The 72,089-nt window shown below is 34.2% G+C and overlaps 4 protein-coding genes across 13 annotated transcripts in view; 3 read left to right on the top strand and 1 right to left on the bottom strand.

The window, feature by feature from the left end:
* LOC105767423 (phosphatidate phosphatase PAH1) overlaps positions 1-3,894 on the top strand; it is a 6,689-nt gene extending 2,795 nt beyond the window's left edge. For all 6 annotated transcript variants that reach the window (XM_052626638.1, XM_012586947.2, XM_052626637.1 and 3 more), the window contains 9 exons: positions 756-1,354; positions 1,448-1,521; positions 1,937-2,021; positions 2,217-2,303; positions 2,554-2,626; positions 2,900-2,943; positions 3,048-3,176; positions 3,261-3,359; positions 3,487-3,894. In XM_052626638.1, coding sequence (XP_052482598.1) covers positions 756-1,354; positions 1,448-1,521; positions 1,937-2,021; positions 2,217-2,303; positions 2,554-2,626; positions 2,900-2,943; positions 3,048-3,176; positions 3,261-3,359; positions 3,487-3,540 — 1,244 coding nt within the window. In that variant the 3' untranslated portion in view covers positions 3,541-3,894. The remainder of the gene's footprint in view (positions 1-755; positions 1,355-1,447; positions 1,522-1,936; positions 2,022-2,216; positions 2,304-2,553; positions 2,627-2,899; positions 2,944-3,047; positions 3,177-3,260; positions 3,360-3,486) is intronic.
* Positions 3,895-29,743: 25,849 nt separating this feature from the next.
* On the top strand, positions 29,744-31,320 carry LOC128036150 (uncharacterized). Its single transcript, XM_052627038.1, has 3 exons — positions 29,744-29,827; positions 30,576-30,734; positions 30,874-31,320. The coding sequence occupies exons 1-3, from the start codon at positions 29,744-29,746 to the stop codon at positions 31,318-31,320; spliced, it is 690 nt and encodes a 229-aa protein (XP_052482998.1).
* An 11,888-nt stretch (positions 31,321-43,208) lies between these two features.
* On the top strand, positions 43,209-50,194 carry LOC105767436 (uncharacterized). 5 transcript variants are annotated; one of them, XM_012586968.2, is made up of 18 exons: positions 43,209-43,509; positions 43,609-43,887; positions 44,100-44,192; positions 45,248-45,300; positions 45,456-45,552; positions 45,712-45,785; positions 46,146-46,263; positions 46,363-46,473; positions 47,226-47,302; positions 47,701-47,767; positions 47,880-47,945; positions 48,047-48,154; positions 48,259-48,389; positions 48,842-48,908; positions 49,044-49,108; positions 49,359-49,445; positions 49,957-50,027; positions 50,117-50,194. In XM_012586968.2, exons 1-17 carry the CDS (start codon positions 43,360-43,362, stop codon positions 49,961-49,963), a joined length of 1,650 nt encoding a protein of 549 aa, XP_012442422.2. In that variant the 5' UTR covers positions 43,209-43,359; the 3' UTR covers positions 49,964-50,027; positions 50,117-50,194. The 5 variants fall into 5 exon arrangements, with proteins under 5 accessions (XP_012442422.2, XP_052482182.1, XP_052482181.1 ...); XM_052626222.1 differs by lacking the exon at positions 48,842-48,908 and having other exon boundaries at positions 49,055-49,108; XM_052626221.1 differs by having other exon boundaries at positions 48,842-49,108.
* Positions 50,195-66,639: 16,445 nt separating this feature from the next.
* LOC128036149 (uncharacterized) lies at positions 66,640-67,098 on the bottom strand. Its single transcript, XM_052627037.1, has one exon. The coding sequence runs from the start codon at positions 67,096-67,098 to the stop codon at positions 66,640-66,642; it is 459 nt and encodes a 152-aa protein (XP_052482997.1).
* Positions 67,099-72,089: the final 4,991 nt, after the last annotated feature.

The raw sequence follows: 72,089 nt of genomic DNA, 5'->3' as shown, positions 1-72,089 counted from the left end.
GTATAGAATGTCGGAGAAAACATATTTGTTTGGAAAAATAGAACACTTCTTCTAGAGAATGGGAATGAAAATGGGGCAAAATTAGAGAACCAAAAAGAAAGAAAAAAAAATGTTTTCGATGAAACAAGTGATTTTTAAAATATCAATTAGTTGTCAACTTGTCATTGCAAACCTATGTTAGAGTCACCAAGTATGCAAGATTATTGTTATTTTCTTTTTTGATGTTGCTGTAAACAATCTAAAGACCCAAATTTAACTCATCTGACATGCTAGATTATTATTATTATTATTATTATTATTATTATTATTATTATTATTATTATTATTTGGGGCAAAACCTTAAAAACCGTAAGTCATATCTCCCCCCCTAATCCGATACTTAGCTTCACATCTTTGGTCTTTTTTTTTTTTTTAATTTTATATAACAGTTTCCTTTGTTACACATATAGAGTTGGATTGGGAAGTGAATGTTTATTCTTTTCTTGATAATTATTTACATTACAAATTATTTTTTTAATTTGAATTCTTATGTATTTTATTGGCAATTTTTATTATTTTAATTTGAAAATGCGCATACCAAACACAGTTTCACCATTTTTATTTTTGAAAGGGTGTTCATTTTTATTTACCAAACATGATTATCAAAATTCAGAAAATAGGAGAAAATTGTTTCAGAAAATTAAAATAGAAAATAAGATAATATTATCTCATACTGATCATCATCTTAGCTTCTCTTGCACACCTTAAATTTCCAGGGTTTGAGATCTCACTCTGTGGAAATGAACTTCATGCGGGTATGGGGTTGGATGCTGCAGCAGAAGCCTTTGAAGTGCACCGCATATCACATGAGGAATATAAAAGTAACGCAATGTCAATTATTGAGAATGAAAATCTGATCATCCGATTTGGAGGGAAGTACTTTCCATGGGAAAAAGCTGCTCCTATTGTTCTTGGAATGGCTGCATTTGGTTTAGAGTTAGATGTTGAGGCTGGAGATGCAGTCCCTGTTGAACTGAATGAGTCATCAAACACAAAGAATAATGATTCTATAGTCGCTTCCACATCCTCTGGCCATAGATGGAGGCTCTGGCCCATTCCCTTTAGAAAGGTCAAAACACTTGAGCACACCCACAGCAATTTGTCTAGTAAGGAGGAATTTGTGGATACTGAATCTACTCTACCAAATTCACAAGCAGATTCAACTCCAGCATTCGGTGGAAAGATTGAATCTCCCCGCAAGCAATTTTTTAGGACAAATGTTCCCACTAGTGAGCAGATAGCTTCCTTGAATCTGAAAGCTGGTCAGAATAAGATTACTTTCAGCTTCTCCACCAGGGTCCTTGGAACGCAACAGGTTTCAATTCTTTACCACTCGATTCTTCCCGTAGGTTTGCAAGGTCTGTGTTATGCTCAAATTTATCCTCTTAAACCCATGCATCTTTAATAGGTTGATGCTCATATTTACTTGTGGAAGTGGAATGCAAAGATTGTAATCTCAGATGTAGATGGAACTATTACCAAGTAAGGACTTTTACCTCCTGATGTTATCTCTCTGCGTCTTTTGAAATGTTCTTGTTTCACCCATTTATGGACCTTCTAAACTCACTTGTGATTCTTATTATGATATATATTCTGGAAATGGCAGATAATTTCCTTACTAGACATCATTATGATGAGTACAATTTTGGAACAATAAAATTAAATTGGACTATAGAAGTGAAAGGAGAAAGTTTTAGTAAACCATATACTTACGTTTGAAGCTGAAAGTAGATCTTCCAATATGATCTTTAGTGTTAAAGCAGCAATGCATATTTATAGAAGCTGTCCGTCCTACCCTATTTGATTTGTGGTGTAATCTTTCCTTTGAACTTGTTTCAATCATGTATAGTTTTAATACAAGATGTGTCTCTCAATAACCTTGACACCTCTCTTTCAGGTCTGATGTTTTAGGCCAGTTTATGCCTTTAGTTGGAAGGGATTGGACACAATCTGGTGTAGCTAAACTTTTCTCTGCTATTAAGGTATGTTTTTTCTCATTTGTTTCGATGTTCACTCGACTTGCTTGAGACTTACCGCAATTTGTAATAATCTATTCCTTCATCAGGTTTTAGAATGCAAGTTTATGGAATAACATTTGAACACCTTAGTATTATGATGGTGTGAACATTATCCCGTTATCATTAAGCTTCGTTAACTGAATTGTCTGTTCACAACAGGAGAATGGATATCAGCTGCTATTTCTGAGTGCACGAGCAATTGTTCAGGCATATCTAACGAGAAGTTTCTTAAACAACCTGAAACAGGTAGAAAATACTCTAGGTTTTGGTTTGGTTGCTTAAACCTTTTTTTCTTGTTCTTTTTTTCTTGCTTTTACTTAAATTTTCCTTATTATTTGCCTTTGCATCTAAATACAACTTACATTTTCCTTATGAGAGCAAAAAGGCAATAGAAGAACTAAAGAGAAGCTATTTCTACACCATGGTCCTTTGTTAAAATGATTTTACTCCGAAATTATGACTAGTAAGTTTTTAACTGATTGATTTGTTTATGCAGGATGGAAAAGCTTTACCTAATGGACCTGTTGTTATATCCCCCAATGGGTTGTTCCCCTCATTGTATCGCGAAGGTGAGATATTGCTTATGTATTGTTTGTTCATTGAAGTACTCTATTTTGCTGTTTTGAGTTTGCATCACAGTTTTATGGCTTCAGCTGAAAATGTTGCTATAATTGATCAAAGAGGCTGTCTTTGTTGTTTTAACCCTTTCGGCTATATTTTTTGTTACATGCATGCATTATCTTTTGTGCCCACTTCACTCCCTTTCCTTTTCTATTATTCTTTCCCCTTCTTTATATTAGTTTATCAGTTTCATTTTACCATTTCCACCTTATTCATTGCAGTGATAAGAAGAGCACCTCATGAATTTAAAATAGCTTGTTTAGAGGTAAATTCTGGAATACTTAACCTTGTTTCTCAATGTAGATTGAAATAGTTACTGCGATAGCATGTCCTTTTACCTTGAGTTTCTTTCTTATACGTGCATGGCAGGATATCAAGAAACTTTTCCCCTCTGACTACAATCCATTCTATGCGGGCTTTGGAAACAGAGACACGGATGAGCTGAGCTATAGAAAAATTGGGATCCCAAAGGGCAAGATTTTTATTATCAACCCAAAGGTACGTGCTTTCTATGTCCTATTCATGTAAAGAAAAGAAAAAAAGAAAACCTGGCAGTCTAACAATCCGACTCAAAACTGGCAGGGCGAGGTGGCTATTAGTCATTGTATTGAAGTGAAGTCATATACGTCATTGCATACTCTCGTTAACGACATGTTTCCGCCAACTTCATTGGTTGAGCAGGTAAAAGAGTATATTTCTCGCCTGTTTACTTACAGTTGTACAAATTCTCTCCAACTGTCCCTGGTTACGGTTTGTCTCAGAGTCTTGAAAATAGTACTATTTCCCTGATATTCCAATTCCTTTACAGGAAGATTTTAACTCATGGAATTTCTGGAAAGTACCATTGCCAGATATTGAGTGAGATTGCCGGTAGCTTAAAGAACACTGTCACCGTTCAGTTGAGGTGAATCGACTTGAAGATCAATAGCTAACTTGCTCCACAGAGAAGAGATTACTTGAGATTCTTCAAGCTTTTAACTTTGCCTTCCAGTCTTTTAGTTTGGTGACCTGCAAATGACATGTACGGATTCATAGATAGTTGCAAGTGAATGAAATCAAAGTCATTGCCACCACCATAGCTATTTTTGTTCCTATAGGGATTTCATGAAATCAATTTTTATGTTTGATTATAAACTGTAATAATTCAACACTTTTTATACTATACCTTGTTTGAATATATTGATTTTTTAATATAATACGATTTTATTGTTGTCAATTCACCAAATATTATATATCCATATATATATTATTAAATTTAATCCTTTCTTTCAACAAGTTAAACCAGAAAATCAAACTTTGTTAGTGTAATGTTAAATTTAGCCTTTAATGTCTAATTTTTTTCATCTATTTACCCTTTATTCTTTTTTAATTAAGTTTAATTTTGTACCTTTTTAAAAATCAAAATTTGATCATCAACATTTCAAAAAGAGTTAAATTATTGATTTTTCAATGAAAATACTAACTAAAGTGTTAAACTTTTAAACATGATAGTTCTAATTAAAATCTACATATTCATGTTAATTTTTTAAGAACTTTTATTATTTTAAATTTAAAATAGTTTTATCTTCTTTTTTATATATATATATATATATATATATATATTTAAAATTATTTGTTGACATTAGCATATAAAACAAATGACAATGTTAGCATGAAAATACATATGGATTGTCATGCGAGTTGTCACACGACACCATTAAAAAATAATATTGTAGTTATCATTTTTTTAAAGAAAAAGTTATCGACTCTTTTTGAAAAATTGAGGTCAAATTTAGTTAAAAATAAATAATGGTCAAATTGATAAAAGATGCAAACATTGAGAACTAAATTTGACATTATACCAAGTTTTTATTAAATAAAATTTACGAATTTTCAAAATTTATATTATAGGAAAAAATAAGAAAAATGCTGATTAGTATACCACGATTAAAGTTTAAAACTTGTTTTTAAAAAGATGCTAAAAGTAATGTATTAAAAGTAATTTTTTAATATATTATATTTTGACAAATATTTTATTGTGTTTGATGTGACATAAATATAAAAAGAACTCAGTTGATGAAGTTTTAATAGTAAGGCTGAATTATGAAAATTTTGAGATTTATAATTTAATTTTCTTTATATTATAACGGTTAATACTTTAATATAATCTCCTTCAAAAAAAATACTTTAATATAATCTAAAAGCCTTGACTGTTTTGTTTTGTTTTGTTTTTGAGGGTTTGACTTTTGTTTATTGAAATATCGTGTCCAATAAATACTCTTAAATAAAAAATTGACTAAATTACTAAAATACCAAACCAAAAGCAAAATTATCAAAATAGGTATTTTTTTGAAAAATTTACAAAAATAAGCTGATTTTACAAAAGTGACAACACCAATATTTTTTTTATTTTGTGATTTCACCTATTAATGTGGAAATAAAATTAACAAAACATGTCTTTATATAGACTCAAATATTATTTTCCTTGTTTTCTTAAGCGACGTGAAATATGAGTCTATATGGACTCATAATCCATTTGCTGTTTGATCCTAATGTGAGATTACTTACTCTTTTACAAAATCTTCCATGTTTAGTGTTGTGAATAAAGGGAGAGAGATAGGTGAAGATATGTGTCTGAGAGATATTATTAAATAATAATTCAATTAATATTTTTTAATATTATTAAAATGGGTAAATTATAAAAATAGTCAATTTTGTTTTCTTCATATTACATTCTAGTCATTTGTATTTGAAATGTTACGTTTAAGTTGCTTACGTTAACGTGTTGTAACATTTTAGTCACTGAACCGTTAACTGTCGTTAACGGTGAAACGGTAAGCTGACGTGGCGCATTAAATCATCATTTGAAACAAAAATTTTAGGTTATATTATATAGTTGGTTCCCATATTTTTTTCGTTTTGAACAATTTAATTATTTTCTTTTATGTTCTTTTAACTTTCTTTCTTTTTTTTCATTCTCTTCTGCTTCTCCCTTTGTTTTTCTCCCTTCTCTATCTCTTTTAACGTAGTTTTTTTATGTTTTACATTTGTTAAAACTAGTCCCTCTTTTATTTCTTTGAACAATTTAATTTTTTTCTTTTTATTTCTTTATTTTCTTTTCTTCTTCCCTTTAGTTTTAATAAATGAAAATATAGAAAACTACATTAAAAGAGATGGAGAAGGGAGGAAAATAGAGAAAGAAGCGAAGAGAATGAAAAAAAAAAAGAAAAGCTAAAAGAATATAAAAAAATTAAATTGTTCAAAACGAAAAAATATGGGGACCAATTGTATAATTTAACATAAAATTTTTGTTTGAAATGATGATTTAATGTGTCACGTCAGCTTACCCTTACACCATTAACGACAATTAACTGCTCAGTGACTAAAATGTTACAACACTAATGTAAGTGACTAGAACGTAACATTTCAAACAAAAGTGACTAAAGTGTAACCCGAGGTAAACAAAAGTGACTATTTTGATAGTTTATCCTATTAAAAATGTCATGTATAAACTCTTAATTAGTTAAAAGAATTTTTCTAACAAATATAATAGTATAGACCATGATAGTTATGAAATTATAGTTTAGATCGATTTTTGACAAAAATAAACAAATTTAAAATATCTAACAAAATATATATAATTTGAAGGTTGTTTGTTCCAACTTTTATTTTATACAACAACATAATAAAAATATAATTCAAAAGATAATAATAATAGAAGAAACCGAACAAACATGGCTATCGGTGATAATTACGAGATCATATGATACTTTTTCATTAGTGTTTACACAAATACTAAAACTCCAAAGTTGATTATAAATTAAGTGAAATAAACTCAACAAAAATAATTAAAATAAATAAAATTTTAATATCTTGTGCCTTTAATATCATGTTGTTAGTTAAAAGAGTAAGTAATCTCGTATTGTCTAGGAATATATTACAAATGGATTATGCGTCTATATAGACTTATATCTCACATCGCTTAAGAAAATAAGAGAAATGAGACTTTGAACTTGTTGACACCGTTTTTTGGATTGAAAACGGGGTCGACTTGGGTTTTGAAAAATGAAACGGGAGTCGCCACCAATCCTTTTTTTATGAGGTGTGATTGGATCACCTCGAAAAGTTGTTGTTTTTAATAAACAGCTTGATTTTATTAAAACAACGATTTTGGTCCACGAAATTCAGAAAACGGGTTCGGGAGTCGGTTACGTACGAGGAAGGATTAGCACCCTCGTAACGCCCAAAATTGGTACCTAGTTGATTAGTTAATGTCTTGATGTCGAAAATTGAAAACTTTGAAGAATTTTAAAAATACGATCCTTATATTAAAATGTTAAAAATTTTTGGGAAAATGGGCATATTTCACGTTAATCAAGGAAGAGAATCATATGCAGTAAGTTAGAATACAATATCTCGAATTCCCGATACCCGAATGAAAAAATGCTTATTTAAAAGATATTTAACTATCTTGGATTTAAAAGGGATCACGACCAGTAAGTTAGGACACGATCCTTTATAAATCCCGAGATCATTTAAAACTTGAGTTTGAAAAGATTCGTGCATTTAGATTTATCGAGAAAATCGAAACCCAGTAAGTTAGAGCACGATTCTCTCGAATCTAAACACGAAATATTATTTATTCGAAACAAATTTTATTATTTCGAGTAAAATAAAACACGAAATCGTAGTAAAGAATATGAAAGCAAATTACATTATTGTTATGCATGGCAAAATCATAGTGAATACAAAAGCATAAAATAATATGAGCAATAGTAACAATAATAAATAAAAGTCAATCCTACAATCATATAAAATAACAATGTAGATAAACAAATAAATTAAAACTTTCATTCAAAATAATAATGGAAATGAAACAAATAGTGAACACAAATAAAAATGTAAAGGATATACATGTATATAAATGTAAATTAAAATACGTGTGTATATACATAAAATTATAGAAATATATAGAAACATGTATATATAAAAGTATGTATATGTATATGTATTTTATATATTTATATAAAATATAAAACATATGTACATATAAATATATACTTATAAAAATTTAGAAAATATGTATGTAGATATAAGTATACGTATACAAATCATAAAATATATAAAAATAGGAGTTTATATATGTACCAATATATGCGTATAAAGTTAAAATATATAAAATATAAAGGTAGGTATATATACGTATATTTATAAAAATTAAAAGAGCGTATATTGACATATATATGTATATATTAAAAGTATATGTATACATGCAAAATAAATTATAAAAATAGGTATCACAAAAGGTAAGTATGTAAGTATATTAAAATATATATAAAATATACATATATTAAAAATAAAGCTAGAAATAAAATAAAACTAATTAATATATTAATATAATAATAGCAAATACATAAAAAGGAAAATAAAGTGACAATAATTAATATTAAAAATAATAACATTGAAATAATTAACCAAAATAATGAAAGTATTAAAATGCGGACTAAATCGAACTAATAATGAACATATTGGGCAAATTTAAAATAAAAGGATTAGATTGCAACAAGCGCCAAAAGGAGAGGGACTAAAAGAGTAAATAAACTAAGACTCCCAAACGCAAAGACTGCGATGGATTAAATTAATACAAAAATAAAATTATGGGGCTAGATTAAAAATAAAAGAAAATAGCGAAAAGGGCTTGATTGAAGCATGTTGCGAGTGGAAGGATCTGGCGCAATTATACCCTTCAAAGAAACACGGATCCTCCCCAGGTCGGGTCACCGCTGGTCGAAGGGGTTAAAATGGCGCCGTTTTGTTTGGGGTATTTAAACCCCAATTTTCCAAAAAAATTTCATTTCTCGTGTTCCTTAAAAAATGCGAATATAAAAAAACAAAACCATTCATCTCTCAGCGTCCCCTGTTGCAGACAGAGCAGGCCACCGTCGGCTCCGCCGTCAGCGGTGGTTAAAAGCTCAAACGTTGGGTTTTTAAGACCCTGCTTCAACGACCGATTGAAGGCCAAGCTTTCATGGTCTCGGGGTTGCGAGAGTAATAATCGGATCGCCGCTTTCCTCGCCCGATTTCGGTGATCGAAATAGGACTCCGGCGACGATGCACACGGGGTGTTCAGGTAACGTTCCTCTTCCTTCCTTTTTTAGATTTTAAAGAAATGAAATCGAAATGAAAATATTCAAAAAAAAAACCTATGAACAATAAAAAAACAGAGAAAATAAAAGGTGAAGTCACATTGAATTTTTATTTCTGCTAATATAACTTTTTTGTTACAAAAATCACTAGCGAGCCTAAAAAGAGTTACATCTTTTATAGCCGATTCTCTACTGCTTGTGTTCTTTGCTCTCTTCTTCTTTGTTTTGTTTCTTTTTTACAGGTGACGGCGTAAGTGGCCGATGTGACAACGGTGGTGAGCGGCATGACAGTCTTGATGGGAGGCACGGGCTAGGGGTCAGAGGGCTGCGGTGCTAGGGTTTCTTTTCGAAACCCTAGCTTAGCTTTGAGGGGGGTTAGGCCAGTTGGGCCTTGTTTTGGGCTCCGGGTTAGGCTAGGTCTAGGTGGGTTTGGAATTGGGTAGTTGGGGTTTAATTGTTTTTGTTTAGTTTAGGGTTAATTGGGTTTTGGGCTAAAAATTGGGCTTGTACAGCTGCCCCTCTTTGCTCGTTGTCGTGTAACGATAACAGAGCAAAGACTAAGAAAGCCCAATTTTGCCCGGTTTCGCCGAGTCTTGACCTCTCTTGACGATTCACTTCAAGTAGCTTTATTTCAATCCACTGTGTCTTGTCGCTTCAATCCACTCCACTGCACTTCAACAAGATCCGACGTATAGCTTCAATCTTCTTTGCAGCAACTTTAGGGGGACGAGATTCGTGGTTTTAGTCTGTCCTACTGCAACGTCAGGGAGATAAGACTTGTAACTTCAACTGCAACTTCAGAGGTATAGGCATTGGCAGTTCGACCCACTCCGCAACGTCAGGGAGATAGAATTACTGGCTTCAATGTACTCCACTGTAACCACAGGGAGGTAAAACCTGATGCGATCTACTCTACTGTAACTTCAGTGAGATAAGATCCTTTGTTTTAATCCGCTCCACTATAATCTCAGGGAGATAGGATTACTAGCTTCAATCTGCTCCGCTGTAATCTCAGGGAGATAAGACCTGATACGATCTTCTCTACTGTAACTTCAGAGAGATAAGATCCTTTATTTTAATCCGCTCCACTGTAATCTTAGGGAGATAGGATTACTATCTTTAATCTGCTCCGCTGTAATCTCAGGGAGATAAGATCTGACACGATCTACTCTACTGTAACTTCAGAGAGATAAGATCTGAAGTTCTTTGGTCTGTTCCACTGTAATCTCAGGGAAATAAGACCTGATACGATCTACTCTACTGTAACTTCAGAGAGATAAGATCCTTTATTTTAATCCGCTCAATTGTAATCTCAAGGCGATAGGATTACTAGTTTCAATGCTCATTGTAATCTCGGGAGATAAGTTCGAAATCCTTGATTCATTCCACTGTAATCTCAGGGAAATAAGACCTGGTGCGATCTACTCTACTGTAACTTCAGAGAGATAAGATCCTTGGTTTTAATTCGCTCCACTGTAATATCAGGGAGATAGGATTACTAGCTTCAATCTGCTTCGCTGTAATCTCAGGGAGATAAGATCTGAAATTCTTGATCTGTTCCCTTTGTAATCTCGTGGAAATAAGACACAGTGCGATCGCTCTACTGTAACTTCAAAGAGATAAGATCTTTTAATCCGCTCCACTGTAATCTCAGGGAGATAGGATTACTATATTCAATCTGCTCATTGTAATCTCGTGGAGATAAGATCGCAATTCTTGATGCATTCCCTTGTAATCTCGGAAATAAGACTGGTGTGATCTCGCTTCTCTGTAACTTCGAGAGATAAGATCCTTTAATCGCTCCACTGTAATCTCAGGGAGATAGGATTACTATATTCAATCTGCTCCGCTGTAATCTCAGGGAGATAAGATCTGTAATTCTTCGGTCTGTTCCACCGTAATCTTAGGGAAATAAGACCTAGTGCGATCTGCTCTACTGTAACTTCAGAGAGATAAGATCCTTTAATCCGCTCCACTGTAATCTCAGGGAGATAGGATTACTATATTCAATCTGCTCCGCTGTAATCTCAGGGAGATAAGATCTGCAATTCTTCGGTCTGTTCCACTGTAATCTCAGGGAAATAAGACCTGGTGCGATCTGCTCTATTGTAACTTCAGATAGATAAGATCCTTTAATCTGCTCCACTGTAATCTCAGGGAGATAGGATTACTATATTCAATCTGCTCATTGTAATCTCGTGGAGATAAGATCGCAATTCTTGATGCATTCCACCGTAATCTCGTGGAAATAAGACACAGTGCGATCGCTCTCTCTGTAACTTCAGAGAGATAAGATCCTTTAATCCGCTCCACTGTAATCTCAGGGAGATAGGATTACTATATTCAATCTGCTCCGCTGTAATCTCAGGGAGATAAGATCTACAATTCTTCGATCTGTTCCACCATAATCTCAGGGAAATAAGACCTGTATAATAAACCTAATTATGCCTAATGATTAGGATGACATTATCAAAATGAAACAAATGCTCCTAACTAGATGTGTATGAATGACATGCAAAATGTCATGAAAATGATTCCTTAATGCTTAGGTTATCATCACACAAAAGCTTATTAAGGCTTTATCACTGACGTGCTACACCGCCTTCTTGCTCGGCTAGCATATCCAAAGAAACACTTAATCTGATTGCCCCCCACTGTGCACGTCAAAGTTCAATCCACTGGGACATAAAATTTGTACCATCAATCTCCCACTGTAACCCAAGGGTAGAAAGGTATGGCTTTTCTCAATCTTCTCCTATCGCAATTCAATGATATTGAATGTGAAACTCTTTGGTCCTTTACCTCATCCCTAAGGTGTCATACCAAATGCTCATGCACAATTGCAAAATTTTCTTCTCCCAGAAGACCTTTTCTTTTTTGCCTGGTAAACATCGCTTGTTGGTTCATTGAAGCTGTGCCACCAACACGACATCTTGTCATTTTGTTCAATCAATGTTTAGACAACAAAATCTGAAAGGATAGTCTTTAACTTAGACTCTTCATTCTTAGATATTTCACCCTTTAAACTTGGTGTTTTCTAAACAATAGTCCTGTTTCAGGTCCCTATATTATTTAGAAACTTCTAGAGTAATATGCAAAACTTCCATTGTGAAAGTATTATTAGTCCATTAATCATTATTCTAATGCAACATGCTTGCAAAAAAAATTATAATGAGAGGTAAAATAGAATTGATTTGAGAGCATAGCTCGAAATGAATAAATTATCAAGGATAGCAAGAATAAAAAGAGGAATTGATTAGAACATGTATCTTGAAAAAGAAAGAAGTATTCCAAGAATGACAAATTCAATATATAAATAGTATGAATGTCAGGTACCCCAGATATCGCAGCTTGAACTTCTCTGTACAAACTTTCTGAAGACTTTCCTGAGTTTGACATGTGTTTAGGAGATCTACAGGACTTTGTCGATGCCCCAAGATGTCGCCCTACCCTTTCAGGTATAGCAGGATCACCACATGCCCCAATATGATCACTTCATGCCCCATTCTGATCAATATTTGAGCCGCCATTTTCGGGTTTTCAACTCAAATCCCCTTTGGCCTAAGGTGCCCTTTGCGGGTTTTCCCCTTAGCCTCTCCATTTTTACTTTTTCATTTTTTCATTTTTTTCATCTTTTTTTTTGACTCAAAGTGCCCTTTTGCAGGTTTTCACCTTGGTCCTTCCTTCTTCTTTAAACGAAGTGTTTCTTGACTGGATCCGAGTTTATAGGATTAGCAATCTCACTCAGGATCAGTGCTCCTCTAAAAATGGTCTTCTTTACAACATAGGGACTTTCCTAGTTTGGCATTCATTTCCCTTTAGAATCCTTTCGTTTTCGTTAAGGAATAATCTTTTTCAACATCCAGCCCTCTTGTGGAATTCTCTGAGACGAGCATGTTTATTATGGGCTCATATTATTTATTTGTGGTACATCTGACCCTGATGAATAGCTTTTAACCCTTTTCCTAGGGCCAACTGATCACATTGCGATTGGATCCCTTCAACAAGCAATGAGGGGATTTTAATAGGTAGAACTACCTCAATCTTGTAAACCAAAAAGAGAAGTGTTGCCCCAGTACCGGTGTTCGACAAACAATGAGGGCAAATGGTAATTTCTCACGTCAATCCTTGTAAGTCTCAGTCATTTTCCTTCAATTTTCGATGTTCAACTCTAGGAACTTCAGTGACGAATCGTGGTGTCCACTTCTGAATTAATTTGAGACCTCAGCTATCGTGCTATTGTTTAAGCTCAATGCATTCTCCAATACCCTCTTATCTGAAATTCTGTATCGGTATACGATGACTTTGGCTCATGAAGTAGCCTCTCAAAATGAAGCAATGCCCATTAGAATTCTTCGATAATGGTGATGTACATGCCCCATCTTGCTCAAAATTTGAGTCGCCCTTTTTCGGGTTTTCAACTCAGATTCGCCTTTGATTAAAGCGCCATTTGCGGGTTTTCGCCTTGACCTCTCCTTTTCTTTTTCTTTTTCTTTTTTCTTCTTTCTTTTTCCCCTATTTTTGGCTTTGATTGATTGATTTTTTTTTATTTTTGATTTTTTTGATTTTTTTGATTTTTTTTTGAGTCTGAACTCATGAGATCAGGCAAGTCCTGGTCATGCTTTTCGACTAGAATCAATGTTATTCTAAAGTCTTCCACATAAGATCTTCCACTTTCATCTTGTATGTGAAAAACCTTCTTTGGTACCAGATTTCTTTCATAAAGCCCTTTTGAGACGCAACTACGATAGAAAACTTTGGATCTTCCTCTTTAATCCGGACAAAATCCAACATCTTGAAGGGATGGAAACTCGACTTCAAATGGGCAAAGCTATATTGACTAAACGAGAGAGGCATTGCTCCGGCAAAGAATTGCATTGTTCGCACTGTAAATTTCTGACATCGTGCTGTTGTGCAGGTTTTATTATAAGAATCGAGGAATACCCTGGTATGATCATACAAAGACATCTTTGAACTCTAGAGGTAACTCAACAAGGTCTTGCTTCGTCTCTATGGTCAAGTCAATTCTAGTCTTCACCAAACTCACAATTTCTTATGATTCCTTGAGAGGTAGGATCTGTTTATCCACTTGTTCTACCATCCTCAACAAGTTTGGAGATAAGCTACGATATATGTCATCTTCAAAGTCGTGAGATCCCTCTAAACACATGTCTCGCTCAAAAGGAGATTCTAAGTTCGTAGCAGTGTCATTCATGTCGTTGATATCCAGGGACCTCTTGTTGGTACAAGAGAGTATACAAAGAATGTATGAATTTAAGAATAATTATCTGCACAATATGATTATGAATGAATGAAAGAATGATTTGGATGAAAGAATAAAAATAATCATTCATAAGAAATGAAAGAATATTGGTTCAAAAGATCGTAAAGATACATTCCATTAAAATAATGACGTTCAGACACGAGCCCATTTCACAAAAGACTTTTTGTTGCTCTAGGCTGAAAGCAACAAGTGTGTTTAAAATATTACTCTGAGTAAGCTTTAAATACTACAGGGGTTTCTTTAGAACACTCCCAAGTTTATAAGGGCGAACATCTAACAAGATCTCTTCTCCGGTTGCTTCTTCAGATATTAAGACCGATGCGAACATTTCCCAACATCTCTTCATTCATCGCATTCCTTTCATTATCCGTATGATTGAGTAGCGGGTTTTTTTGTACTGAGTGAATCCTCAAATTTGACGATGCCCATATTGATAAACCTTTCGACCAGCTTTTTAAAGGCAGTGCAGTTTTCTATAAAATGCCCCGTAATTCCCGCATGATAGTCACATTGCGCATTTATGTCATACCATTTGGGATATGGGGGTTGTAAAGGCTTCAAGTAAAAAGGGGAGACAACATGTGCGTCAAATAAACTCTGATACAGCTCCTGGTACGACATTGGGATTGGTGTAAATTGTGACTTCTTAATGCTTTGCTTAGTGCCAAATTCATGTCTTGGGGATATCTGATGGCCAGTAACAACCGACCTTTGCTGACCTGTGGTAATCGGCTTTGAATAACCCTCATTATGCCTACCCGCATTGCTCTCCTCATTTTTCCTCTTCTTCGAGACCTTTGAAGTATTGTTTTGGGAGTTCCATTCTCGCCCTTTCCGTTTGTAATGATCTTCGAACTGTTTTGAGAACTCTACCCTTGCCTGTTTTGTTCCCGCTAGATCATCAAGGACAGTAGAATTAGTTAGATTGCCCCTCAGATTGGAACCTGAACCTGTCGCGAAATTCACCGGTGTCGAGGTATTGGTCTGGATGTTGACAGTTACCCTTTGTGGATATGTGTTTGGTTGTGCTTGGATGTCGGTTGGAGTAAAGTTTGGAAGATATACAGGACCTTCATTATCATTCCCAAAGTGGACCACTGGGTTTTTTCCTTTCTCCAACCTCATATCCAACAACTGGGTTAACTGGCTCATCAGATTTCTCTGGACTTCTAGCATCTGATCCTTCACATCTTGTTGAAATTTGGCCAATTGCTCTAGCATCTGTATCTGCATTCGTTCTAATCTCTCCAACCTTTGGTCCATTCCTTTAATCTCTATTCAGGTACCGCAAAAATGTTGGCTTCCAGACTTTTCTGAAATAATTTTTGCCTAATTAGGGTCACTTCGTGAAAATCTAATGCATATGATGCAATGTAATGCAAATGCATGAAATGAATGCCTAAAGAGACGATTCTGATTCAATTACATTTAGGAAACTTTTCTAGAAAGCAAATTCCCTTACATAAAACGGATACATGTACGACCTCACCCTCATATTCCAAGAAACAACATCGGTCTTTTTCTTCATCCGCATGTTTGAGGTAATCTCACCAATAGATGCCATTGCTAGCTCATTTTCTTGATCTTGGTCGCGATCCATCATCTGCCCATCTTCATAAGGCTCATCAACTTGTCGAAGGCTTTTGGACAATCGTCTCGAACCCTTAGGCCACGAAGTAAAGATCAGGAACTCTTCTATCGCCCTTCTTGTGTTTCTCAGAATATATTTAGGAAGTTGTATTGTTTTCCATTTTATCAAGGAATCCGTATTCCATGACAAGCTTTCTAATTTAGTAATCGGACTTGAATCAATATCTCTTTCCTAAGATGCAGATGCGATGCAATCATAATCAAAGCACAAAAAGAGGGGTTGTACAAAAATAAACAAGGAAAACAGAAAGTACCTAATCGGGTGACTACTAGGGGTTTGGAGTGGCTCTATCTAGGCTAAGTTCCTAAGTCCACTATATGAGGTTTGGCTCTAAAGATAAGGTACCCGAACCAGTAGATTCCTCGATCTTCACCAATTATAGGCTCAAATAAACCGAGTTCGGTTCAGGGGAACATTTCCCTATAGCTGCACAAAGATGAAAATCTCACGAAGACATAGGTACGGATGTATCCCGAAAGTGATCCACTATCCTGCACGGAGTGAAAACCTCACGAAGGAGTAGCTTCTCACTCCCACTTAAAAGGTGTGACCAACGGTCATGCAATGCAATGTGCAGATATATATAGAAATTTGAAATACAAAACATTATAAAAACTATAACTCAAAACAAATGAAATGCAATCAGAGGATCGTATATTTAAATCAAATTTCAACTTTCGACAAAAAGACAAGAAATAATCAACCCGTGGCTCGACTCACTTATTTTGAAAAAAAGTCCCCAGCGGAGTCGCCAAGCTGTTGACACCGTTTTTTGGGTTGAAAACGGGGTCTACTTGGGTTTTGAAAAATGAAACGGGAGTCGCCACCAATCCTTTTTTTATGAGGTGTGATTGGATCACCTCGAAAAGTGGTTGTTTTTAATAAACAGCTTGATTTTATTAAAACAACGATTTTGGTCCACGAAATTCAGAAAACGGGTTCGGGAGCCGGTTACGTACGAGGAAGGATTAGCACCCTCGTACCTCCCAAAATTGGTACCTAGTTGATTAGTTAATATCTTGATGTCGAAAATTGAAAACTTTGAAGAATTTTAAAAATACGATCCTTGTATTAAAATGTTGAAATTTTTTGGGAAAATGGACATATTTCACGTTAATCGAGGAATAGAATCATATCCAGTAAGTTAGAATACAATATCTCGAATTCCCGATACCCGAAGGAAAAAATGTTTATTTAAAAGATATTTAACTATCTTGGATTTAAAAGGGATCACGACCAGTAAGTTAGGACACGATCCTTTATAAATCTCGAGATCATTTAAAACTTGAGTTTGAAAAGATTCGTGCATTTAGATTTATCGAGAAAATCGAAACCCAGTAAGTTAGGGCACGATTCTCTCGAATCTAAACACGAAATATTATTTATTCGAAACAAATTTTATTATTTCGAGTAAAATAAAACACGAAATCGTAGTAAAGAATATGAAAGCAAATTACATTATTGTTATGCATGGCAAAATCATAGTGAATACAAAAGCATAAAATAATATGAGCAATAGTAACAATAATAAATAAAAGTCAATCCTACAATCGTATAAAATAACAATGTAGATAAACAAATAAATTAAAACTTTCATTCAAAATAATAATGGAAATGAAACAAATAGTGAACACAAATAAAAATGTAAAGGGATATACATGTATATAAATGTAAATTAAAATACGTGTGTATATACATAAAATTATAGAAATATATAGAAACATGTATATATAAAAGTATGTATATGTATATGTATTTTATATATTTATATAAAATATAAAAACATATGTACATATAAATATATACTTATAAAAATTTAGAAAATATGTATGTAGATATAAGTATACGTATACAAATCATAAAATATATAAAAATAAGAGTTTATATATGTACCAATATATGCGTATAAAGTTAAAATATATAAAATATAAAGGTAGGTATATATACGTATATTTATAAAAATTAAAAGAGCGTATATTGACATATATATGTATATATTAAAAGTATATGTATACATGCAAAATAAATTATAAAAATAGGTATCACAAAAAGGTAAGTATGTAAGTATATTAAAATATATATAAAATATACATATATTAAAAATATAGTGGAAATAAAATAAAACTAATTAATATATTAATATAATAATAGCAAATACATAAAAGGAAAATAAAGTGACAATAATTAATATTAAAAATAATAACATTGAAATAATTAACCAAAATAATGAAAGTATTAAAATGCGGACTAAATCGAACTAATAATGAACATATTGGGCAAATTTAAAATAAAAGGATTAGATTGCAACAAGTGCCAAAAGGAGAGGGACCAAAAGAGTAAATAAACTAAGACTCCCAAAACGCAAAGACCTGCGATGGATTAAATTAATACAAAAATAAAATTATGGGGCTAGATTAAAATAAAAGAAAATAGCGAAAAGGGCTTGATTGAAGCATCTTGCAGAGTGGAAGGATCTGCGCGCAATTATACCCTTCAAAGAAACACGGATCCTCCCCGGTCGGGTCACCGCTGGTCAAGTGGCTAAAATGGCGCCGTTTTGTTTGGGGTATTTAAACCCCAATTTTCCAAAAAATTTCATTTCTCGTGTTCCTTAAAAAATGCGAATATAAAAAAACAACAAAACATTCTTCTCTCGGCCTCCCCTGTTGCATTTAACGGCCATCGTCGGCCCCGCCGTCGTGTGGTTAAAAGCTCAAACGTTGGGTTTTAAGACCTGCTTCAACGATCGATTGAAGGCCAAGCTTTCATGGTCTCGGGGTTGCGAGTAAGAATCGGATCGCCGCTTTCCTCGCCCGATTTCGGTGACCGAAATAGGACTCCGTGACGATGTACACGGGTGTTCAGTAACGTTCCTCTTCCTTCCTTTTTAGATTTTAAAGAAATGAAATCGAAATGAAAATATTCAAAAAAAAACCTATGAACAATAAAAAAGCAGAGAAAATAAAAGGTGAAGTCACATTGAATTTTTATTTTTGCTAATATATCTTTTTTGTTACAAAAATCACTAGCGAGCCTAAAAGAGTTACATATTCGGCTTTTATAGCCGATTCTCTCTGCTTGTGTTCTTTGCTCTCTTCTTCTTTGTTTTGTTCCTTTTTACGGTGTGGCGCAAGTGGCCGATGTGACAGTGGTGGTGAGGCATGGCATGTGATCTTGATGGAGGCGGTGGGGCTAGGGGTCGAGGGTGTGGCGCTAGGGTTTCTTTTCAAACCCTAGCTTAGCTTTGAGGGGTTGGGCAGTTGGGCCTTGTTTTGGGCTTCGGGTTAGGCTAGGTCTAGGTGGGTTTGGAATTGGGTAGTTGGGGTTTAATTGTTTTTGTTTAGTTTAGGGTTAATTGGGTTTTGGGCTAATAATTGGGCTTGTACAGAACTTATATAAAGACCTGTTTTATAAGTTTTATTTTCACATTAACAAATGACACTAAGACATAAAAAAATATTGATGCTGCCACTATTAGTGCTGATGTGGAAGAGTATTGGAAGTGTTTTTTTATCTGAAAGTATTTTTTGTAAATCTTTTAGTAAAATCGACCAATTTCAGTAAGATTTTTAAAAACAATTTATTTTGATAATTTTTGACATTTTAAAGTAATTTAGTCTAAAAATTGTTGAAAAATATCGAAGCCTATTCTTTTTCCTATTTTTTTTTTAAAAGGTGTCCGCAATCACGTTTCCATTTTTATTCTAAATTTCCAAAATTGCAATATCTAAAATCATATTGCAGACTATTAAAAGGTTAAACGTTTTGTAAAATTCCAAAATTTCCCTTAAAATCTAAATGTTTTGTAAAGGCAGTATTTCAGCATATCTTTTACGTTTATTTTGACTTTTCCAAATTAATTTAAGATTTCTTTAGCTTGTACTTGCAAGCAAATATAATAAATTATGGGATGCAATTAGAGGTCTTCATAAGTCAGGTCTGACCAAAATTTTAAGCTTGATTGGTAGACTTGGGTTCGACTCAAAAAAAGAATTTAATTTTTTATTCAAATTTGATTTGGATTATATATGCTAAATTTAGGTCTGGCCCAACTCGACCCATTTTTTATTTTAAAAAATATTTTATTACATAAAATTAATTTAAAAAATATAATATATCAAATACATTAAATACATTAACGAAACAAACAATAAGGCCACATAGTTATCGAATCCAACCAGACATCTATGATACACGATCGTCTCGTTTGAGTCCTAGAATCAGACAACCAAAAACATTACGCTGATGACCTACATTCAGACGAGCTTTAATCGAACAACTTTCACTAGGATCATGGACCAAGGCAAATGCGGCATTCGTCGAGGATCGTATCATGAGGGTTACAAACGGTTGGAGGCCAGCGCTGAGCCGCCTCTTCTTCACTCTGCTATTCCCCCATCCCCAATTTTACTAAATATCATCAAAAAGCAGGGGAGCTTTCTAAATCTAGAATACTGGTTCATATAAAATCACATCAAAGGGATCTATAATTTCTATATAAAACATGAAATCATAGCAAACGAGCAATATATCAAATTTGTAAAAATCATAACAATTTAAGCTAAAAAAAAGTATAAAATTTAACAAGTTTAAGCTAAACATTAAAAGAATCAATTTCAGAAATTTTACTGTATTGAAAAGTCCAACCACATAATTTTTTTTAAAAAAACCCCAAAAAATAATCACATGAAACTATGAAAAAAAATGTATATATATCCAATTAAACAACAAAGCAAAATGTGAAGAAAGAATGGAAAAAAGTTGAAGAAAAAAAAATACAAAGCACAGTTACCATTACATTATTTCTATATTAGGAGTTCATAGACTTATTTGTTGAGGATCGCTACAAGGTTATCATCCGAGTTAACGAGCATGACTCTATTGGACTCAGCGATCCTCTCCTTTTGAGAATCATTAATCGCCAACACAATTGGCATCGACATGTTGACGAAAGAATCATTGCTGAGTTAGAGCGAGTTAAAATGAAGATTTTGGAGGAGCTCGAATTCTCTCATGAACCCGATGAGGGGGATTACCCAGCCCTCACTCAAAACATGGACCCATTGCAAGTCGATCCTGCTCAGCTTCACCCTGGGCAATAAAGCAGCTTCTCACTTCTTCAACCTCCGCTCTGGCTTTTCCACGTGGAGGTCCACGAACTTCCCACCGTCCGACTCGATCAACCCGGCTCGAACAGACAATTGGGAAACCGTACAGGGCTTGAAAAAGATATGTACAATTTATACAAACTATGTATAAAAGTATATATAAAAAAAAGAATTCTAGAATCTAGATACATGTATAAAGATTTAAGGTTTGTACATAAAATACCCCAAAATCAGCAGTAAGAAAAATAAAATTACAAAATATATGAACTGTGGGACGACATATGTACCGAGCAAGCTAGTGGGACGACGACGGCGATGACTAAAGGTTAGAGCAGATAAGGTGACAAAGGAAGCAACAGTGGTGACAAAGGAATCAGGAAGAAGTAGGAAGCAATGACAGGAAGAAGCAAGAAGTAGGACGGAAAAAGCAACATTGATGGGCTAGAGCGGGACGAGTAGACGGATAGACGGGCAGCAACGCTAGAGGTCACTAGTGGAGCCATGGAGGTGGTAAGCGGCACTTAGGGTAAAAAAGTTGTTTATCTTAGTGCCGTGGAGGTGGTGATAGGAAGAGAATTAGGGTACGTTTAATTCACTATAATGGAATAGGGTTGTAATTGAATAGAGTTGTAATGGAATAGAGCTGTAATCAGTAATTCAATTGTTTGGTTGAATGAAATGGAATAAAGTTATAATAGCATTCTTGTGTTTAGTTGAATGGAATAGATGTTGTAATAGTATAAGGAAAAAGACTTAAATGACCAAAGTACCCTTAGCAGAATTTTTGTAGGTAGATGATTATTGTTATTGTTATTAAATTTTAATAAAATTATTGTTAAATATATTTTATTAAAATAATAATAAATAGTTTAATAATATTTTAACATAACATTATTAAATACAATTTAATAAAATAATATATAATTTAATAACATTCTTAATATAATCATTATTAAATGAATTAAAATTTATAATATATAATATTATAAAAATAATATATAACCGACTTTATTATTTTTAAACTGCAATACATATTTAATGTGCTAAAATATCATTAGTGAAACAAATAATTTAATTATTGTACAATAAAAATAAAATATTAGAAGTAATAAATAGCTTTTAATTATATTTCACATCCAAACATAATATTCATATATTAACAAAAAGTTACATGATTTCATTTTCTTATATGTCATAATCCATATGTTAAATTTTACATCAAAAAGTTACAACATTGTAATGACATTCTATTATATCATTATATCATCCAAATATTACAAATACAAAAAGTTACCAAAATATCATCAACACAACCATGATTTTTAATGGTTAGTAAGAAATTTTCTAACCCATTCCAGTCGCATAGAAGAAGGTAAACTAAGGAAAATGAGCATTTGCGTTGGATGGTCTAAAATTTTGCTCAACGCGCGATAGCGCTCATCCTCAGTTAAACCTTTTACTTCACATAAGGTTGGATATAATTTTAGAGCACTTTCTTGAATTGTCATTTCTAACTTTTGTTGAATTAGCACTTCGGAGGCAATACTCCTACTGATTTCAAAGATTCTACGACCCCAGAAAATGGTAATTATGAGAGAGATCCACTAAGTTCCTTGGAACTTATATGCATGTTTCTTGTATGCAGGTATGTAAATTGGACCAATTCGCCGAGACAACAAAGCTAGGGATGTTGACCACATCGAACTCACTAACGTCCATAGTGTGAATACTACAAATAAAGATATGAGAATAAGGTGGTGTCCACAAGTATATGGGCCAGGTTGTAATATAATTACAACGAAGTAGGTGAGTACTCCGAGGATCGTACCCAAGAGAGGCGAGTACTAAATTAATATTAACCTAAATGAAAATATATCTAATTAGTACTTTAAATAAATTATATTACGATGACCATAAAATAAAGAAATTATCTATAAATCTAGAAAGAAGAAATAACATGCAGAAAATAATGACAAACGAAAACTTAATCTTTAAACTCAAACAAATTTAAGCATGGGTGATTAGCTCGCTTCAGTGATCATGACTATTTGCTATTTTGGGTTTCTACTCAATCAACTAGTCATTATGTAACACCCTTAACCCATCTTTATTATCAGATTAGGGTTACAGAGTATTACGACACACATTCCAACAAATGACATCATAAAATCATTCAAATATTACTTTAAATATCAATATTCAATCCACATATTAATCATAATTTGGAAAAAATCTAAGACTAATTTGCAACAAAATAGAAAAACATGGAAAAATTTGAAAATTTTGAAAACAGGGGTCACACGACCGTGTGACAGAGCCCAGGTCGTTTGGCCAAACCATGTACAATTTGAAATTTGGGTCACACAGCCGTGTCGTAGACTGTATGCCTACCCATGTGCAAATTAAAATAGGAACACACCACCATGTTGTAGACCATGTGTCAGACCGTATGCGATTCATAATAGGGCTAAACGGTGGTGTCTTTAGACCGTTTAACAACCTATGACCGTATGAGATAAACCTGCACTAAAATTAAATAGTCCACACAGCCGTATGGTGTGACCGTATGTGGCATGTGGCCGTCTAACAGCCCATGTCCCAGGCCATGTGCACCTAAAATAGCTTCCAAAACATGGTAAAATAATACCAATTCCTTAGGTACCAAGCCAAACCCAAATCAACCATCAATATGCCATCAAAAACACATCCAAACAAGCATAAAACATACTGAAACATACAACCTAAATGCCTAACCAATATGCCTTCAATGACACCACATTTCATACATCAACCAATTCACATTCAAAGTTCACAAGTTCTTACCATAAACACATGCCAAACTTACCAATTCGCCTACTCCATTTACATGCATTTCTACTATGATTCATTCACTCACAAGAAGCATAAACAAAATGGCCAAAAGATATATACATTTATATGGACCTTTGACCGCCTCTAGATGTACCAATGTCTAGAGTAGAAATCCTGCACAAAAGATATGAGAAAACAGTATCTGCAAGTATATGAGTCAGGTTGTAATATAGTTTACAATGGAGTAGGTGAGTACTCCAAGGATCGTACCCAAATAAGGCGAGCACTAAATTAATTTTAACTTAAACATAAATAGATCTAATTAATACTCTAATCATATTGTAGTATGAAAGATACAAAAGAGAATATTTTTAATAAATTATGCTAAAAACATAAAAGGAAATTAAACAAACAAAGGAAATATGTATCAAATCTGGGATTGGGTGATTAGCTCGCTTCGGTAATCTTTAGCAACTGTCGTATTAGGTTTTCTTGTTCAATCAACTAGTCAATACCCTAGCAGGATCTTCCGATACATCCACTGAAATACTGAGTTGGAAAAAAATACTTATCTTCCAACCTCACAATTCAGACCAGTTCAGGTTTAAGGTGTTCATGGATAGACCATGCCAATTTTGGGTTAATTCTCACCTTGATGATTTTTTAGGATTGTCAAGCCTAGAGTTTAGGTTCTTCTTCTCCTAAACAATTGATCCATTAAGAAATCCATACAAAATAGTTAATTATTCATAACTCCACTCGGTAATCCCCCATAGGAGGATTAGTTTCTCATGGATCTAATAAACAATGTAAACTTGAACAAAAAAATGAACATAAAGAGTAGTTTCAAGAGTAAAGTTTAGAAGAAGCCTGATTGTATTGAATAAGTGCAGAATCCTCATAGTGTTTGAGAACAATTCCAGAATTTGATTTCTTCCCAATAGAAAATAACAAGAACGAAAATCTAAAACATAAGAAAAGAAAAAATCTAAAGTCTAGATCTAAAGAGAAACTTATACAAGGTAAAAAGGTGTCCATAACATGTGCTAGTTGAGCCTATTTATAGACTTAGAATAGTCGTCATCCTTAACCCTAGTCAGCTGATGTTCCCGAGCTTAAAGTTGGATCGTACAGATCAAAACACCCCTGAGTCATATTAATTTCTAGTATAGAGGCAATGTCGCGACACACTAGGTCCTGTGTCGCAACACTGAGGGTAGTATGCTCAGTTTTAGGGTGTCTTTAGGGGTATGTTGCGACATCCTCAGGCTGTGTTGCGAATTGAAGGCAATCTTGGGTTTCTTCAGCTCTGCTCCCTATGTTGTGACATCTAATGGTCCGTGTTGCAACCTAGCGACTAATATTGAGTTATCATGCCTTTTAATTGTCCCTTGCACACTCACAAAGTGTATTAACTCATCCTTAGGCCTCTTTCGGCCTCTAAGTTCAATAAAAGACTCGAATACCACATTTTATTACACTTAACTAAACTTGCTAAAAATAATTAAAACATAACTAAAATGCTTAAGTTTAAGCTTCTAGAGAGTGAAAACTAGTTTAATCTGCTACACTGAATTACAACAGATCAAACTCCCTATACTTAAGTCATTGCTTGTCCTCAAGCAACAGAAACAAAAACAATAAATGAAACAACGACCCTTGAGCAAGTATGGTACAATTGTTAGCTTCGAAGCACATGAATAGGCATTTCATACTCACATATAATCTTGGCATGATATATAACTGACGAACCACTTTTGATATCAAACATATAAGTTCAGAATATTACAAAGTATACAAGCATTAAGAGTCTTTAAATGTAGGAATCCATTAATAAATTATACAAGTAATTTGATTATCCTAGCAGAATACAAATAGTCATAAATGCAATTTTTCAACATAATTTTAAATTGTGAATAAGTCTACTTAGATCACAGAGGACTTTTCAGCTTGTAACATACTAAGGTGTAGGACACGTATAGATTTCAAGAATGATAAGGATCATATAGTTTTGAGCACGAAAATAATTTAGCACATCATATTGTCCCTTATTCTTCCCCTTAGTAACCCTTTCCCGCTCATCGCCTTATGTCTTCTTCTCTCACCTTCCTTATTTCTCTATATAGGAAGTTACAACATAAGCTAACAATCATGGTTACCTCATGAGTTTTGTGCACTAATGGACGAGCTTTTCTATTTTTGTGACTTTGTCACATTTTTTTTTCTAACACATCTTACTCACAAATGCCTTTTCTTTTCAAGTACTTTTTTCATTCGTTTTGATTTTCTTTTTGAATTTTTCTTTTGTTGCATATTTTGGGTAACCTATAATCACTATATCACACTGATCCCTTCTATTTCACTCTATTTTTACAAAATCCACCATAATGTATCTATTTAACCCTCAATACATACGACCAGATGTCTATAGTCGTGTAGTCAGGACTAACGAAAAAGGTGAGTGCAAATTTTTATTTTGGCTTGGGTTTTGTATAAAGCTTCATCAGTAAGTGATTTCTGGCTTAAAAGAGAGGTACTACAGATAAATAACAGGGTTAGATTTTTGGCTCAAGGTGTATTCGAAACAATGGCTTAGGTCATCCCTAGGTATCTCAATATTCACAAATCTAATGAACCAAACAACCACAAATTCAACAATTTATCATTCATACTAGCATGCTCATGTCCTTGTACTCTCTATATTATTTGGTACATTCAATTACTTTAATGCCTATTTACAGTGTAATATATAGAACTTAGTACTCTAATAATAAAAAATATAAAATCACCTATCCTCATGCCAAATTTATTATAAATACAAGCAACCTATGTATATGCTCCAATCACTTGTATTTCTACAAGCTCAAGCACACAAATGACAAGAAAAATTAAGGAAAAACATAAAAAAATAAATAAATTTTCTATGTTACCCTCAAACTTTAGATAAGACATTATCCTTAATGTGTAGCCCCTAATATGATAAGGAAAGAAGTTACTCAAATGATCGTGATGGTTCTATTGGCCAATGGTGGATGTTTCCTCCATTGCTCATTGACAGCTCTAATTATTGTGCATCTACTTTGTAGGGGTATCTTATAAATAATTTAAGTTCGTTAATTATAACAAATTATAATGCCCTAAATTAACAAAAAAAATACTAAAAAAACCACTTTAAATTTCCTAATACTCACCCACTCCTTTTTAATCATTGCAGATAAGTAGTGTCGGTATGAGCGGTGTGGTTTCAAGGGGTGATCCAAGCCAGGTCTTTAGTTGTTATTAGTAGGTATTCTTTTATTATTATTGTTTTTGGGAATAAAAGGCAATGTGGTAGATTTTATATCGGTTTTGCTATGGTTTTTAGTTGATTGCATGCCTAATAAGCTTAATGGTTTGTGGACTTAAAATATGATGTTTGAAACTGCTATATGGTACATTTTGGTGTTTATTTTATGAGGCAACTGATGCATGTTGTTTAGAACTATTTTGGAATGATTATATGTGGTATTTTTAAGGTTTGAAGCAGAGGTATCAATATTCGGGTTTTAAAAATGATACCTTTAAAATTTTTAAAGTGTAGGATGTCAATTTTGCTAGTTGGTATTGATATTTTATCACAAGTATTGATACTCGGGGTGAAATTATTGATACCTGTTCTTTAGTACTGATATTTTCCAATTGTTTGGTTTTTAATTCGAGAAACAATAAGCTAGTTTGGATCGATTTTCCAAGCGATATCGATACCACTTGAGAGAATTATCGATACCACCTTTTTAGTATCGATACCTAGATAACAGTTTTGGGAAATTTTACTAAATGGTCCTTATGCAAGTTTAGCACTTATTTTATGTTTATTTAATGAATGTTTGACCTGTTTTATTGATAAAAAGTAAATGTATGACTTGCAATTCATGTGAATGATATGATAACAAGAAAAATATGCATGCGTAATAACATGAAGATTTAAGATGAACATGATGCGAGACGGTGATGTAGCGTCCTAGTATTCGACCTCGACAATCGGGCTGGGTATAGGGTGTTACATTTGGTGGTATCAGAGCTTAGATTCAATAACACTTAGACCTAAGCGATTGTTGATGATATGTTGATTGGGGTTTTGTAACCCATGGATTTATAAATCAAAGTAATTAAATTATTTTAAACACTTGAATTGCGTGAGATATCTCTTGTTGTGATGCATATGGGGTAGGAAAGGGAACACATTGCCTTGAATCCTAAAACTTGGATGTAGAAATGAGACTCGGATCATTGCTTAGATTAGTTCGATATGCGTCCTAAACGTGTGAATTCGAGAGTTAGTGCTCAAGAGGATGATACATCCTTTGCACCTCTTGTGCTACTGTGTTAGTGAACATCCTTGATGAGGGTATAGGCCCTCTGATGGAAGTGATAATTGGAGCGTTTTAGTGGATTGCTGGTGCTAACTTTGCTCCTACACATGCCAATCCTGCACCTGTGAGTCGTGGGTTACCGCTTGAACGTCTTCGAGGGTTGGGTGGTAAAGAGTTTTATGGAGTTAAAGGGACTGATCTGACCATAGCTGAATACTAGTTGGAGGGATTTGAAAGGATCCTCGAGTAGATGTCATGTTCTGACTAAGAGAAACTGGGTTGCATAGTGTCCTCACTCGATATTGATGCTCAGCGTTGGTGGAATACTGTCAAGAGAGGTACAACTGGTGATCGTCTGACTTGGGATTATTTCCTTAAGGTTTTTAGGATGAATTTCATTGGTGAGCAATATATATAAGCTCGTAAGTAGGAAATTTTTGGACCTTGTGCAAGGTGGTTTGTTTGTGGCTAACTATGACGCAGAGTTTGTGAAACTTAGTCAGTATGCTCCTAAGAAGGTTTTTATTGAGAAAGATCGTTGTAAGAGGTTCCATTTTGGGCTCAATTACGAGATTTGGGTTTACTTGGTGGCCCAAAATGTTGAGTTGTTGGTGAGCCTTTGGCTAAGCCAGCTCGTTCTATGGTGGTTGAGACTGGTAAGAGGGCTTCTGATAGTGCTTTGGGACGACCGCCCAAGAGAAGGTAAGATAATTACAGTTTCAATAGGAGTGTGAACCGTGGGTCTCGATTGAGTCAGTCTAAACAGTAGAGTAACATTGTGGCTAACATTGGTGTTTCGACTGGTGGTTTTGGATAGTCGCTTTGTGCTCATTGTGAACGAAGACATCTTGGAGAGTGTCGTAAGTTGACGGGTGGATATTATAAGTGTTGTTTGAAAGAACATTTTCTGCAAGATTGCCCAAATATAGTTGAGGTTTCACAGACTTAGAGTTCGGCACATGTTTCTGCGCTTGCTAGGGGCCAAGGTCGTGGTAAAGGTAATGGGAGACTGGTTGGATAGCGAATTTTTGCTCACACTATTGTTTCATAAGTTGATTATGGAGGTCCAACTTGGGTTTAAGCTGTTAGGGAACCTAAGGATCAAGATCTAACTGGCATTATTACAGTATTTTCAATTTACAATCCATCCATTGTTTTCTTTGGTTTATTTTGGTTTTACACATTTGTATATTTTGAGCGAATTAGCTTGTAAGTTAGGGATTTTTGTAGAGATGATTGATTTGAGTATTACTGTAATTAGTTCTTTTGGGGATAGTGTCGTTATGAATAATGTTTATTATAGATGCCCCCTTATGATACAAGGGCACGTTTTCTCGGTGGATCTCATGGAACTACCATTCTATGGTTTTGATGCTATTCTTGGTATGGATTGGTTAACTAAACATAAGGCTAATATAGAGTTAGAGATGATGTGAATTACTTTGAGGAATAGTGAGGGTGGAAATTGTTGTGGTTGGTGAAAGATCGAGATTTTTGTCTAATGTAGTTTTGGTAGTAAAGGCTGAAAATATGATGAAGAAAGGTTGTGAAGCTTACTTAGCTTACGTGATGAATTTGATCTGTAAGGAGTTGAGATTTTAGGAAATTCGCACTGTTAGGAATTTTCCTGATGTGTTTCTTGAAGAGTTGCTTAGCTTACCACCGGATTGAGAAGTGGAGTTTAGAATTTAGCTTTATCTTGGTACTGTATCGGTGTCTATTGTACCTTATCGTATGGCACCAAAGGAGCTCAAGGAGTTAAAGATTCAACTACTAGAGTTGCTTGATAGAGAGTTTGTTCGACCGAGTGTATCAAAGGTGGGTGCACCGATTTTGTTTGTGAATAAAAAAATAGTACGATGAGGATGTGTACTGATTATAGGAAGTTGAATAAGTTGATGATTTAGAAAAATTATCATCTTCCTCGAATTGATGGCTTTTTTTATCAGTTTCAAGGTACAAAGGTGTTTTCGAAAAATGATCTTAGATCTAGGTATTATTAGTTGAAGGTGAAAGAGTCTGATGTTTTGAAAACTGCTTTTAGGTATGAGCATTATGAGTTCTTGGTGATGCCGTTTGTTTTAACTAATGCCCCTACTGTGTTCATGAATTTGATGAATTGAGTGTTTCACTCGTACTTGGATCAGTTTGTGGTGCTCTTCATAGATGATATCTTGGTGTATTCTCGTTTGGAGGAGAACTACGATGAAGGGTTGTTTTGCAAATTTTAAGGGATAAGCAGTTGTTTACTTAGTTAAGTAAGTGTGAATTTTGGCTTAAGGAAGTGGCTTTCTTAGGTCATGTTGTTTCGACAGAAGGTATTCGAGTGAATCCTAAAAAGATTGAGGCAATTTTGGAATAAAAGTCGCCTAGGAGTGTTATAGAAGTTTAGAGTTTCTTAGATTTGGCTAGTTATTATTGTAGATTCGTTGAAGGATTTTCCCTTATTACTGTACCCTTAACGAAACTACTTCAGTAAGATGTGGTGTTTGAATGGACTGATGAAAAGCAAAAGAGTTTTGAACAGCTTAAAGCAGTGTTGACGAAGGCCCTTGTGTTAATTCAGCCAGAACTTGGAAAATATTTTGTGGTTTATAGTGATGCTTCATATTTGGGTCTTGGTTGTGTTTTGATGCAAGAGGGTAAGGTTGTGGCTTATGCTTTGAGGCAATTGAAGACGCATGAGCGCAACTATCCTACCTATGATTTGAAATTAGCTGTTGTGGTATTTACACTTAAGATTTGGCGTCATTATTTGTATGGAGAAAAGTGTGTGATTTACACGGATCATAAGAGCCTTAAGTACATCGTCACCCAAAAAGGAGTTAAATTTAAGGCAAAGGCGTTGGATTGAACTTTTGAAGAATTATGACTCTGTGATTGAGTATCATCCTGGCAAAGCAAATGTTGTTATTGATGCATTGAGTAGGAAATCAATGACGGAGTTGAGAGCTATGTTTGCGTGCTTGAGTTTAGGTAGTGATGGTTGTTTGTTAGCTGAACTTCAAGTGAGGTCGACTTTGGCTCAACAAATTAAGGAGAAGCAACCTTTGGATGGAGATTTGTTGAAGAGGATTTGTCAAGTTGAGCATGGTGTTAAGGGAGACTTTGATGTTGATGTAGAAGGTATCTTGAATTTTTGTGGTAGATTGTGTGTGTCGCAAGATAAGGATTTAAGACAAGCGATCCTTACTAAGGCAAATAGTAGCCCTTACGCTATGCATCCCTGTAGTGGTAAAATGTACTATGATCTTCGTGAGATTTACTGGTGGCTTAGGTTGAAGCGTGATGTTATGGATTTTGTGGCTTGATGTTTGTTTTGTCAAAAGGTGAAAGCTGAACATCAATTTCCTTCGAGTTTGTTGCAACTAATTTCAATCCTTGAATGAAAGTGGGAAATGATTACTATAGATTTTGTTTCGGGTTTTCCATTGACGCCATCGAAGAAAGATTCGGTTTGGGTTATAGTAGATCAATTTTTGAAGAGTGTGCATTTCTTGGCAGTGCGTACCAATTATTCTTTACAGAAGTTAGCAGAGTTGTACATTGCGGAGATTGTACGTCTTTATGGTGTTCCAATTTCTATCATCTCCGATAGAGATTCGCATTTTATATCGAGGTTTTGAAAGAGCTTGCAAGAGGCTTTGGGGTCGAAACTTACTTTCAATATAGCTTATCACCCCCAAAACTGATGGCCAATCTGAGAGGGTAATTCAAGTGTTAGAAGATATGTTGCAGAGTTGTGTGATTGAGTTTAATGTTAGTTAGGAGCAATATCTGCCTTTAGTAGAGTTTGCTTACAACAATAGTTTCCAAGTGAGTATTCGCATGGCACCGTTTGAGGCGTTGTATGGTAGGAAGTGTAGGACTCCTTTGTATTGGACGGAGTTAGATGAAAAGAGGGTCGTTGGACCGGAATTAGTTCGAGAGATCGAAGGGAAAGTGAAGATGATATGTGAGAGTTGAAAGCAAAAACTGATAGACAGAAGTCTTATGCGGATTTGAAATGTCGAGACATCGAGTTTCAAGTTTGTAATAAGGTGTTCTTGAAGGTTTCCCCATGGAAAAAGGTTTTAAGATTTGAAAGAAATGGTAAATTAATCCCAAGAAATGTTGGGCCTTATGAAGCTGTTGAGAGGATTGGACCGGTAGCTTATTGAGTCAAGTTGCAGTTGAAACTTGAGCGAATTCATGATGTTTTCCATGTGTCTATACTTTAGAATTATCGTTCAGATTCATCGCATATTGTGTCAGTAGAGGAGATCGAGGTTCGACCTAATCTCACATATGAAGAGGAACCAATAAAGATCTTAGCTCGTAAAGAGAAGGTTTTGTGAAACAAGAGAGTTCCATTGGTTAAGGTTTTGTGGCGCAACCACAAAATGGAAGAGCCTACTTAGGAAATCAAGGAAACAATGAGACGTCAATATCCTTATTTGTTCAGCTTAGGTAAATTTCGAAAACGAAATTCTTTTTAAAGGGGGATAATTGTAACACCCCAAAATTGAGCCTAGAAGTTTTGAGTTTATTTTAGGAATTTTAGCTTTTATGTGCTCAGAATTTCATAAGTTTGGTAATCGATAATGTTCTTGACAATGGATATTAGGAAATTAAGTCAATTTCTAAAAATAAATTTTAAATACATTTAATTTTAAAAATAGGACTGATTTGTAAAAGAGTCAAATCTGAAGTTTTTATGAAGCAATATACCCATAATTTTAAATTCAACCTAAAAACCCCAATTCTCAGCTCATTTTTTATGTTAGTTTTCTCCTTCTCTATATTGTTTTCGTCCTTTTCTCTCCCAATTGATTTTGATTTCCAAACTACATTACTTTGATTTCCATCATCCCCAAAGCCTTAAACCTTCATAAATCTTCAAGAAAACATCATTAATTTCATCTTCTTCAAGAGTGGCTTTTCCCCGATTTGCATCAAAGCTTGATTTTCTTGTATTGAAGGTAACAATTTCTCTTTCTAATAGTTCTAAATGTTATTTAGTTCTTTAAACTAAATTATTAGCCATTAAAATGTATGTTTTAAATAAAACCAAAAAATTTGGTTGCTAAAGAAGAATTTCAGGATTGTGGATTAAAATATGGTTTCAAAGTATTTTTCAACTTGTTTTAACATGATTAGAAGGTTTCTAAAGTTACATTGATGTTTCATTAAGAATTTCTTAAGTTTTAATGACTTTTCGTCATAATGGCCAAAACTTGTCGAAAAATGTTGATACCTTAAAACAAGTAGTTTTGTGTAGTTTAAAGGTTGGGAATTAGTCATAGATGAATATGTAGATGAATGAAATTCGTTTAATGCAAAAACATTAATTGTAGGCTGAGATATTCGAATTTAAAGTTTTCTATGTCTAAGGTTTTAGTTAATAGTTAACGTAGTTTAGGCAATTTATTATTATTATTTAAGGTGAGTTGATGGCTAATTATTGATTGTATGTTTGTGCGGTTTATCTTGTTGAATTTTCAGAGTCAATAGGACCTTCAACAAGTAGAGACAAAGGAAAATAAAATCTTGTCTAAGCTTTCGATTTTTTGGTGAAAGTATATTTCTAGTGAGTGTTTTGGAATGGTTGCTCGTAGATGATTCATTATGTAATTGGAAATTTAGAGATAGCCTAAACCCCTACTCTAAATTTCGTGAGTAAGTGTCCTTACACCTGTGATAAAATGTGATATATGTATGCTTATGAAATTGTCAAATTGTCAAATTATGAACATATATGAGATGCTATGACATATTCTATAAGCTTATGATGACTGATGTGAAAGTGAATATGAGGGTGTGTTGTTCATAACATGTGACAGTAAATATGTGGGTATGTTATTCATGCCATGTGACAATAATTATATTGTGCTACTAATGTGAATATGCAGTGAATATGTGCAAAAAATCGGTAAGTAAATATGTGATACTAATATAGATAATTTTGCCTTGTGATATTATAAGACCGTTGTATATAGTTTGCATGCCATAAGATTGTAAATACTCACCTTTGTGTTTTGATATATCGAGTGTTGAGGCCTAGGGACAGTTTTCATAAAGATTAGGGAATGTAAGCTAAGCTTCATTCACTGGGATATGTGTGTTTGGTGTGTTGGAGAGTGTCAGCTATATGCTTCACTTACGGGACATGTTCGACTCTTTAAGTCATTTTGGTGTGTTGGAGATCCGTGTATCCGATGTGTGGTGATAGAGTCCACATTATGTTTCATATCCTTAAGAGCCAAACTATCATAAAACTTGACTGAAATTGACTAAATGTGATTAATATATGTTGTAATATATGATTAAATATTCATGTGATTAATGTGTAAATATTCATAAAAGATGATTAAATGTGTAAAATAGGACATAGGAATAGCATATGTTATGATTATGTTGCATGTTTTCTTTGTTGATGCATAATGACTTGTTTGCGTAGTGGTTGTTTTGAGCATTCACTGAGCTTGTTAAGCTCACTCACTCCTTTTTAACCATTACAGATAAGTAGTGCCTGTGTGAGCAGTGTGGTTTCGAGGGGTGATCCAAGCCAGAGTTTTAGTTGCTATTAGTAGGCGTTCTTTTATTATTTTTGTTTTTGGGAATAAAAGGCAATGTGGTAGAGTTTATAACGGTTTTGCTATGGTTTTTAGTCAATTACATGCCTATTAAGCTTAATTATTTGTGGACTTAAAATATGATGTTTGGGACTGCTATATGGAACATTTTGGTGTTTATTTTATGAGGTAACTGATGCATGTCATTTAGAACTATTTTGGTATGATTTATATGCTGATATATGTTGTGTTCTTAAGGTCTAGAGCAGAGGTATCAATATTTGGGTTTTAAAAACGATACCTCTGAAATTTTCAAAGTGCAGGATGTCAATTTTGCTAATTGGTATCGATATTTTATCACGAGTATCAATACTCGGGGTGAAATTATTGATACATGTTCTATAGTACTGATATTTTCTGATTGTTGGTCTTTAAGACGGGAAACAATAAGCTAGTTTCGTATTAATTTTCCAAGCGGTATCGATACCACTTGAGAGAATTATCGATACCACCTTTTCAGTTATTGAGACCTATGTAACAGTTTTCAGAAATTTTTCTAAGTGGTCCTAAAGCAAGTTTAGTACTTATTTTTATGTTTATTTAATGAATGTTTGACATGTTTTATCGATAAAAAGTAAATGTATGACTTACAATTCATGTGAATGCTATGTTAATAAAAAATGGATGCGTAATAACGTGACGATTTGAGATGAACATGATGCAAGACGGTGGTGTAACATCCTACTATCCAAACTCGGCGACTGGGCTGGGTATAGGGTGTTACACGAGGCGTCAATGTCAATTTCCTCAAAAATTTTCAATTTTTTATGCTTGTCATAATTTCCTTTAAGTACTTGGCATATTTTGAGAATTTATTGATTAGTTCTAAGAGTGACAAATTAATATTTAGGGATATAAATAAATTAAGAAAATTTATAAAATCTACCTCGTCAATCTTTTTCTTATACTCTAATCTCATTGAGAATGGTACTTTCGTCGTGCTTGGATATTCGATAACTGATTCAGAACTAGTTTGGATGTATCCTCAATCATCTCATTGTGCTCAGCTTCCTCCTCCATGGGTTTGTCGACCTCTTCAGGAACATTCTCCTCTTCATGGATGGGCTCTTTTGGCTTTTCAAGTGTCTTCCTTGATCGCAGGATGATCACTTTTATGTGCTCCTTCCCATTTCTCTGAGGATTGTTCTTCGTATTATTGGGGATGCTCCAACCATTTTTCTTTTGGAACATATTCATTAATTGGATCATTTGGTCGTAGAGACTATCTATTTGGGATTCGAGTCGTCCACATGTGGCTTGGACTTGTCAAATGTTCGTCTTCATTGTTTGCATATCCTCACTAGTCGATCGAATCTTTGACCACATGTAGCATGGACATTCCCCGCGGTTCTTTGTTGTAATGGTGGAGGTTGGTTATGAGGGTCTTTTCAAGTTTGCACCTCATTGGTTGCCTCCCCATTTGAGGTTCGGATGATCCCTCCAACCAGGATTGTATGTATTTGAACAGGGATCTCAACCCTTATTGCCTATGTAATTTACCTCCTCTAATTGGCCTTCAGAATATGGCTCCACTCCCATCGACTTGACAGTCATCTCTAAATGGTTTAGCTTTTCTAGGATTCTTTGGTATCGATCTTTGTCATTATCTTCATTTACAGCTTTTAGTGTTGAAGACTTTGATTTGTACATGAATATTTCATTAGGCCACATATACAAATTCATAGCCATATCATCAATGATTTTATAGGCTCGTTTGTAATTTTGGAACATGAGAGATCCTCCGGCCGCTCCTTCTAAGCAGGATCTGATGTTACCATCAATACCATTATAAAATATTTAGATCTAGAGTTAGGCATACAATCCATGGTGTGGGCAATTCCCAGGCATCGACTTGTAGCGTTCTAACCGCCTCCAGACGTTCTAACATCCAGAGAATGAATATTGCAACTAAAAGATATGAAATATAGATGCGGTTTCCACAAGTATATGAGTCATATTGTAATATAGTTACAACGGAGTGGGTGAGTACTCCGAGGATTGTACCAAAAGGAGGTGAATTACTAGATTAATTCTAGCTTAAACGCAAATAAATCTAATTAGTATTTTAAACAAATTATATTATGATAAAACATAAAAGAAATATTTTTGGGTTTTTATAAATAAGAAGATAGATAGGCCTTACAAGCCGATCATTATTCTCTTTTACAACATCCATAAAGACGACCGACTGACTAATGCTTCTTTTTATCTTGATGATGAAGCTGCTGAATGGTACAACTAGATGTACCATAACAAACAGTTAGTTGGCTGGTCTCATTTCACTTAAGCCATCATTAAAAGATTCTAGCTCGTGATTTGGAATCTCCAGAGGGCCAACTTGCCAAATTGCAACAAACCACCACCATGCGTGACTATCGTGCTCGTTTTGAGGCCATCACGAATTGAACCATGTTTTTTCTAACTCTATTTCTGGTGCATTGTTTTATTTCGAGGCTTCGACCGGATCTTAAAACTGTCGTGCTCATCCACAAACCAGCTAAGCTTGAAGATGCCATTGGGCTTGCCCAGTTGCATGACCAACGTTTTGCCTTGGAAAAAGGCTTTATCGAATCCACATTGGGCCATGACAGGCCTATTTTGGCTACTCCCTAAACGGTTCCATCGTCTACTACTTTTGTTCCCCCTACTTTCACACTGACTAATATCGCCACTCTCTCCAACGGTGCCAAGGTTCCCTTCCGTCATCTTTCTCCGGCCGAGGCCACTAACCATTAATCTCAGGGTCTTTGCAACCACTGTGACGAAAAGTATACTTCGGACCATAAATACAAGTCCAAACTGCAACTTCTTCTCTTCGATGATGAATGTAGTGTCTAATCTTCTGCCTCTGATGAACAACAACAGATCGAAGCCTCAGATGTTTCCCTCGTTGATCTTCAGCAACTTCAAGAGGTTCTCACAGCCTTGTTGGCGGCGGTTCCATCACTACTCTTTGTTTTATCGGCCACGTCAATGGTAAGTCGGTACAGATGCTTTTGGATGGGGGTAACACCTACAATTTCATCTAGACTTGGGTGGCTACTTTCTTGTACTTTCCAATTGAAGTGACCACTCAATTTTATGTCCTCGTCGATAATGGTGATCAATTACAATATAGGGGCATTTTTCGGTAGATCCAACTAGTGATCCAAGGCCAACAGATTCACACCAATTTCTATGTTTTGGCCCTCAAGGGCTGAGATATGGTCTTTGGCATTGAATGGCTAGCAACCTCAGTCCAGTCATCACCAACTACAGCACTGCTTAATTTTAGTTCACCTACAACAAAAAAATGATTTGTTGGCAAGGCGACAAGTCCTCGACAGTCCATTAGGTTTATTACAACTGTTTTCAACACATGGATTATACACAAGCCATTACTAAGTAATTTCTACTTGAATTGCTTTCCCCTGCAACTGTTTCACCCCCTCTATATTCAAATGATCTTGAGGCCCTCTTGGCCACCTTCGCTGATGTATTCGCAAAACCTCTAGGTCTTCCACCTGCTCGCTCTCATGATCATACTATTCAACTGCTTCTGCACATAGGCGCCGCCCAAGTCTGCCCTTAATGATATCCTCATTTTCAGAAGCGAGAAATGGAAAAGTTAGTACAAGATATGTTACAAGTCCATTTTCCTTTCCCGTCTTGTTGGTGCACAAAAAAAGATGGTATCTGGCATTTTTGCATTGACTATCGTGCCTTCAATGCCATCACTGTTAAAGATCGATTTTCCATTCCATCGATATATGAGTTGTTTGATGAACTTCATAGGGATCGCTATTTCTCCAAAATAAATTTGTTCGCAAGTTATCATTAGATCCGAATCAAGATAAGTGATGAACACAAAGTAACTTTTCAGACTTACGATGGCACTACAAATTTCTGGTTATGTCGTTCGGCCTCACCAACGCACTGTCCACATTCCAGGGATTGATGAACGATGTTTTCCAATTTTTTCTTCATGTTTTTGTTTTTGTTATCTTTGATGATATACTAGTCTATAGTTCTACTTGGGTTGCTCATTTAACCCATATTGAACTGGTCCTTCAATGCCTTCAGGCCCATTAACTCGTGGCTAAGAAGGCCAAATGTTTATTTGGGTAATAATCCATGGGTCACTTATGGCACATCATCTCTGCCTAAGGAGTAGTTATCAACCTTGACAAAAATTACGTCATCTCCAAGTGGCCACAACCAACCACCGTTAAGGAGGTTCGTAGCTTCTTGGGTCTTGCCGGATATTACCATCGTTTCATTCGTCATTATGCTACCATTGCCGGACCTCTCTCTGACTTGCTCAAGAAAGATAATTTTCATTGGAACTCTCAGGCAGTGACTGCTTTTACTCAACTGCAGAAATTGCTTGCGTTCGTTCTAGTATTGCAATTGCAGGATTTCACCAAACCTTTTGTTCTTAAGACTGATGCATCCGGAGTGGGTATCGATGTCATCTTATCTCAGAACCATCATCCGATCGCTTACTTTATTAAAAATCTCAACTTTCGAATGCAAGTTGCTTCTACTTATCAATGAGAGATGTTCGCGATTACACAGGCCATCGCAAAATGGCATCAGTATTTATTAGGTCATCATTTCTCCATTGTTATCGACCAACAATCGTTGAAATGTCTCACCGATCAGGTGATTCAGACGTCGGAGCAACAAAGGTGGCTTGGTAAACTTGTAAGATATGACTTTGAAATCTGGTATCACTCAGGCAAAACCAACCTCACTGCTGATGCCCTATCAATTGTTCCCTCGGCTTCACTCTTCGCGATCTTCCGTCCTATTTTTTCTGTAGTGGAAAACATCAGGATGGCCAATTAGTCTCATCCATGTCACCGCCTCCAATCTAACCCACAATCCCTCTCTAACTATGAGTACAAAGACGATTTTCTTCTCTACTGTGTTCGTTTGCTAGTCCCATTTGATTTGCCACTACGACACCAATTACTAGTGGAATTTCATTACTCGCCACTCGACGACAATGTCGGCATTACAAGGACCTTCCACCGACTCTCTTCCAACTTTTATTGGCACAATATGCATAAAGACGTTCATCACTTCATTTTTGAGTGTCAGATCTGCCAACAAATGAAGGATTCTTTCCTCCATCCAGCTGACCTATTACAACCATTACCAATTTCGGAGTTGGTCTTTGAGGGTATTTTTGAGTGCCAGATCTGCCAACAAATGAAGGATTCTTTCCTCCATCTAGCCGACCTATTACAACCATTACCAATTTCGGAGTTGGTCTTTGAGGGTATTTCAATAGATTTCACCACTAGACTTTCATCGCCGAAGGGTAAATCAGTCATCATGGTGGTTGTTACCAACTCTCTAAGTACGACCATTTCATTTCCCTTCCTTGTAATTTCTCTAGCGAAACTGTTGTCGTAGCATTTGTATTAGACATCATTCGTCTCCATGGTGTTTTGACAGCCATTGTCACAGACAGAGATCCTCATTTTATATGTAACTTCTGGTAGGATCCCCATCGACTACAGGCACTAAACTTACTATTAGCACCCCTTACCATCCCCAAACCGATGGTCAAATAGAGGCCCTTAACAAATGCTTAGAAATGTACCTCTGGTGTTTTACCGCCGATGCTCCTCACACCTGGGTCACTATTCTACCTTGGGCTGGATATTGGTACAACACAACTTATCAGACGACTGCGCGTATGACTCCCTTTGAGGTCCTTTATGGACGACCACTACCTACCATTACCTATTATATTCAAGGAACTGCTAGTTCCTTTTTAGTCGATGAGTATATGCGCGATCAAGATGCCACACACAATCTTCTTAAGCAAAATTTATCACTAGCTTAGGCTAAGATAAAGGCTCAAGTCGATAAGCATTGCCGAGATCTTGTACTTGTAGAGGGAGACAAGGTCTATGTCCATTTTCAACTCTTCCGTCAGAACTTAGTCCGGTTACAACTACACCATAAGCTGGGACGACGCTTCTTTGGTCCATTTCAAGTTCTCCAATGTATCAGCATAGTGGCTTATAAACTGGACTTACCAGCCACGACTAAAGTCCATCAGGTCTTCCATGTTACCCTCCTTCGCAAATGCATTGGCACTCCTGAACATTAAGTTACTCCATTCTATCTCGTCGATTCCACAGTTGCATTGATTCTCCAACCAGCAGCTACCCTCGCTACACGGATAGTCAACCACTCCAGACACTCTATAGTCCAATACCTAATACAATGAGATGGTTTCCCTCCTGAGGCAGCTACTTGGGAAGACAAGGATCACATGCTTTGCAAATTTCCCAACTGGAACATTGAGGACAAGGTTCATTCCGAACCAGGGGCCACAAGGTGCCAAGGTCAACGTACAAGAGGATCAAGGAAATGGGCCAGCAGCAAACATGAGACCCATTTGCAACCGCAAGACACATCAGAAATTCACTTATTTTGTTATAGGAGCCATGTTAGTAGAAGAATAACGGTTTGAGGTTATAAAAAAGACAGGAGAATGATGAATTAGTTATGCTATTCTATTGTAAACTTGAAAATTCTGTTCTCATCTCTTTCTTTCTGTGAATACTAGATTTTTGGTGTTTGAAATTTATCGATATTCTGCTGTAAAATGGGATGAATCACTCTTCTTAACTTGTTTTTCCTCTAGAGCTATATTGTATTGTGATTGCAGGGACCAATACACTCCAAAGGTACTTATATTGTTAATCAAATTTGCATTTAAAAATTATTTTAATTATTTGTTGGTCATACTAATTATTAATAATACTTTAAAAATATAGATACTTATATTTTCTCATATTTAGTTGAAATTATTTTGGCCAGATACTAAAGTTAATATATACTTTTTTCATTCTCGAATCTAAGTTACTATATTAGACGGTAGATTACATAGTTTTTTGAAAAGCAATTTAAAAAAATGTTAACAAGTAAAATATAATTATAATTATAATAAATATATTTTAAGTAATTATAAGTATTAAATTATTATAACATAAATGGTTTAAATAAACACAAAATAAAATTAAATATTTACAAACACAAATGAATAATAACTAATACAATTTAAACTAAAACTACCAAATTAAATTAATTAAATTAAAACACATATATCATTCCCAAATGGTGGAGAAGAAACACAATTGTACCACTCTCACTTATCATTAGTATATCTACCTATGCTATTGTTCTAAAATTTACTTACAGTACTTTATATCTTTTCATGTACTCTTTTCTGCAAACCAAAACTTTTCTTTTCAAAGTATATCACTATTTCATTAATTTTACAATTATTGAATTATTTAACTGCTTAAAAGTTTAATTATTTTTATACAATAATACTTTCGTTTGTCATTGCCAGAGAAAATGTCGTCAGACCTGCCCAATTATTACAAATTAAACTATAATTATTTTATACAATAAAACTTAAAATCTAACATATTTTAAGTAACATACAATTAACTCGTGAAAAGTTAATTTATTCTAAAATACGTAAATACTACTAATTTTAATGGGTGCAAAAGCAGAGGCAAGCTTTTTCCATATTTAGACATATTTATTACTTTTAACATAGTTATTTTCTGAAATAAAATTAAGATTAAATAAACTTTTGACCGATAGTTGGAGTATTTATAATCTCGAGGTCTGTTTGATTGCCAGTAAAATATTTTCCTAAAATGATTTCGGAAAATGTTTTACTTTTCCGTAAAATGATTTCTTGGAAAATATTTTCGGTGTTTGATTGAATCATGTAAAATATTTTCTCTGCTTTGCGATTTTTAAAAATATTTTTGGAAAAGTTGTTTTACATATATTAATATATATTAATAAATTTTATATTTTAAATTATTTTTACATATATTGCAATGATTTATTTATAATAATACTCAATTATTAAGCTACAATATTAATCGTTACAAATTGAAAAAACTAATATCAAATAAATTATTTGTAATTGTGTTAAAAAACAAGTATTGAATAATTAAAAAACAAGTTCTTGGAAAATCGATAAATGTAAGCGGTTTTCACCGAAAATAAAGGAAGGAATGAAGGAGGCGATAGAGAGGAGAGCACGGAAAATGTCTTACGGAAATTGAAAGGGTAAGACATTTTCCCTAAAATGTAACCCGTTTTCCCTTGTTTTGGAGTTCATTTTCCAAATGGAAAATGTTTTCCGCCAATCAAACGCTGGAAAAGTTGGAAATGATTTTCCGGAAAATTAATTTCGTCAATCAAACAGACCCTTAAGTGTAGTTTGAGTTCAAGTGATGTTAATTGTGTTACCTTAGACTTTATCCTCTCTTATAAATCAAAAAAGAAAAAAATGAAATATAGGTTACTAATTATTTATTAGTTAATGGATATGAATCAATTAACAAAAAAACATTTTTTTATTTCCTGAAATTTATAAAAAAAATGGTTGTTAAAAAATAGAGTAGGAAAGCGAAACACGAGGCATGGGACTCGTACAATGTGGGAAAATAAAATAATATTTACGTTCCCACGTCAACGCCCAAATTGTGTTTATCCATTCACTATTTTTTCTATTACTTTTTTGACTTTGTTTTTCCCTTCGTTTCGTCGCTTTCCCAAACATGCAAAAGACAAAAAATTTCGCGACGAAAATCAAATCCCCATTCTTTTTTTAATTATTTTAATCAAGTTTTTTTATGCTTCGTCATCTTTTCTTCATTTATTTTTCTTGGAATCTATACGTTGTTTGAGATTGGAAGAAAAATGTCATGGATAAGAACGGCTGTTAGTAGAGCCGTGGAAGTAGGCGGAAACAATAACCTCAGACGCACCGTATGGAGTGTCGCCGATTCCGTCGTCCAACATGCCGGATCCGCCGTGTTCGGTGGTGCCAGGATGATCCATAACCGCATTGTAAGTTCATTTTTCTTTTTCTTTTTTTCATATTTGGGTTAATTCCACCAAACTATGGTGTAAATTCTAAATTGGTGGAGTTTATTTGACGTAAACCAGGCTGCTAGGAATATGCAGAACCTTCGAATAACAGTAAAGAGGCTGGAAGAAGTATCGGTATCATGTAAAGGAGTTGAAAGGATTCAGCTATTAAGACGATGGCTCGTCGCCCTTAAAGAAATCGACAGATTACTCAATGATCAAAATAACAATAACGATGATAATAAAAACATTAGTATAACTATTAACAACAGCGACACTACTAATGATAATGACAAAAACAACGTTGATCAGTTTTCTTTCGAAGACATCAAGGATTCTCCCCAAAAGCCATCTTTGGTCGGTAATCCTTTTGTTTCTCTCTTTTTTTTCTTTTTTTACTTCTTTTTAAAATCTTGTTTTGTGGTAATTTATGCCTTTGATCCCTCTATAATGCTCAAGTTCAGACTTTGATCCCTATACTTTAATTTGGTTTGATATGATTTTATCCTTTGATCCTTCTATAATGCCAACCAAGACGGCTTGACTTAGTTTTGGATGATTGATTACAGGTATATTACTATGACCCAGAAGTGGGGGAACCAATGAATTTTCGGGAAGTTTTTCTTTACAGTCAAGCTCTTGAAGGGATGACGTTGTCAATGGTAAGTCCTTCATGATTTCATGCTAAGTTTCCTTTTGTTGTTTGCCTTGGAAATGACTTTAGTTTACGTTGACGGAATAGAATTAATGGGACAAGTATGGTTTATGCATCATAGCCACAAATTTGTACTTGGATTATCATAAAAAAACTTTATAACAGTGTGCTTAGTATTGTTTACAAAGTATATTGCGAGAAATAAATATGGTCATTGGGATGGAGGCTTTTATAAAGGAATTTATTAAGTTGCTTCATCGGTTTGTCATGCACATGAACGAGCAATATTTGGTTCTAACATAAGCCATTTATAACTGATTTTTGCTCAAAGGAATGATCATCTTTAGCTGGTCTGTATAATATATACGTATCCAAATTCTAAATTGTTCATTGAATTTCAAACCATTCTTATTAGATTCCAAAAGTATCAATATTGTATTAATAAGGTCTTTCCATTTGCATAGCCATCATTTTAGGCGTTAAATGCCAATTCACATATAATGTGGAGCATTTTTAAAATGGTGAATCTAATTGTAAATACGTATGTACCTACTACATAAATAGCTTATATTTTATATGTAAAATAATGGTGTCAATAAAATTTAGGACTATTTTTTAATGTTTTATATTCAAGTTATTTATACAGTAGATACACATGTTTGCAATTTGGTTCCCATAATATTTGAGATGAGATTGTATTTAACGCCCAAGCTAATGATAGTTAATATTGATACTTTGAAGTTTCAATTAAAATATTTTAAAGTTTATGGACTAATTTAAATTTTAAATAATGATTTGGGGATGTTTGGTGGAATTAACCCTATATATATATATCGTACTGGTATTCATATAGGAGTTGGGGTATATGATTATCATTTCTGAACCAACCAGAAAAACAAGTGCTTGGTGGTTTTTGCACTCTTATTAGACGGCTGTGGCATTATGATTTGGAATTTATTTTTTCTGCACTTTGATGTAACTTTGTATGCTTTCGCATATTTGGGCTTTGTATTTGCTGATCGATTGAATTTAACCGCAGGGTAACTCTTTTGTATGACTCAGATTCTTGAAGTACCAAACGAGGAAGAGGTTTCACTATTTATGGAAATACTTAGGTGAATTTTCCAACTCTTTCTTGTTGCTTTTGACTGTTTGCCTAAGTTAATCGCTTAAAAGGTATTTTCGGATCAATAAGAGAACTGTTTAGAAGAATCATATTTTTTTTTGTCTTTTAATTCCAAGTAAGATTCATTGGTTTCGTCATATACAGGATCTGTATTGCAGGAGGGAAGGAAGTTCATGAGACAGTAATGAGCAACATAATGAACTTAGCAGTGGCTTTCTCAAACTATGTGGAGGAAGTATTGGTAAGTACCTCGCATTTATGTTATTAAAGTTAATCTAACATACATACATGCATGCATACATACATACATACATACATATATAAATAGATTCGTTTCATTTTTCCTTAACCTAACATAAATATAATCTCGCCGTTATTCTTTCTCTGTTACTTCTTGCAGGTAAAACGAGAAGAACTGCTCCAATATGCTCAAGCTGCAATTAAAGGGCTCAAAATAAATGTTGGTCTTGCAAGGTGATTAATGAGTACATAAAATATATATGTATGTATTGGTATGTTTATAATGTTTAATTCAAACGTTTCTCTGATTACATAGACCTGTCAATTAGAGCCATGTTATATGTATTTGATACAAGTATACATATCTAAGTATCTTGAACCTTAAGGGGTTATGATTCTTGGTTTCTTGTTATAAAGCTTATGAAAACCCAGGTGTGAAGATTGATCTTTCTATTAACATAATTTTTTATTGTGTAATATGGATCTACTATCATTTCTTCACATGTTGAAAGCAGTAAACAATTCTAAACATGGTATAATGATATAAAAACCTTATGTAATCTTTTCCCTCCATTTGTTTGTGTCTGCTATCAGAATAGATGCTGAAGCCTGCAGTCTAAAGGAAAAACTTGGAGAAATGAAGGCACTCCAAAACTCTTCAACTCAAGTCCATGAAGATTTTTTTCAAAAACAAACTACTGCAATGATAGAGGTGAAAGCTTATAAATTGTTCATTGTAGATCTCATAAGTCAAATAGTACTCAATATCTTATGATTCAGTAAAACTGAAGGTTTTGGTCTTTCATTGTAGGCTCTTAAAGAAGCTCTTGGCCTGGTCAGGTTATATTCTAGATTGGAGGCACTGTTACTAAAGAAAAAAACTTTAAGCAATGGGGATACTCCACAACTTCATGCTGAAAAGGTACATTTCTTCCACCTTATGCATCTCTCACTTTATATTATATTATATTATATAGCATTTAATGAACTGTAAAGTGTTAAAGTGACGCAATTCATCGATGGGTAAGATACTACGACTTCTCTGAGCCACGTTGTGCTGGCATTGTGCTCATAAGCCTGTATTTGTCCTCTCTGGGCACCCCAAATCCTTCAAAGCTTTGTCACCCAAAGGTACACCTCCTCAAGTTCGAACCCAAGGTCTCCCTATGAGAATCCTTTTCAATTATGTCACAACTTACTGACCAGCAAAGTACTACCATTTTCTTAGGTCGCATTGCGTTAGGGTCGTGCCCTTTAGATGATATTATCCTTTTTGAGTGCCGATCAACCCTCAAGGCTTTATCATCTGAAGGTGCAACTTCCTAAGTTCGAGCAGAGGATCTCCCCATACGGGAGTCTTTTTTGCAACCATGATATCATTTTACCTACAAAACTGGCTTATGAGCATGATGCGGTTCAAGAAAGCGATAGTATCTTGCCGATCACTGAGACGTGACATAAACAAAATTTTTATTAACCAGTGACTCTTGTGGAAATGTCTTTTCAATCACATCTTGGAAAGATCTGTTTGGAAAACCAGTTAAGTCCATTGAAAGGTAAATTATAGATTAGCCGTTGAAAGAGAAGATACGAACACCAGTATGATGTGATGGAGTTTTGCTTACTGTAAGTATTAATTATGTTATTATCATATATGGTTCATTTTTGTGGCAGGTTGATAAATTAAAAGTTCTATCAGAATCTCTCAGTAACTCAACATCAAAGGCTGAAAAGCGCATTTTGGAGCAAAGGTTTTAAGTGGATCATAACTTACCATTTCCTGCTTGGAATATTTTTAATTGGACTGAAATTAACCTATCTTACTTGAACTTAAGTATAAGTGTTCAATGGTGATATGTGTCTAACATAGGTATGTTTAGTTCTAAATTCCATATATTTATAGGGTTGTTGGAAGATCATATTCTCACTTATCCAAAAATGTGTCAGATACGAATGTTGAATATCTATAGTTGAAGAAAAAGGATAATTGCTAGTTAGATTCTTGTTATCATTCAACAGCAAATGTAACATTCTTATATGTGTGAAATAAGGCGAAGGCATTCATACATTATGTGGAAAGGCTTGTGAGTGTTTGGTTGCATAGAAATTTGTGTTGTTTATTTTAGCATTCCCTCTGTGTTTGAATCAGGGTTCAGAAAGAAGAAGCGGTCAGCTTTCGTATTGCTAAAGCTAACGAAGTGAGCCAACAAGAGAAGGTATTAACCCTTAAGGGAAACTCTTTACTTTCTAATTGCAGTATCAAATATGAAATTTCATTCTTTTTTATCTACAAGAAATATGAAAGATAATTGGTATGAAATTTCCCAGGAACTGGAAGCTGCGATTCAAGAGCTTGAGAAGCAAAAAGATGAACTTGAAGCTGAACTTAAAAAGGTTTTCTTCAATACTTGAAAATGTAATTTATAAAGGAAAAAAAAAATGAAAAGTGGAACACTTGGGAATGGGATTACGAGATGGCTATGAATTTGGATCAGGTGAATGCATCACTTATCGCTGCTCGTGTACGCCTTCGGAATGCAAGGGAAGAGCGAGAGCATTTTGATGACGCCAGTAACCAGATTCTTCTACAACTGACATCAAAGGTATATTTGCTATTTAAGTAGTAAATATGGTTTTACAAGTAGAACTATCTATCTGTCTCCCTACCGATATTCATAGATTTGCCTTGTGTTTCTTGTGTTCGTAGGAAGAGGAAATTTCGAGATCTATTGCTTCATGCCGAGTAGAAGCAGACGTGGTTAATGCCTGGATTCATTTTCTAGAAGATACATGGTTTCTGCAAACCACCTTCCATGAGCAAAAGGAGAAGCAGGTTAAGTATGTAACAAATTTTATAACACTTACAATAACAAGTTTAGGCTATAGAACAGAAAACTATAATTTTTAGATGGTTAATTCAACCGTTCAAAACCTGCATCTATAAATCCTTCAACCATTGCAAAAAATTAGCCCACTCAAATCATCGATAACCTTGATAAAAATTTGTGGTCAAGAGGTAAGGGTAAATTATAATTAATTATTCTAAACATCAAGTATTTGAACATCTCAAATTGGACCATTCAAATTCGAACTAACCTATTTAACTCTTTAACTATTTATATAAATTAACTAAAATTTTTGAATAATTTAAACTATTTAATTTAAATTTGAAATTTTAATATTTTTTTAATGGAATAGAAATTTATTCATCCCTAATCTTTACCATGTCTAATCTAAAGTTTTAAATGATTACTTAGAGTTTTGATTTTTTTCCCATTTTAATTTGCTAGTGGTGAACTAGAGAGATATGGGGAATATTTTGTGAATTTGGTCACTCACCTTCTATCTGCTTACAAGGTATTTGCTCTGCTTACAATCTTATCCATGAAAGTTGCTCAAAACTTAGCGACAAACAGTAATTGTCATTCATTTCCATGGAATCTGTTGCTACATATTTTCCTCATTTTCATTCTGTTTCTATCCTATATTAAGGAACAACTCAGGCCCTCCCTATCAAGAATTTGGCAACTGGTGGAGAGCTTGAGCTCAAGCGAAAGGTATAATGCTTTGTTGGTGAAATTCATAACTTAGTCCTTGAACTTTCTCACTTTATTTAAATAAACTTTCCTACTTTTTGTGCACATGAATAAGCTCTTAATTTTTTAACTTGTATTCTAATAAATCCTTAACATAAACCAACCTTCCACTTTAAAGGATAAAAACTTATTCAACTGTAAAAAAATTATAAAGATTTATAAAAAAATAAACAATTCATGCTTTTCACGATTTATTCTTTTAAAAAATCAGGTCAGGAGAAACAGCAAAGGATGAATCTCAAAAGCTCCTAACCAAAGAAGAAATCTTGAAGAAGAATATCTTAACCTTGAATCCAAAGTATGTATCATTCTCATCCTGAAATATATATTATTTATATTTATTTATTTGCAGTATGCAAGATATCAGTTTTATCAAGTTAAGAAATTAAGGCTAATTTGATCGGGTATTCTTTTAAATTGGTCATAAACTTTAATCAAGTTTTTAAAATATCAATATCATATTAATAAAGTTTTTTTTTATCAATTTACTCATCTGTTTGAACGCTAAATGCTAGTCTAAATATAAAGTGTAGAATATTTAAAATACAAAGATTAAATTATGAACACTTATGCACCTATCAGATGAACAGTTTGAGCCAAATGTTAAAAAAAGTAGAAGACAGCGTCATTAAAAAGAGAGCTGTTTCCCCTCAAATCTAAACTATAGATGCAATAAGTACACTTCAATTATATGTTTAAAATTTAATTATGTGTTCTAATTCAGATTCAAACTAACACCGAATTAGAATATGAAACATAACTTCGGGAATGTATGGTGCACATAATTTTGGTTTTCATTTTTATTTCAGTTTGTAAGTACCTTTAGTGTAGTGGGTTCAATGAAAACACAGATCTATTCTCCAAATGAAGGAACTTACAGGTAAATAAATCTATTTTAATTTCTTCCCTTTGAATGTGTTGAACTATATATTACATTTCATTGCTTAACGGGAAATGAGTATGATACAGGAAAAAAGATGAAAAGTTGAAAGAGCTATTTGATGATCTTGAAAGTATAAGGGAAGAATTTGAATCCATGGAGAGACCAACTTTAGAACTTGAGAACCCAATCCTAAACTCACACTCACCGTCCACCCCAAAGTCGCAGAAAAGTCCCTGGTCGCGATTAAAGTCTTCCTTAAATAAAAAGGATCAAAAGAAACTGAAATTCGAGTTGGAACAAGACGAAGATGAAGAGAGTTTAGATTATGAAACAGATGAAATCGTAGAGTGGGAATATGATGCTTTCGAAAAGGACCTAAAACCCACCAACTAACCAATTTTTTGCCTAATTTTTCTGGTTTTCGGTCTCTTTTTTGAAAAAAAAAAGGTTAGAAAAATCTGTGTAAGATAACTCGTTACTTAAGCTAGAGAAACTCATAGTTCCTTGTATTTGTATATCAAATGTTGTGGTGTATATTCTTCGATTTTTTTATATATACTTAAATGTATAGAAATCGCTTTTAACAAATGTAACTTATGTATTTTTCTTTAAATCAAGCTGTTCGTCAAGCTCTATGATTCTAGTAATTTCCTTTGTAATATTTATTTTATGTTTATTTGGTAACAATTCACAAGTAGACTGTGTAAAATCATTGATTGTGCCTGTCAGATATTCTTACGCTGTTCAAAATCTTCTTATGTTGCCTAGAGTAATTTACTATCAAATTAACAAGTAGAAAGTGTAAAATCATTGATTGTGCCTGTTAGATATTTGTTCAGTTGTAATTGAATGATATTACTACTAGTTATAACAAAGATGGCACCAAAATTGTTTAAACAATTTGAAATCTTCTTATGTTTGTAGGGTTTGCCTAGAGAGTAATTCATTATCAAATTAACAAGTACAAAGTGTGATTTAAGTTTAATTCACTCACCAAGATGAAACCTTGCTATTATAGTTCTATCTAAATCATTCTCTCTCTAAGTCTTTTCCCTAAAAGCTTAGTTGTAAATAGATTAACAATTCAATTTACTTACAAAACGCACTAAAAGAATATAGTTCTTAAATGAACAAATAAATTGTTCTCTCACTATTCTCTAATAACCTAAACAAGCCACCTATAAATAAGCATAAAGTGACTTGTTAAATTACAATAAATGTGAATATCAAATTTCACAAAATATCCCTAAATAAATCTTCAATAAAGAGTACAACAACAAAGATCTTCTCGTCATAAAACACAATAAAATCAAACCTCTTATTTATGTGAACTTTGATCATATTGAAAGTCCCCATAGATAATCAATTAAAAGTCCAAAGAATTTTGATCAAAACATGCCAACCAAATAAATAAAATTATAATACTTTACGAAATGTTCCTTAAGTTGCACTTGGTAGTTGTAACTGATATTAACAATCTTCCCCTTTGGCATTTTTGAACAAAAACAAAACAACACATCAAGCAAAGAAAATTAAGTTGACACTCCACTTTAATCCATCCACTTAACTATGAATTTAACTAATTATTAATGCAAGATAAGAGAGGTATTAACAATCAAGAATCATGGCATTAACACATAATAAAGATAAGGATATGACAAGTAATAAGACATCACAACAATTACATACCTAAAAAGTATAATATATCAAAATCCATATAACCCCCCCCAAAAAAAACTTCAATAACAATAAAATAAACATCAACAAAACCAACCAACAAACTATCCACCCCTGAACTTACTCTCCACCTTTTTTTTTTTTTGGCTTAAGAATTCAAAGGCTTTAAAGCTCTTGAGCAAACATATCCAACTTCTACTAATGAGCTTGAGTTCTTAATTGTTAATGAAGCTTCAATTCTTGCTCATGATATTGGATACATTTGTCCAAATAGGCTATTTCTTCTTCCAAATGTTCTATCATCCATGTTTTATGCAACATTTGAAACTTTGGAAGAGGTTGAGCTAATTGCAAGTGGAGCAACAATTGATGCAAGCTCATCATCATTATTAATATCATCAATAGGAGCATCCAATTTAATGTCAACTGCACCATGCTTCCCCTTCTTTGACACTGAGGAGTACTTTAACTCAAGCAACACAACCGCATAAACTTCAGCATTTTCAACTATGTTTGGCTTCTACTTCAAGAGGATCTGAAAGGCGAGGAAAGGAAAAGGTGCAACGATTCAATTTTTAGTGGTATCGAAAAATAAGATTTCAAAACCCTGTTTCCATAAACCATATCTGTAAGTATAAAAATATTGAAGATTGGTCGAATAATTTTTTCAATTAAATAGTTAATTAGGGTTCAAGGACTAAATTGTAAAGTCCAATCGCTATAGAGCTTTAATTGACAAAAGGCTTGGAATTGAAATAATAATTAACCAAAGGTCCACAATGGTAAATAAATCATTTACCAATAGAAGATAGTGCGTTATGATGGAGTATTCAACTAATTATGATTAAAGGACTAATTATCTTAATTAAATTATGTTTAATTTAATTAATTTAGGTTAATTAAAGTATAAAAGATAAATATAGTGGAAATTTACCATCTTTCTCATCTATCCCACTGTCCACCACTGTTAAAGTGAAAGAAAAACTCCCCAAGCTTTGAAAACTTTCGGCCAATGATTTAGGTATGAAATTCAAGTCATTTTCTTGTAATTTTTATAAATTTATGGTCATGAGAGTTTGATTTTAGCTAGCCCATGTACCAATTTGATAAACTGTTAAAGTTTTAGAAAGTTGTCATTGTTGATTATTTGAAGAATTAGGCTAAAATTTGATATATTTTAAGCTTAGATTATGAAAATGATTAGATTGTAAAGTTAATCTAGCTTATTTGTTTACTTTGTTACATCGGGACCAAATTGAATAAATGTAAAACTTGTTGTGAAATTATGTTAGAAATAGAAAGTATAAGGTCCCTAATGAGAATATATGAAATCAAATTTTAAACTAAAGCTAGGAATAAGAAGTTATGCTTATCCCGAGCTCAAGGACTAAATTGAATAAAATATAAAATATGAGGAGAATTGAAAATAAAATTATAAAGGATCATGCATATCATTGCATAGTATGAAAATATTTACTATTGATTGGTTATATAAAATAGTGGTATAGATCAAGGTTTAGCTCAAAATGGAGATAATAAGGGAAAGGCTAAAATTGTGGATTAGTCCCTGAACAATCCACTCGTTTTGGTGTTTTGAATAGGTAAGTTCATATAGAACTTATTAACTCATTTGTTTTTGTATGTGTAGTTGTATTTAATTTGATATATAAATGTATACTAGTAGTTTAACACATATGGGTAGAACGGACTGAATTCAAACAATTGAGAAACTACAAGGTATAAATGTATGAAAATTATTAATTATAGGAATGATAATGAAATATGTGTAATTGAATGCCATGGGAACTTAGTAAAAGCTTAGGATATGATTGACATGCCAATAGGGTTATATGCGCTCTTGTACATGGATTATTATAGATTATAACGAGATCTAGCATTTATTACAGATTCTCGGGAAATATAATGAGATTTAGCCTTTGTTGCAGATTCTCGGGGTAATATAATGAGATCTATCCTCTATTGCAGATTCTCAGATAATATAATAAGATCCAACCTTGTTGAGAATTCTCGAGTAATATATGACATAGGTTTAGCCCAGACAGCTAACTTGATGTAACTTCAGCTCGGACGAGCAACTTAGTTCACTCATGTATCTGGTTTCATTTCACTAGAGTTCCATCAGACGATATATATTTTAATTAAAAAGGGGAAAGCTTGAAAATGTATTAAATATAGAATGGTAAATGCTTGCAAGTTGATATGTGGTAAGTAATTAGGTGATGTTATTCATGATATGTAAGTGTGTTTAACCTATTTGGATGTTAATATTGGCATGTGACTAGGTATGACATTATGTGCCAATGATAGCCAAATTGTATACCAAAATGATTGGTAGTTATCATACTTTTAATTTATCAAGGTAAGCATAATATTTCCATTTGAACTTACTAAGGATTTGTATGCTTACTCTAGTTGTTTCTTTACTTGTAGATCATAACCTTGAGGAACTTATCGAGTTGGATCAGCGTGAAACACACACTATAAAAAGACAGTAGTGCTATATTCATTTTGAGTCCAAATATTGTGACATGTATATAAGGGTTAGTGTGCAAATGGTCATTTTGGATGGTTAGTTATATGGCAATTATGAACATGGTTGATCTTGTGTAATAAGATTTCCTTATGACTTGGTTGATGCATGATACTAGTGTTGTCTAATGCTAGTAAAAATGATGATTGTAGTCTTGTATGATTTGGAATATTAAAGGTTGCAAAATGAGGTGATTAGGGTAGCTAAGTTGATGAATGGTTGGAAGTGGTATGATTAAGTGTCATGCTTGAAATATAAGTAATGTATGTTTTGTTTTGGTTCATACCGAGATCATATAGGTTTTTTATGCACAAAATGTATAGGTATGTATGTGTTGGACTTGGATGGAATAGTTTGACATGGTTAGGTGGGTAAATTGTAACACCCTTCACCCATCTCCATCACCAGATTAGGGTTACGGGATGCTATAGAACAAAATAAAACAAAACAGGCTATAATAGATCAAACATTTCATAAATTGATTAATTAAATTAAACTCAATCAAAATCATGTCATTTCATAATTTTTTGATGTTAAAATAAAGATATTTAAGCTATAAAAAATTTAAAATAAAACAGGGACTTAATTAAAACATTTAAGAAAAATAGGTAAAAATGCTAAACAAGGTTCACATGGCCGTGTGAAGCCATAATACATGGCCATGCCGACCAACTGTGTGCAAGGACTCAAGTCATGTAGAGAAGACACACGACCGTGCCTCTAGACCATGTAACAACTTGTTACCGCATGTGCCAATTTGAAACATAAAACTCACATACCACATAGCTGTGCCATATAACCATGTATGGCACATGGTCGTGCGTCAGGCCATGTATCAGCCTGTGTGCACCTAAAGGTCACTTTTCCAACAAGTTAACCAAACTAGATTCTCTTAAGCCACAAACAACAAGATGCTAATGTTCAAACCTGCTCGAAAACAAATTAAAACATGCCAAAAAATCAACATATATTCAAGCATCCTAAGTGCCTAACCAATATGCCATAAAAGGAAACTCAATTCAACAATTTCAAGCTAACATACAATGCCATTCAAACACCATTCAATATCCATACACAATTGGTATACAATAAACTAATATTACCAAGTAAGCTTATGCAAAATGAACCAAATTCACTAAAACATTTACCAAGCACATTGTCTCAAAACATAACATCATCAAAACGTACTACATTATACCATCCATGTCACCATTTCCATACCTTAACCGCTTTCACATTCATCAATCATAATTTCAGAAGACTTATACCTATCCTTTAAGTCATTTTATCTTATCACATCCAAAACTAACCTACAAGACATGATCAAAGTCGTTCATATATATATACCAAAAAGTACCAACCATATTTACATAGCCAAAAATCATATCACAACTTGAACAAATACATATGAAATTTAAACCACCTACTACGTTCCACTTATAACCTAAACCAAAACGATTAAAAATTTTGTTGAGTCGTTGAACAAATAGTGTGAGCTCCGACTTGACTTGCAACCAACCAAAACTTCCGATAATCTACAAAGAAATCAAACATAATAGACGTAAACAAATAATTGCTTAGTAAGTTCGTATTAAACTTAAACTTTAACTTAAAGTAAATGATGTAACTTAGACATTTGACAATTAATTTCAGAATCAAGGTCATGAGTTCATTAATTGCCTATACACATCATAAGTCTCACAAGGTTAGTGATTTCATATATGAAACATGTAACTTTATCATGTCATAAAACATATACAAGTAAACACATTCGGTACACAACTCAACCTTCACATATCCATTTAACATTTCACATTTTTATTTCAAGTATCCATTTTAAATGTTCATTTCATATATCCATGTCATATAACCATTTCGTAGAACCATTTCATATATCCATTTCCACCCGATGAACTAAAATGAAATAACGTTGGATACACAGGAACAATGTTCACACAAGCTATGACAGTAAATGCTCACATGAGTTGTGGGTCGAGATGTTAAGCTACACGATGATGCTCACACAATCTATGAATAATCAGCAACAAATGCAGGATCTTAGCCATCGGTAAGACATCCAAGACTAGCACCTGAAACGGTAATAACCCTAAAACATGTCATTCGTATCCTAAGCATTCACAAGGTTCCTATAGGGCATGTTTCATATCCATATAATTTAATTTTATAGACATTACTTCATCACATGAATTCATCTGTATAGTTTTCCATTTTCAATCATAACCTTTAACTTTATTATCACTGCAACTTAGTCCATTTCATCACTTACCATATATCAAACAAATATATCCAATCACAACATGCATATATAGTTATTAAATCACAAGAACAACAAATAATTTGTTTAATCAATAGACGAACTTACCTAAACCAAATCTGCAGCAAACACAACATCGATGATTACTCTGCTAACTTTCTTTTTTCACGGTTATTGCCCGGTTGATTTGTTTCTTGATCTAGACAATAATTTTAATTCAATTAACCATTTTAAATAACCTAAACAATTAAACTTATGCATATAAATCCTTTTGTTAACATTTTACAATTTTACCCTAAAATTTCACCTTTTATGCAATTTAGCCCTTATATCAAAACTTCTAAAATTTTCACAATTAACCCAAAAATATTAGTGTTGAATTCATTATGGTCCCTTTACAGCCCCTAAACAACTGAATTTTACAATTAAACCATGGAAATTTCAAGATTATAATAATTAAGTTCTTAAATTCAAAACTAATTAAAACTACTTTACAAAATGTTCCTATTTAACCATCAAGCACATAAATATATCAACTAACTTCAAAACACATATAATTCATTCATGGTAAGTCCTTAAACGTTTAATGCTTTTACTAATTAGTATGTGTTTGAATTGAAATGATGCGATTGATGTAATGCACATGTATATAAAGTTTTAAGGTATAGAAGTGAATCTATTAAAGATGTATCTTTAGCTGGAAAGGTGAAAGGAAACATTGAATTCTTTTGTTTAAGTACTACAAAATGGTACCTTTTGGACCATTTTAAAATTGGGGTCACGTCACGATGTCGAACCCTTAACGTTGTAACAAGATGGAGTCAATAAGTTGCACCATGACGAGAAAACCCAAAAGTCGCGATGTCAACCCAATATTTTGGAAACTTTATAATTTGGTCCTAATTCGACCCCGAGTTAGCTCCCGAAAATAATTGTTTAACATATTAATAATATGTAATATACTTATCTACATGTGTAAATGGTTTCATTGTGTTTAATTTATCGTAGTTATTTTAGCAACGAATGTGGCATCCCGTAGCTTGGATCCAACAACCAGGTTAAGTATGGGGTTTTATATACATCATATTTTCATAGCTTATTTTGATTGAATAATATAAAGTATAAATCTTTTCTATGATTGCCATCTATTTCTATTTATTCTATAACTTTGTGAAATAGGTTGATTTTCTTTCAAAGTTTTGAATTTATGATTCATCATTCTTAAGTTGTGTAGTAGAACAATTCATTGCATTGTACACATCTGTTAATTTATTGTCATGTCTCACCATTTTTCAAGAGTCGTCTAGTTGCATATGCTAGTATCTTAGGTGTTTGCTTGAGGACTAGCAAAGACTTAAGTGTGGGGGAGTTTAATCTGTCGTAAGTAGGCTCTTTCAAACACTTAATGAGTTTCTTCTCAAGAAATTTACAAGTCTTTCCAATTTTTTTTGTTTCTAGTGTTAATGGTAGTTTTTTTCTTACTTTTTAATTCTTTTGATACCCAAATTGCCAAAACTATGTCATTGGGAGTCTAATGATTTATTTGAGTGTGTGTAAGGAAATTACTATTGCTAAACCTTGAGGAAAACATCAATTGCTTTGGGTGTCGTGACACTGATGCATGTGAGTCACAACACCGACCCTCCATCACCTTAGAGGAGCAAAAATTCAACAAAAAACCAACCTAGAGCAGTCTGCCAAGGATATCGAGACACTAAGTGTGTTATGTCGTGACACTGAGCCCCAATGTCTCGACTCCAAGCATTCGAGCTGGCGAATCCAAGCTAATGGTTGAAGTGGAGGAGCTTAGAGCCACTATCGAGATTGTGCCTACTGTAGAGGATGTCGTGACACCAAAGTTTGAATGTCGCGACACTCAAGTCTGATGGAGCGAAAAATACTGTAGGGGTAAATTTGTGGCCAACACCAACTTAAGTCAACTTAAGCACTCCAAGGGCATTTTTTTTCAAATGTTGGGGTTGTATACTTGGTTTTATTAAAGGTATACTTGATTCCAAACATAAAGGAGATCCTCCTTTGTCATTTTTTAGCTCTCTCTTTTATTCCTTTCACCATTTTTAGGTGTTTAGTTTTTCATTTCTTAGCTCAATTCATTAGTAGTTGTTAGTTTCTTCATTTTTACTATAACTTTAACTTTTTTAAAACTAGATAGATAACTTTCTCCTGTTATTTTGATCTCTCCTTAAAGTATTCAATAGATTTTCTCTTTGTAAACTTTCAAAAGTTTCAAAACCACTTCTTTGCTTGTACTTTCATCACTTTTATTTTTGTTATCATCTTTAACAAAGACTCTTTCAAGAGTCCCTAATAACTTTTCTGTAACACCCCAATCCCCGAAGGTTGATTGAAGTGTTACATAGACAGAAAATAGATGTATGCCTAATTTGATTTTTAGTTCAACTACGATACATACTAACTTAGCTAGGCGAAGCCTCAAAAAACTTCTTCAAAATACAAGTTTATTTAATAGTATACACTGTAGAATAAAAGTAAATGGATTTAAAATCTTTTTGGTTGAAACTCTTCTTTAAAATACAATACTAGTAGTAACGATTACTTACAAAGAGTTGGCGTATACAAGTAGAAATCATTTCATAAATTAGAACTTAACAAACTTTAACAAATCCCTCAAGGGGTAACATTCTTATAAAACTGTAACTGAATAAGAAGGGTATTTATTACAGATTCATTTTCAGAATAGATTTACATATGGCTACCCTAAAATATTTTCATATTACAAAATAGAAACAGACGAAGCTCATTATAGAGAATGCTTCTTCTAGCTTAGTCCCTTCAACAAGCCTATAACGAAGATCACTTGGAATGAGGGAAAGAAAATATGGGGTAAGTTCAAAAGAACTTAGTGAGTTCCAGTAAGGAAAACTCAATACTTTAATAAGAATAGATGCATTGCAAGTTCATAACACAGACTAATACATTAGACTCTATACACCGAGATATACGGGCATACACTCTTATCTCATTGGTGAACACTTAACCTTGGCGAATAACCTTCTGGGTGTAGTCACATATCTAGTGCATACCATCTTTCATAACACTGGGCATACACTTATATCCTTTCTTCCACATAGAACTATAATTTTAACAGAGCTGATGCTTCTCCATTAACACAGTCTTTTCTCATAAGTACCTTTTGCATCACAACCTCTCTTCCGGCGAACTCATACTTGCTTTCAAAACTTACTAGGGCGGATTCAATATATCAAACATCAATTCTTAACATTTACCCTTTTCTTTTCTATTAACTAATATACATATCACACAACACACACTTATCATATTAGCTTATTCCTTTCAATACATAACATATCATATAACACATATATAGACATATTAACTTATTCTTTCATAACCTTCACTGAGTTGAACCTCGAATTTCACATATTATTTTGAACACCTACGTGTTCCTATAAGCACAAGGCTCTTTGTCATGGTTAACAACTAACATGTCCTACTGTAGGAAACACCCATAACGTTAGGTTGGTTAGAAATTAGCATGCCCTAACAAAACCTAAACCTCACGCCAACTTGTTAGTAACAAACATACCCTACCGGTGGCCACCAAACTGGTTAACAACTAACATGTCCTACTTTAGGCCCATCATATATCCCCATTTGGTTAGCAACTATCATGCCCTACTAGTGGTCACACATATCTTCCATTCTGGTTTACAATTTACATGCCCTACCAGTGGCTCATCTTATCCAGATACCAAGTTCATACCCCAAGGAAAATCATATCCATTTCATGCCATGATCATGCACACATACACATACAAAAAATTACATATAATAGATTCCAAAGTTTCAAGTTCAGGTCCTCACATGGACTCTACCTATGACACTCATAATTTAAGGCTACACAAGACAAAATACAACAAAGAGAGAAATCATGCAGTCTAGATACTCACAGATGATCTCAATGAAGTTTCATTTCTATCACTATTACTGCATGCACAACTCTTTCTATATAATCGATCACTTGCTGCTTCTTTCCAACAAACTCCTCTTAACTAGATTTCAAAGTGTAATAGAGAAAAAGAAAAGAGAAGAGAAAAAACCCCCACTATAAAGGTTTTCACTGATATTTACATCTCACAATTTTCTCTCTCAAGACTAACATCTCACAACTTTCTCTCTCAAGACTAACATAACACGTGGCTAACATGCAAAGCTAACTCCATTCTATCATGGCCAACATAATCATTACAGGCTATAATACATCAAGAATAATTATAACACTTTGTTATATTTATAACTAAATCCCAATTAAAACGCAACTAAAACTAAATAGAATTCACACATGCACAAACGGATAACATTCAGATCCACAATCCCACAATCATTTATTGGTGTACATAAACAAAAGGCCTTAACAGACTGGCTTTCCAAAAGAAACACTGATTGCAGGTTCCTCACTAAGACCATGCCAGACCATAAAAATTACAACTTAGATTTCACCCAAACAACATATCTTAACAAACTTACTTTAAAATCATATTGTCTGCCACCCATGACGTACAACTTATACAAATACCATATTGGCGAGTACAACATAAACCAGTCTTACCTTGCTTAAATCTTAACTTTAACTTTTAGCCCATACAAATCATCAATAAGACTAGGCCGGAAGGGGTATTACAATTTGAACTTTGCCCTTTTCACGTTTTCTTTGATGAGCCATTTAAGCATGAACTTGGCTGATATTTGTATGTTGATGATGAATGTGCACTAAATCTTATGTGGTTGGTTGATTGAATTGTTGCTTGGTTATTTTTTGGGTCATGGACTAAACCAAAAAAATTGGACTAAATTGAATAGAATTCAAAACCTAGAATTGACGGATCTAGATGAACATTTAGATAGGTGAGATCGAGAGGAGAACCTATTGCAAACCAAATTATTGTCTCAATTTAGTTTAGTAAGGTTGAGAGATAAATGGACTAAATCGTCTAATAGGGTAAAATGGTGACCGAAAGGTAAAATTTGATCAATTAAGAGTTTGAGTAATTTAGATCCCTAATCCAAAATTTAAACTAGCAACATGGTTATCTATCAACCACTTATCTCAATGAATTGACATTTTTTCAATTTTTTATATTTTTCAATTTAGTCCTCCTAGGTGTAGTTTAGTGTAATTAAACTTTGGTGTTGATTTGTTGTACATAGTGATGAGCTATCTAGAATACTCAAAGCGTTCCATTGTAACACTTACAAATATTACAACTGACCTATGACACTTGCAGTCAAGCCGCTTTAATTTATGATTTTTTGTGCTAATTCTCTACTCAACGTTTGTACGTCCTACCACGGTCAGTTGAAAAGTAATTTTTCTTAAAAAAACTATTTTTTGCTTTCTCTCCTTGATTGAACTAGATCGAAAGACGACTTTTCTTTAGAATTGATCTGACATTCTTCAGAATTTCTTGAAGTTCTTCTGTTTCTTCGAAGACTTCTTCAAAGTTTCCAGACTTCTTGAACTAGTGAATGTAGAATGGCCTAAAGGTGAACCCCTTTTATAGTGCCAACAATATAAATACAATATATTTCTTGTAGAATTTGACTTTCATTTGAGAGTTGTACAAGAATTTAAAATATTTTATTTATTATTTATCTCTTATTAATTTAATTACCTAGAGATAAATAAGCATTTAATATTATCACTTAATTATTTATTTTCTAATAAGTGATAATAAAAATTTTTGTTAATCATCTCTTAATTAATTTAAATTGATTATAGAAAAGTAATTATGACACAAATATGATGTCATCATTTTCGTCCATGGTAATTTGACTTGGCCCATGGTAATTTCGATTTGACATGTGGCACTTTATAATTAGTCCAAATCTTTCTTTTCTATAGTAACATGTAAAGTTAGTGCATTATATTAATTAGATGAGATTAGTAGAGTCATAATTATATGTATTTGAAATAGATTAGATGCATTAACTTGTAAAGATTAAATTGATTTATCTATGGATAATTTAGGTTTTTTTTGTTACAAGTACATTGGTGGTTTGCTCTAATTTAGATATAAGATTAAATAAGATATTAATTTGACTTAAAATAGTTAAAATTTGTTTAAGAGTAATATTAAACTAATTTCCATGAAATTGATAACTTAGATTTAGTTTTAATAAGAATGTGTGTTTTTTTGCATTAAAGCGAAAGAGGTTGGTGAATCATTGAAAGCAAAGGTCATTGAAGTTTGGTCTTTTCTAAGCAACAAATGCTTAGAATCACAATTTGGGATATGTAAATTTCAATTACCTTGTATTGTGGTTAATTTAATTGGTTGATGTATTAAAATTAAATTTTGAAATTGTTGGACAAATTTTTTATATGTTTATAAAATGTTTTTAAATGATTCCTAAATGCTTAGTAAACTGTGTCAAAGAACTTTTGGATATAGTCGACATGTTATAGAGCATAGGGGTCCCCATATTGTTTATTGTATTGTGTGGATTGCCTTGTACGTCCTAAAATATTGCTATAGTTGCATTTTGAGCATTGGTATTCGGTTGGTTATTTATTAAGTCGCATATAATCCGCACTAGAATATTGCTATTGTTATAAAAGTGCCTTGTGTCTTCTTCCATGATTGTTTGGTGTTTTGTTGGATACTCATCTGTTTGAATGTATTTCCTACATGTGTTATTTGGGCTAATTTTAAAATGTGAATATCTATTTATGAGTTATTGAAATTGATAAATTTCTATTTACTATGAAAATGTGAATTATATTGATGCATTGTGAGAAATCATTCAATTCATATTTTATAGTTACTTGAAATGTAATAAAATTTTGATTACATTAGTCAAATTGTTAGAATATTTTTTTAAAATTTGGCTTAATATTTGGTATTGTGAGAATTTAGATATCACTATTGAGTTGTGAAAAGCTTAATGCTTGGGTTTTCAATTCCATGTGCAGGTTATAAATAGTTCGTGAGTTCATGGTCGAGCAACATTGTCAAAAAGTCTCCACAATCCTTATTTCATAAATACCCTTAAAAATAGTATAACATTTGGCATGTAATTAGGATTTGTTGTTTGGATACCTGGAGTTTGAATTAGAACTTATTGATTACTTAATTGAATTTTATTAAATGATTTTAATTTCTTTATGAGCCAGATTTTATTTAATGATTTGTTATTTGTATGTTTTAATTTCATGTTCTAATTCGTAATAATTGAATGATTAGTTGAGCGGGCCGCTCTAGCGACCACTGGGATGAACCTAATTTTATTAGACTTCCGAGTCAAGTTTGGGGTGTTACACAAATATTCCTAGTTTTATTGAAAGCAAAATGTAACACTCCAAATTTTTCGATAATATACGTGAGACTATTCTAGGATCGAATACTGTGAATTTAAGAGAAAATTGGAATACAAGTAGACCATCGCCAAACATGCAAACATCTAGGCTGGAAATACTGCAACAAAAAGATATAAAATAGAACAATGGTGTCCATAAGTATACGGGTCAAACTGTAATATAGTAAGTTTATAACGAAACACTTCGGGAAGTATTCCGGGGATCGTACCCAAGGGAGGTTGACTTAAACAAAAAACTACTTTCTACACTAACAGGGCTAAACAATAATTATCAAAATTATAGTATGAAAAAAACCAAATCAAAATAAATTAACAAAGATAGCATAAATTAAATATGATTAACAATCGAAATTCACTCAATTGGCAGATAGAATATTAACTTACGTTAGTGTCCATAATTAACTTTAGAATTCGGGTTTTAATGAATGAGCTAATAATTAAATAGTTTTTTTGTAATGAATGTGTCCGGAGGCCACCACCTCAAATTAACTTACATCAGAAATTACAAGGTTATGAATATCACTAGGATAATCCATTTCAAAGGACAAATTACAGCAATTAAACAGTGACCAATTACAAAGAGAATTAGCCACTTTATTACATCTGCAATCTACCCATTTGACTTCAAATTTAGAGAAAGAATCAAGAATCTTATGGGCCTCCTTAATACGGTAGCCAAAAATCGTGATATCATCCTTGTGCTTACAAAAGCAACTAATGGCACAAGTACAATCCATTTCAAAGATAACCTTGTCGAGATTGAGTGACTGAGCAAGCCGAATACCTTCAAGAAGGGCACCCAATTTGGCCCACTCGGAGTTAACAACCTTGCTAATGAAAACTACTTTACCACGGAGAATAAAGCCATCCGAATCTCTAACGATAATGCCCAAGCCCGTTCTATTCGCGTTTACGGATGCATCAACATTTACTTTAATAACACCCTTTGGTGGTTTTTCCCATTTACAAATTCTAGGAGCTCGAGGTAAAATCGACCGAATAGAGAAATTATGAATGCAAATTCCTAAATCACGCGAACGTCCTCCTTCTTGCACCTAAAATGGCATTATTTCTGTAGTTCCAAATATTCCAAAGGGTAGTAATGAAGTCCTCGAAAGCTTTTTTATCCAATAGATGTATAGAGTCTTCAATAAGGACATCCCGAGCTTTAGGGCAATCTCTTAAAGCATGAATCACCGTTTCATCACCGTCCCTACACCTCGAGCAAATCGGATCAACATTATGTTTAATAGCTGAGATCTTAACATTAGTGGGAAGCAATTCGTGACCGATCCGCCATTCAAAAACATGGGTTTTAAGGAGGAATCTCATCTTCCAAATGAACTTCCAAAAGAACCAATGCGGGCCAAACCCAATGCCTTTAAGGAACAACCAAGAATAAGCTGATTTGGTCATGTAGATTCCATGGACATTATAAACCCAAACCATCCTATCATTCGACCCATGAGGTAAAATCTAGATGTCACAAATCTAGCTAGACATAAAATACCCATACAGCTCACGCACACAATCCATGTTCCAACCACCATGATGAGATAACCAAATATCACAGACACAAACCTTCGAAAGAGAATCAGTTGAGAGATGTAAGGCATCTCCTTCAATACCCTAAAAGCCGCATTTGTCCTTATCAAGCCGAATTCTACAACCATCCCCAACATGCCAGCCAAACCCCTTATCAGGAGCTCTCACAGCCTCCGAAATACTTGACCAAGTAAAGGAATGTTTATCAATATTTTTGGGATGGAATAAATCACCTTCAGGAAAATATTTCTAACAAAGAATACGAAATCACAAAGTACCCCTATGCGAGATGAGCCTCCACACTTGCCAACCAAGCAGGGCCAAGTTAAAAATCCGACGGTCTCTAAATCCAATTCCACCCATCCCCTTTGGTAAACAAAGATTATCCCAAGCGAGCATAGCCCAACCACGTCCCTTCTCCTTGCTTGCCCACCACCAACGATGAATTCTAGAAGTCATCTCCTCCATCGTACCCCTAAGAGTAAGGAAAACAGACATATCATAAGTAGGTAATTATTGTAAAATAGATTTCTTAACATAGCGTAAATAGCTAATGATTGTAAAATAGATTTGATAAAAATCTCTTTACCACCATAAGAAAACAAGTGTTTAGTCCAACTATTAATCCTGTTTGAAAAATGGTCAAGAATATGCTTAAAAGCCCCCGTTTTTTTCTTTCTAATAAACAAAGGAAGCCTAAGATAATTATCCAAATTTACCATCACCTGCATCCCAAGCATGTCACCAAAAATTTGCTTTTGACCCCTCGATGTATTGGGACTAAACCAAACCATTGATTTAGAAAGGTTAATCTTTTACCTGGAAACCCTCTCAAATTGTCCAAGGATATTAACGACGATACCAACCTCCTTATTTTTGTTCTTTATAAAGAGCAACACATCATAAAAAAAAGTGATTAATCCATTCTGGCTAAACCTAATACCTTGAAAACTCCCGCATTCTTGAGCATTACAAAGCAATCGGGAAAAGACCTCTATACAAAAAGGAAACAAGTAAGACGATAAATGGCCTCTTTGACACAAGCCACGCTCCGGGATAATCTCCTCGGATAAAGACATGTTGCATTTGATAACATATTTGACTGATCGAACACACTTCATAATCTTTACAACCCATTCATCTGCAAAGCCCATTTTAAGCAAAACCTTTTCAAGGAAGTCTCACTCAACCCTGTCGTAAGCTTTACTCATATCAAGCTTGATCACCAAACCCTTATTCGGCCCATTCTTGGGACTTTGTAAATAATGCACAAGCTCATGAGCAATTAAAATGTAATCATGAATCATACGACTTAGGACAAAGGCACTTGGATTATGGCTTATGCAAGAGTGGAGAACCATTTTAAGTCTATTAGCCAAAACTTTAGAGATGATTTTAAAAATGGCCCTGCAAAGGCCAATAGACCGAAAATTCATTATATCCTTGGGATCCCTAACTTTATGGATAAGCACAACCACCGTGTCATTAATCTCACAAATATCTTTCTTACCCTCAAAAACATCATGACAATACCGGATAACATCCTTACTAACCATATCCCAATTTTCACAGAAAAGAAAGGCTGGAGAGACCATCAATACCAGGGCCTTGCGAGGATCCATTTGAGAGGAAGCATCCATAATTTATTTGTCAGTGACACGACACAATAGAGCCTCATTCATCTTCAGGGTAATACACCTCCTAACATGAATAATGATCCTATCATCATTCACAGCCTCAGACTTAAACAAATTGTTGAAATAATTCAAGGCCACCCTACCAACATTAGTCGTCCCTTCAACCCAATTACTGTCTGTATCTGTGATACCATCGATTCTATTTTTTTAAACCTTTCCATCACATGAATATGGAAAAATCGGATGTTTCTATCCCCCTCTTTAAGCCACACGATGCGAGATCCCTAAGCGATGCATACATGCAACCCAATTCAGAACGACAAGTTCTTAACATCTCGGTATTCGAAATTACATTAGGCCCATTAACAAGTATATCGATCCGCTCAATTAAGTGATGCATGCGAATCCTCAATCTATTAAACCGAAAGTGCTACCAAGGACCAAGAACCAAACGAATCTTCTCAAGGCACTCGATGAAATTGCTGTTATTATTACCTTTACAGACTTTTCTGACAAGATTCTTAGCATCTTTATCCTTAGCCAACAGGCCTCGTATTTAAAAAACAATCTAGGATCCTTATAATCATTAGTAGGCTTACGACCTACCGAGTCAAGAAGAATAGTGTCATGATTCAAGCAACTCTGCCTCACCACCTCTGTAGAAAGAAACGACATTTTTTCCACCCCAGAAGCTGAAACCACAAACCTATCCAGTGTCTCTTTTACAAAGCTAGAGCCATCCCTAATGTTAGACCACGTCAACCAACCCTTATCAAGCTTAATATCTATCAAAGCCAGCTCATCCAAGACCTTACCAAACTCTTCCATAGCCACTCTGGATTTACATCTACCACTAACCTTTTATGCATCATTCAAAATGGCATTAAAGTCCCCTCCAACGATCCAATCTTCTCTGACCAAATTACTCACTCTTCTCAACAATTCCCAAGACTAGTCATGATAGTTCAAGTCAGCAAAGCCATCAAAATTCGTAAAGCAGAAACAATCCATCCCATCAATAAAGACCAACGAATTGATATGATGATTAGAGAAATTCTTAATAGTGATATTAGCCTCGTTCTTCTATAAGAGAGCCAAGCCCCTGCAACGTCCCTCAGCCTCAACCACGAAACACCCATCCATATTACACTTAAGTCTAACATGCTCCACCTCCCTAGACCTAGCCTTTGTCTTGCTAAAAAAACAATAAAGGGATTTTTAACAACAAAGAGTTGTTTCAAATCACGAAATGTTGCAAGGTTTTTGAGCCCACGACAGTTCTAGCATAAAACATTCATGGCTTTGGGAGGGGCTGATCGCCAACCACCGCTTTAAATGGTAAAGAACATCTAAGAGTTTCCTCTTAACCAAACAAACTGGACTTTGCACTTCTCCCTCACCACTATACCCCTTGATCTTCTTCTGCTTACTCCTCACATGACTCCTTCCTTCTTTGAGAGACCTCTTTAGCCTTCTATCAGTTACTGAGCTAGAATCTGAAGCTTCTTCATGTACCTTAGCATTACCTTTCCCTAATTCTAACGACGGTTCTCCATCCCTATTATGCCACCTTCTCATCATCCATCTTATTCACATCATCATTCCCTATCAAAATTTCCACTCCATTTCTCCAATTACCTCTATTAGCATTTTGTTGTCCCAATTTTACCAGCAACCAACTCCCAAATTGAAGATTTCAGTCATTTGCATAATGATGATTCACCTGAGTCAGACATTTTTTAGTCTTGTGTCCAATACAGCCACATTTATAACAAAATATGGGGAGCCTTTCATACTTTACCGTGCACAGCAACCCAATCCCATCCACTCCCATCATTTTTACCACACATCGAAGAGACTTTTGGATATTAATTTTAACCCGAATCCTTATATATTCGATCCAACAACCATCCTTATCCCTCCAATTAATGGCCATCAATTCCCCCAAGACACCTCCAATGTCAACTGCCACTTACCAATCCATTTTTTCAAAGGGAATATTGTAGATCCGTATCCAAAAAGGAGCCAAGTGGAAATCATAATCCGACATCGTTTGTCCCTCAACAAATGAAAACATAGAAAAGAGGCATTGATCAAATAACCAAGGAGACATATTAAAAATTCTGGTTCTATCCTCCAAGCTACTAAACTTAACAAGGAAATAACCCTTTGGCATTGCGACAAAGCACACTGGATCTTTACTGAACCAAATCGATTTTAACACTCTATACATGGCTTCCCTGTTGATCTTCTCTATCGACATAACCCTTCCAATAGCCCAGGCTTCATGTCCATGAAAATTTGATGAAAGCTTGTTCATGTTATGATATTCAAAAGAAGTATTTTTATTATCGAACCCGTATCAACATACTTACAGTACTCATATTTATAGTAGTAGGCTTATATCAGACTAACCATCTAACTAACTATTAACAACTGATAACTAACTAACTGTTAATTAGTTATACTAACATTCTCCTGGTTCTTTTTGTTTGAAAACCATTCATTAGTAGCACAAACTTGCAGACTTTGTCGAAACTCAGCAAACTTCTTCGGTGGAACAGCCTTGGTGAGAACATCAGCAATTTGACTTGCTGATGGAACAAAATGAACCTGAAGAGTACCACCTAGAACTTTTTCTCGAACGAAGTGGTGATCAATCTCCACATGTTTCATTCGAGCATGGTGAGTTGGATTTGCAGCCATGCTAACGGTAGAAGTATTATCACACCACACAACTGGTACCTGACAGACTTCCATGCCAATCTCATCTAACAGCTGTTTAACCCAAAGTAACTCCGACACACAATTTGCCAAGCTTCGATACTCAGCTTCAGATGAAGACCTAGAGACCACTGCTTGCTTCTTGGAGCACCAGGCAACCGAATTTTGTCCCAAGTAAACTACATACCCAGAAGTAGACCTTCTATCATCAATAGAGGCAGCCCAGTTGGCATCAGAATAGCAGACTAACTGAAACTGCCCTGGTTTGAAGCACAACCCATGATTCATAGTACCTATAAGATACCACAGAACTCGCTTAACAGCCTTCCAATGAGCCTCACTCGGAGCATTCATGTACTGACTTAATTTGTTAACCGAGAAGGCTATATCAGGCCGTGTAACACACAAATATTGAAGCATACCAACTGTGCTACGATACAAATGAATATCAGCAAACAATGATTCACCATTTGAAGCAACAAGTTTCGAAGAACTCACCATAGGAGTAGGTGTAGATGACGCACCCAACATGCCTATTTTAGTAAGAATTTCTGCAGCATATTTCTTCTGAGTCAGACATAAGCCTTGACTTGTGTGGTGAACCTCTATGCCCAAAAAATAATTGAGCCTACCCATATCTTTAAGAGCAAACTTTTCATGCAATTTACATGCCACCTTGTCAATTTCAGCAACTGAACTACCAGTCACCACTATATCATCCACGTATACCATAAGCAACACAAGATTATCAGCAGACCCTCGAATGAATAAAGAAGAGTCAGCTTGTGATGCTCAAAAACCAAGTTGATTCACAAGGTATTGTTTCAAAGTCTGAAACCATGCTGGAGGAGCTTGCTTAAGACCATACAAAGCCTTAGTCAAACGATAGACTAGCTTCTGACCATTTGCACCGACAACTCCAAATCCTAGTGGTTGCGCCATATAGATCTCTTCTGTCAAAATGCCATTGAGAAAGGCATTGTTCACATCAACTTGCCTTAAGGACCAGCCCTTCATAACTGCCATTGCAAGAACTGTTTGTATAGTAGTCGCCTTAACCACCGGACTAAACATGTCTCTAAAATCAAAACCTGCATGTTAAGAAAACCCCTTTGCCACCAGTCTGGCCTTATATCTCTTAATCGTCCCATCAGCTTTATGCTTCACTTTAAACAGCCACTTACACCCTATGATTTTCCTGTTAGCAGGCATAGGGCAAAGTTCCCATGTCTTGTTACGAATAAGAGCCTGCAACTCATTTTGAACAGCTCCTCTCCAACAATCATATTGCATAGCATCATGAATATCAGTTGGTGAGTGATTCACCAAGCCATCAACCTTGCTCAAGTAGACCTTCGGTTTAAAAATTCCGACCTTGCTACGAGTAGTCATTGCATGAGTGTTGACTGGGAGATTCTGAAGTTCAGTAGACACGTGCCTTCGAGTAGATCTAGACGAATTTGAATCAGACGAACTTGACTCAGCCTGTTCACATGACACCTGTACTGTCTGACTTTGACTAGCAGTTGAGACACCTTGATTACAAGCCAACTGTACGTTCTGACTTTGACTAGAAGTCGAGACACCTTGATTAAAAGCCACCTGGACATCCGGACTTTGTCTAAGAGTACGGTCCCCACTGGTTCCTCGACCTGTTGAATTCGGTTGTACCACAAGAAGCTTAGAACTCTTTTGATTGGCATTAGGTATAGCTCCTGTCAATTTACAGTTGAGAGTTGAAAAAGGAAACTCATGCTCATGAAATGTGACATGTCGAGAGACATAAATTCTTCCATCAGCAGCCTGACAACGGTACCCTTTCTGACTTGGAGAATATCCTAAGAACGTGCACGGCATTGACGGTACTGTAGCTTGGACGTGTTAAACGACCGAAGACTCGGAAAACAGAGACAACCAAATACTCTGAGGAACAAGTAGTTTGGTTTAGTCTGGAACAGTTTTTCATAGGGTGAAATGCCCAAGGGAGATGTAGGCAACCTGTTAATCAAATAAACCGCACTACTGAATGCATCATTCCAGTACATGGACAACCCAACTTCAACAATCTGCCGATGCTTACGCTCAACAAGACCATTTTGTTGTGAGGTATACGGGCAGGTAAACCGCTGGACAATTCCTTGCTGAGACACATACTGCTTCAAGGCATGAAACTCATCTCCACTATCTGTCTGTAAAATTTTAAGTTTACACCCCAAGACACGTTCAGCCTGGCAATGAAATAATGGGAATACTGTAAGAACATCGGACTT

The sequence above is a fragment of the Gossypium raimondii genome, chromosome 13 (assembly GCF_025698545.1).
Source record: "Gossypium raimondii isolate GPD5lz chromosome 13, ASM2569854v1, whole genome shotgun sequence".
Taxonomy (NCBI): domain Eukaryota; kingdom Viridiplantae; phylum Streptophyta; class Magnoliopsida; order Malvales; family Malvaceae; genus Gossypium; species Gossypium raimondii.
Note: the sequence above shows the minus strand (reverse complement) of the source record. Positions and strands in the feature narration are given on the sequence as shown.

Coding starts and splice junctions, on each gene's coding strand:
- LOC105767436 (XM_052626221.1), top strand. CDS start 43,360: ATGTCATGGATAAGAACGGCTGTTAGTAGAGCCGTGGAAGTAGGCGGA. Junction 46,474..47,225: donor CACAACTTCATGCTGAAAAG/GTACATTTCTTC, acceptor TTTTTGTGGCAG/GTTGATAAATTAAAAGTTCT. Junction 49,109..49,358: donor AGCTTGAGCTCAAGCGAAAG/GTATAATGCTTT, acceptor TTAAAAAATCAG/GTCAGGAGAAACAGCAAAGG.
- LOC128036150 (XM_052627038.1), top strand. CDS start 29,744: ATGGCACCAAAGGAGCTCAAGGAGTTAAAGATTCAACTACTAGAGTTG. Junction 29,828..30,575: donor TTCGACCGAGTGTATCAAAG/GTGGGTGCACCG, acceptor GTGTTAATTCAG/CCAGAACTTGGAAAATATTT. Junction 30,735..30,873: donor ATTTGAAATTAGCTGTTGTG/GTATTTACACTT, acceptor GAACTTTTGAAG/AATTATGACTCTGTGATTGA.
- LOC128036149 (XM_052627037.1), bottom strand. CDS start 67,098: ATGGATGCTTCCTCTCAAATGGATCCTCGCAAGGCCCTGGTATTGATG.